Genomic DNA, 72089 nt, shown 5'->3' with positions numbered 1-72089 from the left:
GTTACATTATGTAAATTATAAATTGTCTCCTTTTTACCTTGTACTCAAGTTAAGGATTTGGTTAAGAAGTTCATGGGTCTCTAAACTATGGGTAAAACAAAGAAATAGACTATAAATACTACTCCGTCCGTCCCATTTTAAGTGCATCCATAAGTTTTCACGCCCAACTTTAATCGTTTATCTTATTTGAAAATTTTGTATAATTAGTATTTTTGTTGTTAGGATATGATATAAAAGTGAATAGTATTTTACTCGTGACTTATGTTTTTAATTTTTTTCAATTTTTTTCAAATAAGACGAAATAGTCAATGTTGGGCGCGGAAAACCATGGCTGCACTTAAAATAGGATGGAGGGATTAGTGTATTTAGAAATACAGTAATTACGATAATATAAAAAGGATAATTACCACAAGAATACAGTAAAAGCTGGAAATGGTCAGTATGCGCCGCAAAATCTTTTCCATTTCCATATTTTTTTATCATTATCATTTTTGTTTTCATCAGTAACCATTTCCACATTATTGGCTGGTAAAATTCGAAAACGAGCATTCGTCGATCATGAATTTCGATGACTACTTTCACCCCTACCCCTCCCCTCCCTCTGTTCTATACCATTTGACGTTCTGGGTTTATCTTTATAGAGAGAGCAATTTTACTGCCCTTAAGGAGGTACCATGATGTACTATTTTTTCTATTGTAAATTTGGTACCTAGGTACTATGAGGTACCAAATTTTAGACTAAAATTTTGGTACCTCATGATACCTCCTCAAAGACCGTAGAATTGCTCTTATAGAGAACCATAGCAATATGTAGAACATCAAATTAGTTTCATCACATTCACCATTATATAACTAAGGTTTCTACATGCATATACTTATCTTGTACGATGTTGTTTTCTCATATTTGCCTTTGAATAAATATTTGGGTGGGGACTATCTCACCCAGTCTCCCCCATGACCATTAAAGGAAAAAAATGGTCGAAACACACGAGCAAGCTCAGATTAGCCACTTTAGAGCAAGTATAATAGGACGCTAGCATCTGGCAATACGTATGCCATGTCGTTTTTTTGCAACGAACTGGAGGAGAGAGGTGGGATGAAGGAGAGCAAGCCAGCGACTAAATAGTCGCTGACTGTTCACAGGCTCCAAGAAAACTTGCTGCCATCCGCAGGCTTGCTGACGCCAAGTTGTCCTGTACGATCAGCGGTGCACGCATCCACCTGAAGACTAGCCCAACCATGGAGGGGAGAGAAGCGTGGGAGGTAGGGGTGGGCAGAAAAAGACCGAATCGAAATACCGAGACCGAAACCGAACTGACCGAGACCGAGAGATTCGGTCACAAATTTGGTCTGCACTTTCAACTAACTGATTTTAGTTCGGTTAATTCGGTCTTGGGTCTCGGGTAATCGAATTAACCGAAAAAACCGAAATATATAAATGGCCCAATAACACATGTGATATATCAGCCTACAAGGCCCAATACCTCCGCATCTAGAGTAAATCTAACTCCCCATCCGGCTAAAGTTTAGCTACCAAAACTAACTCCCGTGATCCCATCCCCACGACAAAGTTTAGCGACAAAAAAATCGCTCCTTCCGCCTCTCGTGGCGCAACCTTATCCTCTCCTGTCCCCATGCTAGCGACGACCTGCATGGCGCCGTGCTGCCCTTCCACCTTTTCGCGCCACCCTTCCGCCTTTCGCGGCAGAAGAGACTGTCTCTGGCGCCGCACCACCCTTCCGCCCTCTGGTGAGTAGCGACCCCTACCAGCTGCCGTAAGCTGGCACTCTCTGGCACCTGTCGGCCAGTCACACCCCGGTGGCAAAAGATGTTGTTTGCTGGGGATTTCGATGCTGGAGAAGGCCGACCGTGAGCCCATGGTGGGAGACAAGATGGATGGGATCTGGAGCTTCTGGTGGAGTGGTGGAGATCGACGGGGATCCAAGTTGTAGTAGGATGGATTTGCTCGATTTGCTTTTTTTTTCTTTCCTAAATCATGCTCTATTTACTAGTGGCATCATATTGTGTCTTTCATCTGAGTTGAGTTCCTTTGATTCGTCGATCTTGTACGGTTTTATTTTGTTGTTCAAAACTTCAAATTGCTGTTAATGTTAGTTTGGTCTATGACCAAAACCGAACCGAACTATCCGAAGACCGAAGCTCTCGGTCTTGAGTTTTCTTGAAGACCGATGATCGGTCTTTGTGATTTTGAAGACCGAATTTTCTAAAAGACCAAAGAACCGAACCAAATTTCTCGGTTAGACCGAATGCCCACCCCTACGTGGAGGTCCATGGCTGCCGTCCATGGCAATGGTGTCGGAGTAGGCGCTCTTCAGCATAGAAACAACCCGCTCGCTATCGAACTCGACTATGGCATGTCGGAGGAGGCTTTCGAGCTCGGCGGAGCGATGTGCTCAACCGCATCCTCTCCAGCTCAGTCGTACTGTGCTCAGTCCGCAAGCTCTGCTGAAATGTTTTAACTTGCTCCTCGAAGCTAAGCTCATGGTGAGAACACTAGTGAACAATTAATAAAGAGAAAGGTGAACAACTGGGAGAGAAGGGGAATAAAGTATGATGTTTATTGGAGGATGTGTTGTACAAAGCTGTTGATGAATTATTTGCATTAACGCCTATAGCTGAGGTTGAAATGCCACATAGACTACAAGAGTAAGCAACGGGCGGCACTTTTAACGTTGCTCTTAACGAGTCTAGCTTTTTTAGTAGAACATCGCATCCCAATGCTTTAAAGTTGTAGCCTTGAGGTGCTACTGGTCAAAACCCATCTAATCCTTATTCGTGCATTGCAATCGTGCTTCCTGGGTAAGACGCTATGATATTCTCAAACTTCTACTCTTCACTCATGACCGCGTATGGACTTTTGTTTGAGCATGCAAACCATCATGCTCCAATGGTCAATTTTGAATAGGCTAACAAAGGTATTTTCCCAGTGCCACTCGTTCCTACTGAGTCCTCCATTCACGCAATTTCACATCAAATTCACATTGAGGTCAGCGATGCCCATGGTTGATCAATCGATATATACCCCGTGGCAAGTTAAACCTGAGAAGAAGTGAATGAATCAAGTTTTCGTAAGCCGATACCTAAAGAGCATGAAATAGGTACACGAAGGAGCCAAGAGCTAAAACATGGCTTGTGGTTATATATATATATATATGCATATATGCATATATGGGTGAGTAAACGATACTCCCTCTGTTTCACAATGTAAGACTTTCTAGCATTATCCACATACATATAGATGTTAATGAATCTAAACACATACATATGTCTAGATTCATTAACATCTAAATGTATGTGGATAATGCTAGAAAGCCTTATATTGTAAAACGGAGGGAATACTAATTAAAGCCGAAGTAGTACATTACATTGACATACAACTCTTAGCGTTGCTCTGTCAATCAACCGCCTTTAGTTCAACTGCCACTTTAATGTTGTCGTGATCTGAACATCCATAGCATGAACTACAATATATACGTACCTGGTTTATAGACCAAGAACATCTCAATCTGACGATCTTCATGATCTTCATAATATATGGAAGGAACAATTTTTCTTTTCATGGAGAATGAACACTAGAATTCAGGACTCAGGAATAACAAACAACTGAAGAACGAATTTCATACATGTATCATGCTACGCTTTGGTCAATTGCAGCTTGATTCCCCCCATATGTGCCAAAACAGGTTTACAAATTACAATGAAATGTATTCGGCCCATAAAATTGATAGGCTATGCTAGGACTACTTTGTATCGAACCATAATTGGATGCGCATGACCATTTCAATTCCACCATGGATGACTGCATGTGAGACAGCCATGGTAGCATGCGAGAACCAATGTGACCCGGTGAAAGCGAAGAAATCCCCGTAGCTGTTCTCTAGCAGTGGCAGCAGCCGTGGTTACAAATTGTAATCCGCAATGAGTGAAGGAAACCGAGCAGAAGGCAGCAGGTGGCTGCATATGAATAAATAAAGAGGATCAAGGGCCCTAGTCGTGGCATCAGATGCGAAGGAAGGAAGGAAATTGAGGATGCACGCTGGAACCTCCCAGCAGCGTTTGTCGTGTGTTGGGTGAGTTTGGGACGATGGAGAGCGGGCTTGCACTGACTGCTTCGAGATGGTCTCTGACTTGCCATTTGCAAACCATTGGCACCAGACAACACCGCCTCATTTTTTCTTATGCTTAATTAGCAGCCAAAATTTAAATTTTCAACTTTAAATTTTAAACTGATTTTATGGTTTTCATCGAAATTTATTTTCAGCCTTTATATGCTTTTAGATCGCTAAGAACACTCTTATAAAAGTTTTATTCACAAATTACTTTTCGTTTATAAATATGCCATTTGGATTATTCCACGAATAAGCCAAAATGATGAGAACCTGTGTGTTGATGTGTTGCCACTCAGGCTTTTGCGCACAAGATTAACTATCGATGGGATCGGCATAAGTTGGAATGTAGAAGGTCTTCTCTCCTGACACTGCTCATGCCAGTCGAAAAATTGCCCAGAGTAAGCCTGGCACGGTCGCATCTGATGCATTCGTTCATGGTGGTATATCTCTTCCATTTGAAATTTTAAACAACTGAGCAACCATGGAAATAACAAATAGAGTATTAGGCAACTACCCAGAGCTGGCTAGCACATGCTTATACACATGGATGAACAAAATGAGGTAGTTAAAGCCACGAAGCAGGAGTACACAACAATGCACTGTGGCGACGGTAGTGTCCTTGTGGATCAGTGTTTGCACTTTGGGAAGGCACCAAGAATTTTTGTGGGCACCGAAATTTCGATTATTTATTTTTCTCTTTGCGCGAAAAGAGAGTGTATTATTGATAAAACTGACCAGGATTACAATCTCAGCTGAGCAGCTCATCAATCTCAGGAGGTGATTCCAGGTGCAAAATCACGGCCGCAAAAAAACTGACCAGGATTACAATCTCTTGACATTTTAACACATTTTTACTGAATTTGAATAAATTATGATCAAATTCACAAATATTTGAAAATTTCTGAAAATTTTGGACCAAATATTTACTTGCCGGGGGTTGGGGAAATTATGCAAATTTCAGAAATTTCGTTCTGAAATTTCAATCCTTGTACGAGCGCCATCTTCATATGGCTTGTAGTCTTCTACATACATGACAGCATTTTACTATGTCAATGTCCCCACGGGAGCAAACTAGCGAAGTGATGACCTCGCTCGGTGCTGTCGCGTGAGCAGAATTACAAGCTCAGTTTTAAGAGTGCTTGCTATGGGGCAACTAAAATCACTTCGATGATTCGATCATGTCGTGTTCATGTGCCGACGCTCAAATGTAAGCGTCGGAGAGCTCCACGATGAAGTCGTCCAGCTCGAGCTGTTTCCCTAACGCCACTCATTCCGATTGAAAATGCACAAATTCAGTGTATGGTTGTATCTCTCATACATCCATTGATTCTTCAGCGGTAAAACATCTAATTGATCTGGAAGGAAAGGAGCCTGCTAGCAGTACAGCAGCTGGCATGGCACGACATATGAAAGTGATTTTTTAGATGGAGTACTGTGCCTCACTCGTCATTCACAGAGTAAATTAAAGTTGGTAGTACAAGTTTTTACAGGTGGCAAGAAAAAAAAATAGCTATACTTTCTTTTTGAGAGGAAAAGAGAACTTCATTACTCGAACGAAACAGCTAAATCAATCTTCACCAGGTTACAAATAAATTCAGGAAATTCCCTTAAAAAAATGTTTTTTTTTTGGACGGGAGCTCCTTTAGATTGTAGGCGGGTCATAACTACTCCCACCAGAAAAAAAAGGTTTTATCGGAGGTCCGTTGAAGAGCCGCATGCGAAAATGCACTCATGCTATCTATTAAATGCCCGCATATAAGTCTAACCTCCCTCCTCTCTTCCCACTCAGCTTCTTCAAAAATTTCTAACTCCCCATCCCTATCTCCTTACCTTCCCCCTTACCTCTCATTTTTTACAACATCTCTCTCCCCACTCAATTTCTCCCCCCCCCCCCTCTCCCCAACCTCTCGAGCGACGGCAGGAGCAACGTCAGCAGCATCGGTGATGACGAGCGGAGGCGCCAACAAGGTCTTGGGCGAAGGCAGGCTCGGCCTCTGTAGCATACCCAAAATGTGATTTTTAAATTTGACTTCGATAAAACAATAAAAATGTGTTTCTAAATTTATGACTAATTTTTTCCGCTAAAAGACCTAGGTGAGCCTAATATGATTAGCTCTCATAAGTAAATTTGTGAATAATTTAAAACATTTTCCTTACCAACCTACATATAAAGCTAAAACTTGGTGAGTGCTTGCATTTGCATAATGTACTGATGTGACTTGAGTCTTTTGTGTGTTTTTGGATTTTGAATGCATTCCATAATAGGTCTCATGAATATAAAAGATAAGTAAAACATATTAACTCAATTATACCTCAAGCTTTACCAAGTAGGACACAAATCTACATGCATACAAACTTCCAAATACCTTTGGGAAGTATTTATGAAGACATAAGGATCAAGTCTAACAACACCACCTGTGACCAAATATTAAGTAAATATAAAGTTTACAAATCCTTTAATAGCATATTCATAATAATAGCTTCCACTCATCCAAAACTATGTGATGATCGCAAACAACACTGGACAATATAATGTTCGGGTGTCCTGACAGCATCCAACCATCGTCACCGCTTGAGCCCCATGCCACTTGTCACGCCCCGAACTAGCCCCAAACGGAACTAGCCCGTGACGCTCCAAATTAACCTGTTAATCGATACCAGTCCCAGGAAACAGTGCTGGTATCACAGGAAGACAGAATATCACAGCAACAGAGGTCTCTTTATTACAGAGAAGGAGTACAGTCATGTTGGGCTGTGAACAGATCCCGAGCTCACAACTGCATTACAAAAGGGAACGCGGAAGCCAAGACTTGGACCATTCATCACAGGCGCGACTTGGGAACTAGGCTGAAACCCTAAAACTCATCGTAGCCGACTTGCTCCTGGAAGAACTCCTCATCAGCAGGATCCACATCATCTTCTTCAGCAACTAGGGGGGATTATTTATATAGAGCAAGGGTGAGTACAGGAGTACTCAGCAAGCCATGGAAATTAAGTGTTTAATGCAGGCTTCAAAGGAAAGGCTGTTGTTTTTGCAATTGGTTTTATTTAAACTCCTTTTTGAAACAACTAAGTGAGTGCTTCTCAAACGACACGGATGAGACAGTACGTCTCGTCCGGTCGGAGTATGTGCAATGTAATAATCTTTGAATTGATTCAAGGTTGGCACCCGGCCAACGGCTTTCAAATGGCTACCTGGGCCTGGCTGATCCCATCAGTCGCAGATTTTCCAAACATCGAACCCATTCCACAACAGTAATTTCACAAGCAGTAGTCAAATAAAACTACGCTAGGAATCACCTCACATCCGCCCATGACCGTGGGCACGGCTGTTCGAACAGTTTAATAACCTCTGTAGAGGGGGTACACTTTACCCACACGACATTACTAACCCGGATCACCCAGCCCGTGCAGAACAGCCACGTCTGGAGACCTTGAGGCTTTCATGACAAGGCATTTCGAAAGCCGACACGGGTTCACCATATGCCAACGAGAGGGGTCCCAGACCGACATCAGGTTAGGTCCCAGACCATACTGTGCCAGGAAGCCCAGGGGTTCTCCCCGGCACCACCCCGTTGAATCCACATGTCTCTTGGCATCATGGTTCTCCCGATTAGCTAGTTACTCAACCAGAGGTGTCCCATTCCACCCATGTGGTCGCACTTGCCTTATGTTCGGATGAAATTCCAAGGAAATGGTCCTTAAGTGCAACAGCGGGAAACCATACTCCCGGTACGTCCCTCGGTCCGCGATTTTGGAAATTCATTTTAGTTCGCAAGCACCGACCCAGGTGTCGGGTTTTCCAAGTCTTTTGTAAAACCCCTAGTTTTACCCATCGTTGGATGTTTTAAATTTGAGGGGAGGTGTTCCGATGCGCGTGCCTGTAGGCCCGTGCATCGAAGCACAATAGTTGACGAAGGTGGTTTAAGTGTTCAATAATTCAAGGAGGGTAATTGCAGCAATTAGGATTGTGGGCCGGCAGGCTATCTCGCAAGCTGCAGCCGAAATACTTGTGTTAAACATATTCATGCAATATTTGCGGAAAAGAAATACTTAGATTTAAATTATAGGTGCAAGATGATCAAAGGTGACTTGCCTTGCTCGAGATCTTGAGCTTGATCCTCGAAATCCTCGCACTGCGGGTCTTCGGGCTCCAAAACTACACGCAAAATGGGACAACTCAACAAACAGCGAAAATAAAGCCCTATTATTGACCTCTAAACGTGCCATTAAATAGATCTCGATATTTGAGGAATTTTGGAAGTTGAACGGAGTCAAATGGACATACGGTTGAGAAGATATTGAATTTCTAAGATTATTGGATTTTTGGTCTTAAGGAAAAAGGATTTAATTAAACCCTTTTGAAAAAGAAAAGAAAGAGGGAGGGGAAACAGACTTCCCTCGGGCGGCTAGGGCGCGGCCCGAGAGAAAGAGGCGGCTCGGCCGAGCTTAATGGGCCGGCCGGCCCGAGAAGGCGGCCCAAGGCACGCGCGGGAGGGGAGGAGAGAGGGAGCCGGTGGGCGGGGTCCATCTCGCGTGGTCCCGAGTGGGACCCGCTTGTTGGCGGCTCGGCTCACCGTGAGCGAGGAGCACACGATGCGGCGCTAGGGTTTGGAGCGGGGCGCGGTGCACGCGGTGGGTGCGGATGAGGCGGGCCCACGCGCAACCTCACGGCTCGCGGTGGACCGCGTGCGCGAGCGGGGCAGAGGGGAGCGGTGGACCGGGGTCGGCTTGACCCGGTCTTGGCCGAGCTGGCGCTGACATGGCGCCTACGTGGCTGTCACGCAGGCCGGCGGGAGGTTGAAGAAGGCGCCGGCCGGAACGGACGGCGGACGGCGGCTGCGAACGGCGAGGCGAACCACGGCGATACAGGCGAAAGCAAGCACACTGTCACGCCCGGAATTTCTATCCAAAATTCCAAACGCTTACATGTGCGCGAACCCTCGTCCAGGAATCAGCCGAGGCACACAATAACAAATTGATAATAGAGTACAATTATTACTCTAATTAATAAGCGAATAAAATGTCATTACAGAGGTAGATAGTTCCTCTCAATCAATAAAGATCTAAGCAGCGGAAAATAAGATAAACGGCGCAGACGATTCCACTCCACAGGCAGCTTGACCAGGGCTACACCTAATCCTCCACACCATCAGCATCACTGTAGAACTCCTCCTCTGATGAATGATTGCAAGGTGAGTATATGACATACTCAGCAAGCCACGCAGCAAATATGCAAGTGCACAGGATAACAAAGGATGGCATAATAGGGTTTCATTTGCATAAACAGCATTTAATAAACATTTCAGAATTTAGTAAAACAGTTGAGTAATAATTAAACAATATTATTCCAACGCTATACAACATACCCTGTTGCATAGGCCCAACCATTCTGAACAACCAATCCCGGCTGCACAGTTCTATCTCCAAACCAGGAATATACCATTCCAAACCAGGAGCTAATCAAATTATTACCAGTCATAGTATCTTTTATTATGATGAGAGGTATGAGACTAATCACGAAAGACATTGTTAAACCCGCCCATAACCGCGGGCACGGCTATTCGAATAGTTTTACTCTGACCAGAGGTGTACCACTGTACCCACAAGACACAGCCCCACGACATGTCACCATGCGCCTTGATACCACCACGGTACCTCAGAAAGGAGCTGTGACAGTACCCCTCGCACAACACAATCCACCACAGCGCACCGTTCGTGGATCATAATCACCCCCTTATAAACAAGGCATGGACTCCCCAGCGACCCCCGTGGGCTTATCTCCGCCACTTCTCAGTCTGGTGCCCCGCAATGAACTATGCTATACAAAAGGTAAAGCCGTTGCCCACGCTGGCTTGTGGTTGGCAAGGTTAATGTTTCACAACCGAAACTCGTGAACCGGTCCTTAATTGTCATGAGCACGACCATCAAAACCATGTGCTCACAACCCACCATTAACAGGTTTTAGTAGGCAAATTAATTAATTAGCCAATCATGATTAACCATCATGAGTTATCATTCAGCCATCATTGAATAATAGGGAGTCATAAGTTATCCCAATAGTGTGCTAATGTTTCTAAGCATGGCTAAGCAATCACATCTAATATCTAGCTGAACCAATATAAAGCTCAACTAGTCAATTTATAAGAACCCAAGGTATCAAGGAATAAAGTAATCAAGAACAAAAGGGCTATAACAAACAATAGGTTAATTCCACCCAATGACATTCGAAAATAAATGCAATAGTTGAATAGAAACAATAGCTTTAAACGGGATCAACATGCTCAAAGGGGTTGTTTGGGATCTGTGTGACTTGCCTTGCTGGCCTTGGAACTCTTCAAATTCTTCTCCTGCGAAAACGGACTCTCCGGAAACGTCGGAATCTAAACAGAAAAGAGCAAAACACCAAAACAGCACATAAACAAGCATGAACAGTACATGTGGATATTTTTAACATGTAGATCTCAATTTTAGAAAAATTTAGAGACTTGAACCAACTAAATCCGAGCTAAGATGAATTAGTTATGAATTTTTAAAGATTAAATCGGATTAAAACACTTATATGGATTTTAATTGAATTATGACGCAATAATGAATTATTTTTGAAAAGGAAAAGAGGATTTATTGCGTCAGCGGCTAGGGTTAGCGGTGGACCGGGTGCACAGCGACGGTTCACGGGAACGGACGGCCGAGATCGATCCATCCAAAACGAACGGCCGAGATCGACCGGTCCACTGCCGGACCACGGCTGACGGCACCGATGACGTCGGCGATGACGTCATCTCCGGCGGCGACCGAACCGCGCGAGCTCGCCGGCGAACGACGGCGTGGCGGCGCGAACGGAGAGCACCTACGGGTAGCGGACGGCACGGCGAACTCACCGACGACCAAAGCGACGGCGGACGATGACCGGACGACGTCGGCGACGAGGAAGAAGCGGCGGAAACCTTCGGCTTGACGACGGCGACGGAGTTCCGGCGGTCGAGAGCGACGACGAAGGGGCGGACGAGGACGGCGACGCGACGGCGACCACGACGGCGGCCTTCCCGTGCGACGGCGACGACTGGAGCGACGGCGGCGCACGGCTGGAGCGGCGGCGACGACGGCGGCGCGAGGACTCACGGCGCTAGGGCTCTACGGACGACGAGAGGCGAAGGCGAGGGTGGCGACGGGTAGCGGAGACACCGGGGATCCTTTTAAATGGGCAAGGAGGCGGCGGCGAAGGCCCACGGCGACCGGCGACGCGAAGGAAAGTCTAGGGTTCGGAGGAGAGAGACCGATCCGATTCGAGATCGAATCCTCCGCTTTCCAAACGATTTTAGCCGAAGTTCCAAAAGGGAAAAGGTAGAGGAGATCGAGAAGATCATTTCCCCTCTATTGATTTCACCGGAAACGGAAAGGATCGGCCGGATTTGGAAAGAGACGGCGGCGGCGCGGCGCTAGGGTTTCGGGCGGCGGCGGCGCGAGGAAGACGACGACCCTGACAGGCGGGCCCCACCTGTCAGCGGGCGGACTGTCACGCCCGGAATTTCTATCCAAAATTCCAAACGCTTACATGTGCGCGAACCCTCGTCCAGGAATCAGCCGAGGCACACAATAACAAATTGATAATAGAGTACAATTATTACTCTAATTAATAAGCGAATAAAATGTCATTACAGAGGTAGATAGTTCCTCTCAATCAATAAAGATCTAAGCAGCGGAAAATAAGATAAACGGCGCAGACGATTCCACTCCACAGGCAGCTTGACCAGGGCTACACCTAATCCTCCACACCATCAGCATCACTGTAGAACTCCTCCTCTGATGAATGATTGCAAGGTGAGTATATGACATACTCAGCAAGCCACGCAGCAAATATGCAAGTGCACAGGATAACAAAGGATGGCATAATAGGGTTTCATTTGCATAAACAGCATTTAATAAACATTTCAGAATTTAGTAAAACAGTTGAGTAATAATTAAACAATATTATTCCAACGCTATACAACATACCCTGTTGCATAGGCCCAACCATTCTGAACAACCAATCCCGGCTGCACAGTTCTATCTCCAAACCAGGAATATACCATTCCAAACCAGGAGCTAATCAAATTATTACCAGTCATAGTATCTTTTATTATGATGAGAGGTATGAGACTAATCACGAAAGACATTGTTAAACCCGCCCATAACCGCGGGCACGGCTATTCGAATAGTTTTACTCTGACCAGAGGTGTACCACTGTACCCACAAGACACAGCCCCACGACATGTCACCATGCGCCTTGATACCACCACGGTACCTCAGAAAGGAGCTGTGACAGTACCCCTCGCACAACACAATCCACCACAGCGCACCGTTCGTGGATCATAATCACCCCCTTATAAACAAGGCATGGACTCCCCAGCGACCCCCGTGGGCTTATCTCCGCCACTTCTCAGTCTGGTGCCCCGCAATGAACTATGCTATACAAAAGGTAAAGCCGTTGCCCACGCTGGCTTGTGGTTGGCAAGGTTAATGTTTCACAACCGAAACTCGTGAACCGGTCCTTAATTGTCATGAGCACGACCATCAAAACCATGTGCTCACAACCCACCATTAACAGGTTTTAGTAGGCAAATTAATTAATTAGCCAATCATGATTAACCATCATGAGTTATCATTCAGCCATCATTGAATAATAGGGAGTCATAAGTTATCCCAATAGTGTGCTAATGTTTCTAAGCATGGCTAAGCAATCACATCTAATATCTAGCTGAACCAATATAAAGCTCAACTAGTCAATTTATAAGAACCCAAGGTATCAAGGAATAAAGTAATCAAGAACAAAAGGGCTATAACAAACAATAGGTTAATTCCACCCAATGACATTCGAAAATAAATGCAATAGTTGAATAGAAACAATAGCTTTAAACGGGATCAACATGCTCAAAGGGGTTGTTTGGGATCTGTGTGACTTGCCTTGCTGGCCTTGGAACTCTTCAAATTCTTCTCCTGCGAAAACGGACTCTCCGGAAACGTCGGAATCTAAACAGAAAAGAGCAAAACACCAAAACAGCACATAAACAAGCATGAACAGTACATGTGGATATTTTTAACATGTAGATCTCAATTTTAGAAAAATTTAGAGACTTGAACCAACTAAATCCGAGCTAAGATGAATTAGTTATGAATTTTTAAAGATTAAATCGGATTAAAACACTTATATGGATTTTAATTGAATTATGACGCAATAATGAATTATTTTTGAAAAGGAAAAGAGGATTTATTGCGTCAGCGGCTAGGGTTAGCGGTGGACCGGGTGCACAGCGACGGTTCACGGGAACGGACGGCTGAGATCGATCCATCCAAAACGAACGGCCGAGATCGACCGGTCCACGGCCGGACCACGGCTGACGGCACCGATGACGTCGGCGATGACGTCATCTCCGGCGGCGACCGAACCGCGCGAGCTCGCCGGCGAACGACGGCGTGGCGGCGCGAACGGAGAGCACCTACGGGTAGCGGACGGCACGGCGAACTCACCGACGACCAAAGCGACGGCGGACGATGACCGGACGACGTCGGCGACGAGGAAGAAGCGGCGGAAACCTTCGGCTTGACGACGGCGACGGAGTTCCGGTGGTCGACAGCGACGACGAAGGGGCGGACGAGGACGGCGACGCGACGGCGACCACGACGGCGGCCTTCCCGAGCGACGGCGACGACTGGAGCGACGGCGGCGCACGGCTGGAGCGGCGGCGACGACGGCGGCGCGAGGACTCACGGCGCTAGGGCTCTACGGACGACGAGAGGCGAAGGCGAGGGTGGCGACGGGTAGCGGAGACACCGGGGATCCTTTTAAAGGGGCAAGGAGGCGGCGGCGAAGGCCCACGGCGACCGGCGACGCGAAGGAAAGTCTAGGGTTCGGAGGAGAGAGACCGATCCGATTCGAGATCGAATCCTCCGCTTTCCAAACGATTTTAGCCGAAGTTCCAAAAGGGAAAAGGTAGAGGAGATCGAGAAGATCATTTCCCCTCTATTGATTTCACCGGAAACGGAAAGGATCGGCCGGATTTGGAAAGAGACGGCGGCGGCGCGGCGCTAGGGTTTCAGGCGGCGGCGGCGCGAGGAAGACGACGACCCTGACAGGCGGGCCCCACCTGTCAGCGGGCGGACGCGCGCGAACGGCGGCTGCGGACTGGGCCGACTTGGGCCGAGGAGGAGAGAGAGAAGGTTTTGGGCCGACTTTCGGCCCAAAGCCAAAAGAGACTTTTAAAAACCTTTTTCCATTTAAATTATTCATGAAATGCAATTCCATTTATTAAAAATACTTCCTTAGCTCAAATAAATCCCAGAAAAATCTAGAAATTATAGAATTAAGCAAAGTATTTAATAAAATTTTATCTAGCCCCATTTTATATTGGAATTTATTATTTAAAATTAGATCTTCTCTTCTAGGCTTTTAAAATCAATTCTAATAATTCCAATTAAACAACAATTTATATATTTGAAATTTTTAGGGTGTGACACGGACGCGCGCGAACGGCGGCTGCGGACTGGGCCGACTTGGGCCGAGGAGGAGAGAGAGAAGGTTTTGGGCCGACTTTCGGCCCAAAGCCAAAAGAGACTTTTAAAAACCTTTTTCCATTTAAATTATTCATGAAATGCAATTCCATTTATTAAAAATACTTCCTTAGCTCAAATAAATCCCAGAAAAATCTAGAAATTATAGAATTAAGCAAAGTATTTAATAAAATTTTATCTAGCCCCATTTTATATTGGAATTTATTATTTAAAATTAGATCTTCTCTTTTAGGCTTTTAAAATCAATTCTAATAATTCCAATTAAACAACAATTTATATATTTGAAATTTTTAGGGTGTGACAAACCTACCCCCCTTAAACAGAATCTCGTCCTCGAGATTCGGAAGAACTGGCGAACAGATGCGGATGAGCTGACTTCAATTCATCTTCTCGTTCCCAAGTTGATTCTTCTTCTGAGTGATTACTCCATTGAACTTTACAAAAATGGATCACTCGATTCCTGGTTCTTCTCTCATCTGTTTCCAAGATACGGATCGGTTTCTCAATATAGGTCAGATCCTCTTGGACTTCTATCTGTTCAAGATTAGCTTCTTCGGTTGGTACCCTTAAACACTTTTTCAATTGCGACACATGGAACACATTATGGACTCCTGTTAGAGATTGAGGTAACTCCAACTGATAAGCGACCTCTCCTCTTCTACTGACAATCTTGTAAGGTCCCACGAAACGCGGTGCCAATTTTCCTTTAGTGTGGAAGCGATGAACTCCTCGAAGAGGCGTGACACGAAGGTACACATAATCTCCTTCATCAAAACTTAGATCTCTACGACGACTGTCGGCATAACTCTTATGACGGGACTGGGCCACACGCAATCTTTCTTGAATGATTTTTACCTTTTCTTCTGCTTCCCTTAGAATATCAGTCCCAAAAACCTGACGTTCTCCCGTTTGATCCCACAAAAGCGGAGTGCGGCACTTCCGACCATACAGCGCTTCGTAAGGAGCCATCTGAAGACTAGCTTGATAACTGTTGTTGTACGAGAATTCTGCATAAGGTAAATTCTTATCCCAACTTCCACCGAAGTCTAAAGCACAAGCTCTCAACATGTCCTCCAAAATCTGATTTACCCTTTCGGTTTGTCCGTCTGTCTGCGGATGATAAGCAGTGCTAAAGTTCAGCTTAGAACCCATCTCTTCTTGAAGCTTCTTCCAAAACTGTGAAGTAAACTGACTACCTCGATCAGACACTATTTTCTTAGGGACACCATGCAAGCACACAATCCTTGCCATATACAGTTCCGCCAACCGACTTCCGGAATATGTTGTCTTTACTGGAATGAAATGAGCCACTTTGGTAAGTCTGTCTACTATCACCCAAATAGAGTCGTGGCCTGATGATGTTCTGGGTAGACCAGTGATGAAATCCATACCGATTTCCTCCCACTTCCATTCAGGAATCTTCAAAGGCTGCAGCAAACCTGCGGGCTTCTGATGTTCTGCCTTGACTCGCTGACAAACATCACATACTGCTACGTATTCTGCGATTTCACGCTTCATACTTGCCCACCAAAATCTTTCCTTGAGATCCTGGTACATCTTGGTACTACCAGGGTGAATGGAGTACAAAGTATCATGAGCTTCCTTCAGGATTGCATCTTTTAAACCTTTGTTGTCTGGGACGCAGATTCTCTCGCCCAACCATACAGTTCCTTGCTCATCTTCCAAGAAACCTATAGCTTTTCCTCTTCTCATATTCTTCTTAATTTCTTGAATATCGGGGTCATTAATTTGAGCTTCTCTAACTTGATCAATTAGAGTAGGCTTTGCTTCTGAGGCTGCAACAAAACCTCTACTAACAATTCCCAAATTTAATCTTTCAAATTCCTTGCATAACTCCAATGGCAACTGTCGTCCTTCCGTAGCATTGTAATAACCTTTCCTGCTAAGAGCATCTGCTACAACATTAGCCTTTCCCGGGTGATAATGAATTCCCATGTCATAATCCTTAATTAATTCCAACCACCTCCGTTGTCTCATGTTCAGATCTGGCTGAGTGAAGATATACTTTAAACTCTTGTGATCGGTGTACACCTCTGTACGAGTACCGAAAAGATAATGACGCCAAATTTTCAACGCATGAACCACTGCAGCCAACTCAAGATCATGAGTAGGGTAGTTCTTCTCATGCGGGCGTAACTGACGAGATGCATAGGCAACCACCTTCCCATCTTGCATCAGAACACAACCTAAGCCAAGCTTAGATGCATCGCAATACACTTGGAAACCCTTCTTTGGATCAGGTAAAATTAAAATAGGAGCTGATGTTAAGCGATTCTTCAGCTCTTGAAAACTCTGCTCACATTCTTCTGACCACTTGTACTTTACATCCTTCTGAAGCAGTCGTGTCATGGGCTTAGCAATCTTGGAGAAATTCTCTATGAACCTCCGGTAATAACCTGCAAGACCCAGGAAACTGCGAATCTCTGAAACTGTCTTCGGTTGTTTCCAGTTGGTTACGGATTCCACATTACTAGGATCAACGGCAACTCCTCCGGCTGATATGACGTGACCAAGGAACTTTACTTCAGACAACCAAAATTCACATTTGCTAAACTTGGCATACAACTGATGTTCTCGCAGCTTCTCTAGTGCAAGACGAAGATGTTCTTCATGCTCTTCTTTTGTTTGGGAGTAGATAAGAATGTCATCAATAAAGACCACCATGAACTTGTCTAGGTATTCCATAAACACCTTATTCATTAAGTTCATGAAGAAAGCGGGGGCATTGGTAAGTCCAAAAGACATAACAGTACATTCGAACAATCCATACCTAGTGGTAAAAGCCGTCTTAGGTATATCCTCTTCTTTAATCCTCAACTGGTGATACCCTGATCGAAGATCTATCTTGGAGAAAACGGTGGCACCTTTAAGCTGATCGAACAAGTCATCAATTCTGGGCAGCGGGTACTTATTCTTGATAGTCACATCATTTAATGCACGATAGTCCACACACATCCTCTGGGTATGATCTTTCTTTTCCACAAAAATAACTGGAGCTCCCCATGGAGATGAACTTGGTCTGATGTATCCCTTTTGAAGCAAATCGTCGACTTGCCTTTTGACTTCTGCCAACTCATTGGCTGCCATTCTGTAAGGTCTCTTATGGATCGGAGTTGTTCCGGGTATCAGATCTATTCTGAATTCAATATCTCTCTTAGGCGGCATACCAGGTAAATCGTCCGGGAACACGTCCGGGTATTCCTGTACTACGGGAATCTCTTCCAAAGCTATTTGGTTCAGACTTGACCTTAAAGACTCAGAGGACAGTGCATGAACTGTTACAACTCGACCATCGTTGCTGGTGAGAGTTACTTTTCTGTTGGCACAGTCTATCACACCTTTATACCTGACTAACCAGTCCATCCCTAGGATGACATCAAGATCTTTGGATTCTAACAAGATAAGGTTGGCCAGGAATGGCACTTCTTGAATTTCTATTCTGACAGAGGGGCTACGTTGCAAAGAGAGTACTTGATTACTCGGGGTACTAACCATCAAAGGACGTCTAAGGTCTTCTACTTCCATCCCATGATTTCCCGCAAAACTCATAGATAAAAATGAATGTGTAGCACCAGAATCAAAAAGCACTATTGCAGGGACTGAGTTAACAAGGAACGTACCCAAAATTACATCTGGAGCACCTTGAGCTTCTGCAGCAGCAACATGATTGACACGAGCCTTTGGCGTAGGTGCGGTAAAGTTACTCTGGGTAGGGACAACCTTCACGCGTCGGGGCTTCGGACACTTGTCAGAGTAATGTCCTGGTTCACCACAGTTGAAGCATACTCCGGGCTTGCTGCCTTGCTCCTTCTTGGCAGGCTGTTGTTGGGTTGGAGCTGCCACAGGACGTGGAGCTTGATTTCGGATGTTGTTGCCAGCATTGTTGCTGAAGAACTGACGCTGCGGACGAACAACAGACGAAGAACCTCCTTGTGGCATGGACTGGGGTCCTAAAGTAAGACGCGGCCTCTGACTATTCCCTTGTTGTGCCTTGAAGTGAGCAATCCGACGTTTCTTCTGCTCCATGCGGTTGTACTTGTCCTCCTGACGAATAGCCTTATCCACTAACTTCTGGAAATCATGGTAATCCCCAGTCATGAGTGGGTAAGAAAGCTCATCATTAAGTCCTTCCAAGAACCTCTCCTGGCGCTCTTCATCAGTGCGCACATCTTCTGGAGCATAACGAGCCAGACGATTGAACTCGTGCAGATACTCAGTGACCGTGCGAGACCCTTGGGTGAGCGACCTAAATTCTTTCGTCTTGAGAGACACCACTCCCGATGGTATATGCGTCTTCCGAAAAGCAGCGGTGAATTCAAGCCAAGTGATAGGTTCAGCAGTAGTCCTGTTAAGGCGGAAGTGATCCCACCACTCAGAGGCAGGGCCATGCAGTTGGTGTGATGCAAATGAGACCTTCTCCTGATCGGTGCACTGAAGCAAATCCAACTTCTTTTCTATGGCGTGGAGCCAATCACCAGCTTCCACAGGATTAGTGGTGCTAGAGAAAGTGGGCGGCCTCACACGAAGAAATTCTGCTAACTTGTTCTGGGGAGGTGCGTGGTTATTTCCCTGATTCTGCTGGTTCTGGAGTTGCTGCATCATCATGTTCATAAGCTGTGCCTGTTGAGCCAGGACTTGAGCAAGTGTGGGGTTCTCTCCATTGTTGTTGTTGTTGTTGTTGTTGTTGTTGGGGCCATTCCCGTTGCTGCGAGTGAGCACCATCTGGCACAGGCAAGAGCACAGGAAGAGAAACCGGGGAAAAAAACTACTTAGGACAGAGAATTAATTTTTCCACTAACTTAACTTTTATTGATCTTAACTGAGTTTAATTATTACAAAACTGAAGACTCTCTCACACCACTAAACTCACCAACTACCTAACACTCGAAAGCAAACAAACGCATGCACTTACATCCCACCACTGATGTAAACCACATGCAGGACCCACACACACAACCAAACTTAAAACAAGCAAACTAACACAACGATCTAGGACAACGGCTTGACAAGGAACTCTAGGTCTTCCGGGCATCGGAGTTGATTGAAGGCTCGTTCGGCTCGTCTTCATCATCTTGAGTGGCTCCCCACTCAACCTTTGAATGGGTGCGCTTCGATTCTTCTCCTTCATCATCACTTATATTGACGACCGGAGGATCTGCTAGGGCTGGGGTAACTTCTTTCTCCACCACACGGACCTTTGGCGCCAATTGGTAGCGAGGGACGAATAGAGCTCTCTTCCTTGCGGTAAGACGAACCCTGGCCTTCTGCGGCGGTGCTTCCCCCTTCAATGCGGCTAGTTCTTTCTCCAAACGATCCACCTTGTCTTCTAGCTTGCAAATCTTTCCACGATTCCGGTCTTCACGATCTTGAGCTGCTAGCACAACCTCCGCGCGGGTCTCATCCATAGCCCACAGCATTTCAACCAAATGCCTTGTGGTAGCATCATTCTCAATCCCCTCAGTCTCAAGGTAGCTGCCACGGTCACTTCCCTGGGGTTGGCGAGGATGGTAGCGATACTCAGTGTCGGCCAACTGATCACTGCAGCGATCACGGAGCTCTCCTATGGCGATCCTTGCCACCTCCTGACATGCATGAATATAATTTCCCCCTCCAGCTTCGAACATCACTGATGGGATATCTTCACTATTACTGTTTAAGGTGGCTTTGACTCGACACTTCTCTTCATCCCGATCATGTGGAATCTGGGCATACATAGGGGCAATCCCAAATCCTATGGCAAAGGACATCATACGCAACTCCTGGACAAATCCTTCAACACCAAACAAGTACTCAGGCTTGTAGTGCGGCATCTAAAGACAAGTGAAAGGAGGGAGTTAAGACATTTGTCCAATTAATAGCACAAGTTTTTGGATTAATTTGAATAAATTTAGAAAATCCAGGTAAAAAGATAAGTAAATAAAGTAAACCCAGCTTGCAAGGTAAGTTGAAACAGGTGGAAACAAGATCACAAATTTTGCACTTTTGAACAACAGGTTTCAAAAGAAATAAAATAAAAGAAAAGTTGTAAAATCAACATGCTAAATTTATTTCATTGCAGCAAGATTAAATAGAACAACGTTGTAAAACTTTTGCTGGCAAATGAGTCATTAGTACAGTAATAGATGTACGGTACTAATAACACAGGAATAATAATAAATAATTTTTTTTTAAATGAAAACAATTAAAGGAATTATAAACTGCATGTGCCATTTGTTTGGTTTAATTAAAAGAGAAAGAGAGGAGAATAGTTCTATTTTTTCCAATATTTTTAGAGGGCTTCTATGGGTAACCATTTGGCATAACCTAGGGTCAAGGAGGCTCTGATACCAACTTGTCACGCCCGGAATTTCTATCCAAAATTCCAAACGCTTACATGTGCGCGAACCCTCGTCCAGGAATCAGCCGAGGCACACAATAACAAATTGATAATAGAGTACAATTATTACTCTAATTAATAAGCGAATAAAATGTCATTACAGAGGTAGATAGTTCCTCTCAATCAATAAAGATCTAAGCAGCGGAAAATAAGATAAACGGCGCAGACGATTCCACTCCACAGGCAGCTTGACCAGGGCTACACCTAATCCTCCACACCATCAGCATCACTGTAGAACTCCTCCTCTGATGAATGATTGCAAGGTGAGTATATGACATACTCAGCAAGCCACGCAGCAAATATGCAAGTGCACAGGATAACAAAGGATGGCATAATAGGGTTTCATTTGCATAAACAGCATTTAATAAACATTTCAGAATTTAGTAAAACAGTTGAGTAATAATTAAACAATATTATTCCAACGCTATACAACATACCCTGTTGCATAGGCCCAACCATTCTGAACAACCAATCCCGGCTGCACAGTTCTATCTCCAAACCAGGAATATACCATTCCAAACCAGGAGCTAATCAAATTATTACCAGTCATAGTATCTTTTATTATGACGAGAGGTATGAGACTAATCACGAAAGACATTGTTAAACCCGCCCATAACCGCGGGCACGGCTATTCGAATAGTTTTACTCTGACCAGAGGTGTACCACTGTACCCACAAGACACAGCCCCACGACATGTCACCATGCGCCTTGATACCACCACGGTACCTTAGAAAGGAGCTGTGACAGTACCCCTCGCACAACACAATCCACCACAGCGCACCGTTCCTGGATCATAATCACCCCCTTATAAACAAGGCATGGACTCCCCAGCGACCCCCGTGGGCTTATCTCCGCCACTTCTCAGTCTGGTGCCCCGCAATGAACTATGCTATACAAAAGGTAAAGCCGTTGCCCACGCTGGCTTGTGGTTGGCAAGGTTAATGTTTCACAACCGAAACTCGTGAACCGGTCCTTAATTGTCATGAGCACGACCATCAAAACCATGTGCTCACAACCCACCATTAACAGGTTTTAGTAGGCAAATTAATTAATTAACCAATCATGATTAACCATCATGAGTTATCATTCAGCCATCATTGAATAATAGGGAGTCATAAGTTATCCCAATAGTGTGCTAATGTTTCTAAGCATGGCTAAGCAATCACATCTAATATCTAGCTGAACCAATATAAAGCTCAACTAGTCAATTTATAAGAACCCAAGGTATCAAGGAATAAAGTAATCAAGAACAAAAGGGCTATAACAAACAATAGGTTAATTCCACCCAATGACATTCGAAAATAAATGCAATAGTTGAATAGAAACAATAGCTTTAAACGGGATCAACATGCTCAAAGGGGTTGTTTGGGATCTGTGTGACTTGCCTTGCTGGCCTTGGAACTCTTCAAATTCTTCTCCTGCGAAAACGGACTCTCCGGAAACGTCGGAATCTAAACAGAAAAGAGCAAAACACCAAAACAGCACATAAACAAGCATGAACAGTACATGTGGATATTTTTAACATGTAGATCTCAATTTTAGAAAAATTTAGAGACTTGAACCAACTAAATCCGAGCTAAGATGAATTAGTTATGAATTTTTAAAGATTAAATCGGATTAAAACACTTATATGGATTTTAATTGAATTATGACGCAATAATGAATTATTTTTGAAAAGGAAAAGAGGATTTATTGCGTCAGCGGCTAGGGTTAGCGGTGGACCGGGTGCACAGCGACGGTTCACGGGAACGGACGGCCGAGATCGATCCATCCAAAACGAACGGCCGAGATCGACCGGTCCACGGCCGGACCACGGCTGACGGCACCGATGACGTCGGCGATGACGTCATCTCCGGCGGCGACCGAACCGCGCGAGCTCGCCGGCGAACGACGGCGTGGCGGCGCGAACGGAGAGCACCTACGGGTAGCGGACGGCACGGCGAACTCACCGACGACCAAAGCGACGGCGGACGATGACCGGACGACGTCGGCGACGAGGAAGAAGCGGCGGAAACCTTCGGCTTGACGACGGCGACGGAGTTCCGGCGGTCGAGAGCGACGACGAAGGGGCGGACGAGGACGGCGACGCGACGGCGACCACGACGGCGGCCTTCCCGTGCGACGGCGACGACTGGAGCGACGGCGGCGCACGGCTGGAGCGGCGGCGACGACGGCGGCGCGAGGACTCACGGCGCTAGGGCTCTACGGACGACGAGACGCGAAGGCGAGGGTGGCGACGGGTAGCGGAGACACCGGGGATCCTTTTAAATGGGCAAGGAGGCGGCGGCGAAGGCCCACGGCGACCGGCGACGCGAAGGAAAGTCTAGGGTTCGGAGGAGAGAGACCGATCCGATTCGAGATCGAATCCTCCGCTTTCCAAACGATTTTAGCCGAAGTTCCAAAAGGGAAAAGGTAGAGGAGATCGAGAAGATCATTTCCCCTCTATTGATTTCACCGGAAACGGAAAGGATCGGCCGGATTTGGAAAGAGACGGCGGCGGCGCGGCGCTAGGGTTTCGGGCGGCGGCGGCGCGAGGAAGACGACGACCCTGACAGGCGGGCCCCACCTGTCAGCGGGCGGACTGTCACGCCCGGAATTTCTATCCAAAATTCCAAACGCTTACATGTGCGCGAACCCTCGTCCAGGAATCAGCCGAGGCACACAATAACAAATTGATAATAGAGTACAATTATTACTCTAATTAATAAGCGAATAAAATGTCATTACAGAGGTAGATAGTTCCTCTCAATCAATAAAGATCTAAGCAGCGGAAAATAAGATAAACGGCGCAGACGATTCCACTCCACAGGCAGCTTGACCAGGGCTACACCTAATCCTCCACACCATCAGCATCACTGTAGAACTCCTCCTCTGATGAATGATTGCAAGGTGAGTATATGACATACTCAGCAAGCCACGCAGCAAATATGCAAGTGCACAGGATAACAAAGGATGGCATAATAGGGTTTCATTTGCATAAACAGCATTTAATAAACATTTCAGAATTTAGTAAAACAGTTGAGTAATAATTAAACAATATTATTCCAACGCTATACAACATACCCTGTTGCATAGGCCCAACCATTCTGAACAACCAATCCCGGCTGCACAGTTCTATCTCCAAACCAGGAATATACCATTCCAAACCAGGAGCTAATCAAATTATTACCAGTCATAGTATCTTTTATTATGATGAGAGGTATGAGACTAATCACGAAAGACATTGTTAAACCCGCCCATAACCGCGGGCACGGCTATTCGAATAGTTTTACTCTGACCAGAGGTGTACCACTGTACCCACAAGACACAGCCCCACGACATGTCACCATGCGCCTTGATACCACCACGGTACCTCAGAAAGGAGCTGTGACAGTACCCCTCGCACAACACAATCCACCACAGCGCACCGTTCGTGGATCATAATCACCCCCTTATAAACAAGGCATGGACTCCCCAGCGACCCCCGTGGGCTTATCTCCGCCACTTCTCAGTCTGGTGCCCCGCAATGAACTATGCTATACAAAAGGTAAAGCCGTTGCCCACGCTGGCTTGTGGTTGGCAAGGTTAATGTTTCACAACCGAAACTCGTGAACCGGTCCTTAATTGTCATGAGCACGACCATCAAAACCATGTGCTCACAACCCACCATTAACAGGTTTTAGTAGGCAAATTAATTAATTAGCCAATCATGATTAACCATCATGAGTTATCATTCAGCCATCATTGAATAATAGGGAGTCATAAGTTATCCCAATAGTGTGCTAATGTTTCTAAGCATGGCTAAGCAATCACATCTAATATCTAGCTGAACCAATATAAAGCTCAACTAGTCAATTTATAAGAACCCAAGGTATCAAGGAATAAAGTAATCAAGAACAAAAGGGCTATAACAAACAATAGGTTAATTCCACCCAATGACATTCGAAAATAAATGCAATAGTTGAATAGAAACAATAGCTTTAAACGGGATCAACATGCTCAAAGGGGTTGTTTGGGATCTGTGTGACTTGCCTTGCTGGCCTTGGAACTCTTCAAATTCTTCTCCTGCGAAAACGGACTCTCCGGAAACGTCGGAATCTAAACAGAAAAGAGCAAAACACCAAAACAGCACATAAACAAGCATGAACAGTACATGTGGATATTTTTAACATGTAGATCTCAATTTTAGAAAAATTTAGAGACTTGAACCAACTAAATCCGAGCTAAGATGAATTAGTTATGAATTTTTAAAGATTAAATCGGATTAAAACACTTATATGGATTTTAATTGAATTATGACGCAATAATGAATTATTTTTGAAAAGGAAAAGAGGATTTATTGCGTCAGCGGCTAGGGTTAGCGGTGGACCGGGTGCACAGCGACGGTTCACGGGAACGGACGGCTGAGATCGATCCATCCAAAACGAACGGCCGAGATCGACCGGTCCACGGCCGGACCACGGCTGACGGCACCGATGACGTCGGCGATGACGTCATCTCCGGCGGCGACCGAACCGCGCGAGCTCGCCGGCGAACGACGGCGTGGCGGCGCGAACGGAGAGCACCTACGGGTAGCGGACGGCACGGCGAACTCACCGACGACCAAAGCGACGGCGGACGATGACCGGACGACGTCGGCGACGAGGAAGAAGCGGCGGAAACCTTCGGCTTGACGACGGCGACGGAGTTCCGGTGGTCGACAGCGACGACGAAGGGGCGGACGAGGACGGCGACGCGACGGCGACCACGACGGCGGCCTTCCCGAGCGACGGCGACGACTGGAGCGACGGCGGCGCACGGCTGGAGCGGCGGCGACGACGGCGGCGCGAGGACTCACGGCGCTAGGGCTCTACGGACGACGAGAGGCGAAGGCGAGGGTGGCGACGGGTAGCGGAGACACCGGGGATCCTTTTAAAGGGGCAAGGAGGCGGCGGCGAAGGCCCACGGCGACCGGCGACGCGAAGGAAAGTCTAGGGTTCGGAGGAGAGAGACCGATCCGATTCGAGATCGAATCCTCCGCTTTCCAAACGATTTTAGCCGAAGTTCCAAAAGGGAAAAGGTAGAGGAGATCGAGAAGATCATTTCCCCTCTATTGATTTCACCGGAAACGGAAAGGATCGGCCGGATTTGGAAAGAGACGGCGGCGGCGCGGCGCTAGGGTTTCAGGCGGCGGCGGCGCGAGGAAGACGACGACCCTGACAGGCGGGCCCCACCTGTCAGCGGGCGGACGCGCGCGAACGGCGGCTGCGGACTGGGCCGACTTGGGCCGAGGAGGAGAGAGAGAAGGTTTTGGGCCGACTTTCGGCCCAAAGCCAAAAGAGACTTTTAAAAACCTTTTTCCATTTAAATTATTCATGAAATGCAATTCCATTTATTAAAAATACTTCCTTAGCTCAAATAAATCCCAGAAAAATCTAGAAATTATAGAATTAAGCAAAGTATTTAATAAAATTTTATCTAGCCCCATTTTATATTGGAATTTATTATTTAAAATTAGATCTTCTCTTCTAGGCTTTTAAAATCAATTCTAATAATTCCAATTAAACAACAATTTATATATTTGAAATTTTTAGGGTGTGACACGGACGCGCGCGAACGGCGGCTGCGGACTGGGCCGACTTGGGCCGAGGAGGAGAGAGAGAAGGTTTTGGGCCGACTTTCGGCCCAAAGCCAAAAGAGACTTTTAAAAACCTTTTTCCATTTAAATTATTCATGAAATGCAATTCCATTTATTAAAAATACTTCCTTAGCTCAAATAAATCCCAGAAAAATCTAGAAATTATAGAATTAAGCAAAGTATTTAATAAAATTTTATCTAGCCCCATTTTATATTGGAATTTATTATTTAAAATTAGATCTTCTCTTTTAGGCTTTTAAAATCAATTCTAATAATTCCAATTAAACAACAATTTATATATTTGAAATTTTTAGGGTGTGACAAACCTACCCCCCTTAAACAGAATCTCGTCCTCGAGATTCGGAAGAACTGGCGAACAGATGCGGATGAGCTGACTTCAATTCATCTTCTCGTTCCCAAGTTGATTCTTCTTCTGAGTGATTACTCCATTGAACTTTACAAAAATGGATCACTCGATTCCTGGTTCTTCTCTCATCTGTTTCCAAGATACGGATCGGTTTCTCAATATAGGTCAGATCCTCTTGGACTTCTATCTGTTCAAGATTAGCTTCTTCGGTTGGTACCCTTAAACACTTTTTCAATTGCGACACATGGAACACATTATGGACTCCTGTTAGAGATTGAGGTAACTCCAACTGATAAGCGACCTCTCCTCTTCTACTGACAATCTTGTAAGGTCCCACGAAACGCGGTGCCAATTTTCCTTTAGTGTGGAAGCGATGAACTCCTCGAAGAGGCGTGACACGAAGGTACACATAATCTCCTTCATCAAAACTTAGATCTCTACGACGACTGTCGGCATAACTCTTATGACGGGACTGGGCCACACGCAATCTTTCTTGAATGATTTTTACCTTTTCTTCTGCTTCCCTTAGAATATCAGTCCCAAAAACCTGACGTTCTCCCGTTTGATCCCACAAAAGCGGAGTGCGGCACTTCCGACCATACAGCGCTTCGTAAGGAGCCATCTGAAGACTAGCTTGATAACTGTTGTTGTACGAGAATTCTGCATAAGGTAAATTCTTATCCCAACTTCCACCGAAGTCTAAAGCACAAGCTCTCAACATGTCCTCCAAAATCTGATTTACCCTTTCGGTTTGTCCGTCTGTCTGCGGATGATAAGCAGTGCTAAAGTTCAGCTTAGAACCCATCTCTTCTTGAAGCTTCTTCCAAAACTGTGAAGTAAACTGACTACCTCGATCAGACACTATTTTCTTAGGGACACCATGCAAGCACACAATCCTTGCCATATACAGTTCCGCCAACCGACTTCCGGAATATGTTGTCTTTACTGGAATGAAATGAGCCACTTTGGTAAGTCTGTCTACTATCACCCAAATAGAGTCGTGGCCTGATGATGTTCTGGGTAGACCAGTGATGAAATCCATACCGATTTCCTCCCACTTCCATTCAGGAATCTTCAAAGGCTGCAGCAAACCTGCGGGCTTCTGATGTTCTGCCTTGACTCGCTGACAAACATCACATACTGCTACGTATTCTGCGATTTCACGCTTCATACTTGCCCACCAAAATCTTTCCTTGAGATCCTGGTACATCTTGGTACTACCAGGGTGAATGGAGTACAAAGTATCATGAGCTTCCTTCAGGATTGCATCTTTTAAACCTTTGTTGTCTGGGACGCAGATTCTCTCGCCCAACCATACAGTTCCTTGCTCATCTTCCAAGAAACCTATAGCTTTTCCTCTTCTCATATTCTTCTTAATTTCTTGAATATCGGGGTCATTAATTTGAGCTTCTCTAACTTGATCAATTAGAGTAGGCTTTGCTTCTGAGGCTGCAACAAAACCTCTACTAACAATTCCCAAATTTAATCTTTCAAATTCCTTGCATAACTCCAATGGCAACTGTCGTCCTTCCGTAGCATTGTAATAACCTTTCCTGCTAAGAGCATCTGCTACAACATTAGCCTTTCCCGGGTGATAATGAATTCCCATGTCATAATCCTTAATTAATTCCAACCACCTCCGTTGTCTCATGTTCAGATCTGGCTGAGTGAAGATATACTTTAAACTCTTGTGATCGGTGTACACCTCTGTACGAGTACCGAAAAGATAATGACGCCAAATTTTCAACGCATGAACCACTGCAGCCAACTCAAGATCATGAGTAGGGTAGTTCTTCTCATGCGGGCGTAACTGACGAGATGCATAGGCAACCACCTTCCCATCTTGCATCAGAACACAACCTAAGCCAAGCTTAGATGCATCGCAATACACTTGGAAACCCTTCTTTGGATCAGGTAAAATTAAAATAGGAGCTGATGTTAAGCGATTCTTCAGCTCTTGAAAACTCTGCTCACATTCTTCTGACCACTTGTACTTTACATCCTTCTGAAGCAGTCGTGTCATGGGCTTAGCAATCTTGGAGAAATTCTCTATGAACCTCCGGTAATAACCTGCAAGACCCAGGAAACTGCGAATCTCTGAAACTGTCTTCGGTTGTTTCCAGTTGGTTACGGATTCCACATTACTAGGATCAACGGCAACTCCTCCGGCTGATATGACGTGACCAAGGAACTTTACTTCAGACAACCAAAATTCACATTTGCTAAACTTGGCATACAACTGATGTTCTCGCAGCTTCTCTAGTGCAAGACGAAGATGTTCTTCATGCTCTTCTTTTGTTTGGGAGTAGATAAGAATGTCATCAATAAAGACCACCATGAACTTGTCTAGGTATTCCATAAACACCTTATTCATTAAGTTCATGAAGAAAGCGGGGGCATTGGTAAGTCCAAAAGACATAACAGTACATTCGAACAATCCATACCTAGTGGTAAAAGCCGTCTTAGGTATATCCTCTTCTTTAATCCTCAACTGGTGATACCCTGATCGAAGATCTATCTTGGAGAAAACGGTGGCACCTTTAAGCTGATCGAACAAGTCATCAATTCTGGGCAGCGGGTACTTATTCTTGATAGTCACATCATTTAATGCACGATAGTCCACACACATCCTCTGGGTATGATCTTTCTTTTCCACAAAAATAACTGGAGCTCCCCATGGAGATGAACTTGGTCTGATGTATCCCTTTTGAAGCAAATCGTCGACTTGCCTTTTGACTTCTGCCAACTCATTGGCTGCCATTCTGTAAGGTCTCTTATGGATCGGAGTTGTTCCGGGTATCAGATCTATTCTGAATTCAATATCTCTCTTAGGCGGCATACCAGGTAAATCGTCCGGGAACACGTCCGGGTATTCCTGTACTACGGGAATCTCTTCCAAAGCTATTTGGTTCAGACTTGACCTTAAAGACTCAGAGGACAGTGCATGAACTGTTACAACTCGACCATCGTTGCTGGTGAGAGTTACTTTTCTGTTGGCACAGTCTATCACACCTTTATACCTGACTAACCAGTCCATCCCTAGGATGACATCAAGATCTTTGGATTCTAACAAGATAAGGTTGGCCAGGAATGGCACTTCTTGAATTTCTATTCTGACAGAGGGGCTACGTTGCAAAGAGAGTACTTGATTACTCGGGGTACTAACCATCAAAGGACGTCTAAGGTCTTCTACTTCCATCCCATGATTTCCCGCAAAACTCATAGATAAAAATGAATGTGTAGCACCAGAATCAAAAAGCACTATTGCAGGGACTGAGTTAACAAGGAACGTACCCAAAATTACATCTGGAGCACCTTGAGCTTCTGCAGCAGCAACATGATTGACACGAGCCTTTGGCGTAGGTGCGGTAAAGTTACTCTGGGTAGGGACAACCTTCACGCGTCGGGGCTTCGGACACTTGTCAGAGTAATGTCCTGGTTCACCACAGTTGAAGCATACTCCGGGCTTGCTGCCTTGCTCCTTCTTGGCAGGCTGTTGTTGGGTTGGAGCTGCCACAGGACGTGGAGCTTGATTTCGGATGTTGTTGCCAGCATTGTTGCTGAAGAACTGACGCTGCGGACGAACAACAGACGAAGAACCTCCTTGTGGCATGGACTGGGGTCCTAAAGTAAGACGCGGCCTCTGACTATTCTCTTGTTGTGCCTTGAAGTGAGCAATCCGACGTTTCTTCTGCTCCATGCGGTTGTACTTGTCCTCCTGACGAATAGCCTTATCCACTAACTTCTGGAAATCATGGTAATCCCCAGTCATGAGTGGGTAAGAAAGCTCATCATTAAGTCCTTCCAAGAACCTCTCCTGGCGCTCTTCATCAGTGCGCACATCTTCTGGAGCATAACGAGCCAGACGATTGAACTCGTGCAGATACTCAGTGACCGTGCGAGACCCTTGGGTGAGCGACCTAAATTCTTTCGTCTTGAGAGACACCACTCCCGATGGTATATGCGTCTTCCGAAAAGCAGCGGTGAATTCAAGCCAAGTGATAGGTTCAGCAGTAGTCCTGTTAAGGCGGAAGTGATCCCACCACTCAGAGGCAGGGCCATGCAGTTGGTGTGATGCAAATGAGACCTTCTCCTGATCGGTGCACTGAAGCAAATCCAACTTCTTTTCTATGGCGTGGAGCCAATCACCAGCTTCCACAGGATTAGTGGTGCTAGAGAAAGTGGGCGGCCTCACACGAAGAAATTCTGCTAACTTGTTCTGGGGAGGTGCGTGGTTATTTCCCTGATTCTGCTGGTTCTGGAGTTGCTGCATCATCATGTTCATAAGCTGTGCCTGTTGAGCCAGGACTTGAGCAAGTGTGGGGTTCTCTCCATTGTTGTTGTTGTTGTTGTTGTTGTTGTTGGGGCCATTCCCGTTGCTGCGAGTGAGCACCATCTGGCACAGGCAAGAGCACAGGAAGAGAAACCGGGGAAAAAAACTACTTAGGACAGAGAATTAATTTTTCCACTAACTTAACTTTTATTGATCTTAACTGAGTTTAATTATTACAAAACTGAAGACTCTCTCACACCACTAAACTCACCAACTACCTAACACTCGAAAGCAAACAAACGCATGCACTTACATCCCACCACTGATGTAAACCACATGCAGGACCCACACACACAACCAAACTTAAAACAAGCAAACTAACACAACGATCTAGGACAACGGCTTGACAAGGAACTCTAGGTCTTCCGGGCATCGGAGTTGATTGAAGGCTCGTTCGGCTCGTCTTCATCATCTTGAGTGGCTCCCCACTCAACCTTTGAATGGGTGCGCTTCGATTCTTCTCCTTCATCATCACTTATATTGACGACCGGAGGATCTGCTAGGGCTGGGGTAACTTCTTTCTCCACCACACGGACCTTTGGCGCCAATTGGTAGCGAGGGACGAATAGAGCTCTCTTCCTTGCGGTAAGACGAACCCTGGCCTTCTGCGGCGGTGCTTCCCCCTTCAATGCGGCTAGTTCTTTCTCCAAACGATCCACCTTGTCTTCTAGCTTGCAAATCTTTCCACGATTCCGGTCTTCACGATCTTGAGCTGCTAGCACAACCTCCGCGCGGGTCTCATCCATAGCCCACAGCATTTCAACCAAATGCCTTGTGGTAGCATCATTCTCAATCCCCTCAGTCTCAAGGTAGCTGCCACGGTCACTTCCCTGGGGTTGGCGAGGATGGTAGCGATACTCAGTGTCGGCCAACTGATCACTGCAGCGATCACGGAGCTCTCCTATGGCGATCCTTGCCACCTCCTGACATGCATGAATATAATTTCCCCCTCCAGCTTCGAACATCACTGATGGGATATCTTCACTATTACTGTTTAAGGTGGCTTTGACTCGACACTTCTCTTCATCCCGATCATGTGGAATCTGGGCATACATAGGGGCAGTCCCAAATCCTATGGCAAAGGACATCATACGCAACTCCTGGACAAATCCTTCAACACCAAACAAGTACTCAGGCTTGTAGTGCGGCATCTAAAGACAAGTGAAAGGAGGGAGTTAAGACATTTGTCCAATTAATAGCACAAGTTTTTGGATTAATTTGAATAAATTTAGAAAATCCAGGTAAAAAGATAAGTAAATAAAGTAAACCCAGCTTGCAAGGTAAGTTGAAACAGGTGGAAACAAGATCACAAATTTTGCACTTTTGAACAACAGGTTTCAAAAGAAATAAAATAAAAGAAAAGTTGTAAAATCAACATGCTAAATTTATTTCATTGCAGCAAGATTAAATAGAACAACGTTGTAAAACTTTTGCTGGCAAATGAGTCATTAGTACAGTAATAGATGTACGGTACTAATAACACAGGAATAATAATAAATAATTTTTTTTTAAATGAAAACAATTAAAGGAATTATAAACTGCATGTGCCATTTGTTTGGTTTAATTAAAAGAGAAAGAGAGGAGAATAGTTCTATTTTTTCCAATATTTTTAGAGGGCTTCTATGGGTAACCATTTGGCATAACCTAGGGTCAAGGAGGCTCTGATACCAACTTGTCACGCCCGGAATTTCTATCCAAAATTCCAAACGCTTACATGTGCGCGAACCCTCGTCCAGGAATCAGCCGAGGCACACAATAACAAATTGATAATAGAGTACAATTATTACTCTAATTAATAAGCGAATAAAATGTCATTACAGAGGTAGATAGTTCCTCTCAATCAATAAAGATCTAAGCAGCGGAAAATAAGATAAACGGCGCAGACGATTCCACTCCACAGGCAGCTTGACCAGGGCTACACCTAATCCTCCACACCATCAGCATCACTGTAGAACTCCTCCTCTGATGAATGATTGCAAGGTGAGTATATGACATACTCAGCAAGCCACGCAGCAAATATGCAAGTGCACAGGATAACAAAGGATGGCATAATAGGGTTTCATTTGCATAAACAGCATTTAATAAACATTTCAGAATTTAGTAAAACAGTTGAGTAATAATTAAACAATATTATTCCAACGCTATACAACATACCCTGTTGCATAGGCCCAACCATTCTGAACAACCAATCCCGGCTGCACAGTTCTATCTCCAAACCAGGAATATACCATTCCAAACCAGGAGCTAATCAAATTATTACCAGTCATAGTATCTTTTATTATGATGAGAGGTATGAGACTAATCACGAAAGACATTGTTAAACCCGCCCATAACCGCGGGCACGGCTATTCGAATAGTTTTACTCTGACCAGAGGTGTACCACTGTACCCACAAGACACAGCCCCACGACATGTCACCATGCGCCTTGATACCACCACGGTACCTCAGAAAGGAGCTGTGACAGTACCCCTCGCACAACACAATCCACCACAGCGCACCGTTCCTGGATCATAATCACCCCCTTATAAACAAGGCATGGACTCCCCAGCGACCCCCATGGGCTTATCTCCGCCACTTCTCAGTCTGGTGCCCCGCAATGAACTATGCTATACAAAAGGTAAAGCCGTTGCTCACGCTGGCTTGTGGTTGGCACGGTTAATGTTTCACAACCGAAACTCGTGAACCGGTCCTTAATTGTCATGAGCACGACCATCAAAACCATGTGCTCACAACCCACCATTAACAGGTTTTAGTAGGCAAATTAATTAATTAACCAATCATGATTAACCATCATGAGTTATCATTCAGCCATCATTGAATAATAGGGAGTCATAAGTTATCCCAATAGTGTGCTAATGTTTCTAAGCATGGCTAAGCAATCACATCTAATATCTAGCTGAACCAATATAAAGCTCAACTAGTCAATTTATAAGAACCCAAGGTATCAAGGAATAAAGTAATCAAGAACAAAAGGGCTATAACAAACAATAGGTTAATTCCACCCAATGACATTCGAAAATAAATGCAATAGTTGAATAGAAACAATAGCTTTAAACGGGATCAACATGCTCAAAGGGGTTGTTTGGGATCTGTGTGACTTGCCTTGCTGGCCTTGGAACTCTTCAAATTCTTCTCCTGCGAAAACGGACTCTCCGGAAACGTCGGAATCTAAACAGAAAAGAGCAAAACACCAAAACAGCACATAAACAAGCATGAACAGTACATGTGGATATTTTTAACATGTAGATCTCAATTTTAGAAAAATTTAGAGACTTGAACCAACTAAATCCGAGCTAAGATGAATTAGTTATGAATTTTTAAAGATTAAATCGGATTAAAACACTTATATGGATTTTAATTGAATTATGACGCAATAATGAATTATTTTTGAAAAGGAAAAGAGGATTTATTGTGTCAGCGGCTAGGGTTAGCGGTGGACCGGGTGCACAGCGACGGTTCACGGGAACGGACGGCCGAGATCGATCCATCCAAAACGAACGGCCGAGATCGACCGGTCCACGGCCGGACCACGGCTGACGGCACCGATGACGTCGGCGATGACGTCATCTCCGGCGGCGACCGAACCGCGCGAGCTCGCCGGCGACCGACGGCGTGGCGGCGCGAACGGAGAGCACCTACGGGTAGCGGACGGCACGGCGAACTCACCGACGACCAAAGCGACGGCGGACGATGACCGGACGACGTCGGCGACGAGGAAGAAGCGGCGGAAACCTTCGGCTTGACGACGGCGACGGAGTTCCGGCGGTCGACAGCGACGACGAAGGGGCAGACGAGGACGGCGACGTGACGGCGACCACGACGGCGGCCTTCCCGAGCGACGGCGACGACTGGAGCGACGGCGGCGCACGGCTGGAGCGGCGGCGACGACGGCGGCGCGAGGACTCACGGCGCTAGGGCTTTACGGACGACGAGAGGCGAAGGCGAGGGTGGCGACGGGTAGCGGAGACACCGGGGATCCTTTTAAAGGGGCAAGGAGGCGGCGGCGAAGGCCCACGGCGACCGGCGACGCGAAGGAAAGTCTAGGGTTCGGAGGAGAGAGACCGATCCGATTCGAGATCGAATCCTCCGCTTTCCAAACGATTTTAGCCGAAGTTCCAAAAGGGAAAAGGTAGAGGAGATCGAGAAGATCATTTCCCCTCTATTGATTTCACCGGAAACGGAAAGGATCGGCCGGATTTGGAAAGAGACGGCGGCGGCGCGGCGCTAGGGTTTCGGGCGGCAGCGGCGCGAGGAAGACGACGACCCTGACAGGCGGGCCCCACCTGTCAGCGGGCGGACGCGCGCGAACGGCGGCTGCGGACTGGGCCGACTTGGGCCGAGGAGGAGAGAGAGAAGGTTTTGGGCCGACTTTCGGCCCAAAGCCAAAAGAGACTTTTAAAAACCTTTTTCCATTTAAATTATTCATGAAATGCAATTCCATTTATTAAAAATACTTCCTTAGCTCAAATAAATCCCAGAAAAATCTAGAAATTATAGAATTAAGCAAAGTATTTAATAAAATTTTATCTAGCCCCATTTTATATTGGAATTCATTATTTAAAATTAGATCTTCTCTTCTAGGCTTTTAAAATCAATTCTAATAATTCCAATTAAACAACAATTTATATATTTGAAATTTTTAGGGTGTGACACACACCGGGTGGTTGCACGAGACGAGGGGAGACGAGCCAACGGCTCGGATTCGCCGGAGGGAGTTCGACGGCGGCGGATTGCGGCGGCGGCAACCGGCGGCAAGAAAAGAGGGAAACGGCAACGACGCGACTAGGGTTCGATTCCTCCGGACTAGAGCATCTACGCGGCCACCGGAGTCCGTTCTAGCGTCGGATTAGACGGAGACACTACGAGAGAGGCCGGCGACGTGCGGGCGCTACAGAGCACGGGCGGCGACGGCGGCGAGCACACAGCGAGCGGCGGCAGCGGTCGGGGCGGCGCCAGCTAACTACTGGGAGGCTATACAAGCTTCTACCGAAAGCTAAGGGGAAGAGGAGGAACGAGGAGGGTGAACGGGGAGAAGGCACTACTATGCCGGGTGAAGGGGCGCAGTGACGATGGCCGACGGCACGGGGCGTGATCGCTCCTGCCTCGGGCCGGGGAAGAGGAAGGAGAGGGTGCGCCCGGAGTCTACGTCACGCGTCCTCGCTCGTGCCGGCTCCTCCGACACGCGCGACGACGAACGGCGACGGCGAACAGGGCAGGGCGCGGCAATGGCGAGGGCGAAAACGGGGAAGATTGGTTTGGGGAGGGGCTCGGGTTTATAGGGCGGCAATGTCGGTTCGGAAACCGACCTTGGGCGGCACTAGGGGGCGAGGGAGCTTCGAGGGGAAGGGATAGGCTTCACGGGCACGGTCAAACGGCGCGGAGGACGGGCTGGCGCGGCGCGCTGCTCCTCTGCCCTGGCGCTAGCTCCGAGCGGAGGGAGAGTAGAGGCCGGGCCGAGAGAGGAAAGCGGGAAACAGAGGGGGAGTAAGAAGGCTCGCGCTATGCCGGTTTGGGGAGGAAGAGGGATGGGAGCGGGAGGCGCTGCCTCCGGTTTTTGGACGGATGCGGGCGGCGCGGCTCAGGCACGCGTGCTAGCTCGCGGGACAGGACGCGGCGCATGCAGCGCAGCGCGGCAGGGCACGGGGCCGGACGGCGCAGGCACGGGCAGCAGGCGGCTGACGAAGGCGGCGACCGCGCGGGCGCGCGCGCGAGGTAACGGCACGCGGGGGAGCTTGCCGGGGATGGAGCGGGGAGAGAGAGCGGGAGAACGAGAGAGAGCGGGAGAGCTCGGCTCGGTGTCGACTCACGCGCATGCACACGCGCACGCGGCGCACGGGCAGAGCGAGGGGAGAGCTGAGGGAGAGAGAGAGAGATATGGGCCGAGAGGAAATCGGCCCACCGAACCTGAGGGAGGCAAAATAGACTTTTGCGGAGGAATTTGATTTGGGAAGGATTTGGATTCGGGATTTGAATTTGACGATAGATCGGGGATTCGAGATCAGGTATTGGCACGGAGACTGACAACAAGCAAAGAAACAGATTTCGCAATTAGGGTTTTTAGAATTTAAATTTTCCCGCTAGGCGCCACGACGGAACGGGCGCTACAGACCAACCCCCTTAACCAGAATCTCGACCCCGAGATTCAGCACCTAAGGGAGCAGCTCCGGGAACTCGGCGCGGAGATGATCTTCTCGTTCCCAGGTTGCCTCATCTTCAGAATGGTTGCTCCATTGGACCTTGTAGAACTTGATGGTCTTTCTTCGCGTCTGACGCCCTGCCTCTTCAAGAACCTTGATCGGTCTTTCCTTGTAGGTCAGGTTGTTTTCTAGCTCGATGTTGTCCAGGGGAACTTGTTCTTCTATAACTCGAAGACATTTCTTCAACTGGGATACATGGAACACGTTGTGCACATCTGCGAGATCTTCAGGTAGCTCAAGCTGATAAGCCACTTCGCCACGTCTGGCTGTTATGATGTAGGGGCCGATGTAGCGTGGTGCTAGCTTGCCGGACATCCCAAACCTCCTCATACCATGGAGGGGTGATACCCGCAGGTACACATGATCTCCTTTTTCAAACTCGAGATCACGTCTCCGATTGTCAGCGTAACTTTTCTGACGGTTCTGAGCTGTCTTCAAACGTTCTCGGATGAGCTTAACTTGCTCTTCTGCTGTCTTGAGTATGTCGGGACCAAACACTAGTACTTCGCCGACCTCATTCCAGCACAAGGGGGTGCGGCACTTTCTTCCGAACATTGCCTCATTCGGCGACATCTGAATGCTGGCCTGATAACTTTTATTGTAGGAGAACTCAGCATACGGCAAACAACGATCCCAAGTGCCTTCGAAATCCAGGGCACACGCACGAAGCATGTCTTCTAGGATCTGATTTACTCTTTCTGTCTGACCATCGGTCTGCGGATGGTAAGCTGTACTGAAATTTAGATTAGTTCCGAGAGCTTCATGCAACTGCTTCCAGAACCTTGAGGTGAACTGAGTGCCTCGATCCGACACAATCTTCTTGGGACAACCAAATCTACATACGACATGGGTCATGTAGAGTTATGCCAGTTTCTTTCCATCAAAGATAGTTTTCACTGGCACGAAATGAGGCGATTTCGTGAGTCGATCTACGATTACCCAGATGGAGTCGTACCTGCTAGGGGTTCTTGGCAATCCGGTGATGAAATCCATCCCGATCTCTTCCCATTTCCACTCGGGAATCGGTAGGGGTTGCAGTAGACCAGCTGGCCTCTGATGCTCTGCTTTGACTCTCTGGCAAATGTCACAAAGGGCCACGTACTCTGCGACATCTCGCTTCATTCCAGCCCACCAGAAGTATGCCTTGATATCCTGGTACATCTTCGTACTTCCCGGATGGATGGAGTAGGCGGACTCATGAGCTTCCTTTAAAATGAGGTCCCTTAACTCCTTGGCTGGTATACAGATGCGTGGACCACACCAAACTGTGCCTTGATCATCTATGGAGAAATCGGTGTCCTTCTTCTCCTGTATTCTTTTTATTAATTCTTTTATTCCTTCATCATCTTTTTGAGCTTCCCGGATTTGCGATTCTAGGGTAGGCTGCACTGTCAAGCTGGCAGGGACTCCTGACTGCACCACGGTCAGCCTTAACTTCTCCAATTCTCTACACAGGCGATCTTGGTCTGGCCATATTTGAGCTGCATTGCAATAGGTCTTGCGACTTAGCGCATCAGCGACCACATTAGCTTTACTGGGATGGTAATGAATTCCAAGATCGTAATCCTTGATTAGTTCCAACCATCTTCTCTGCCTCATATTTAACTCGGTCTGAGTGAAGATGTACTTAAGACTTTTATGATCGGTGTATACTTCACATCTGTTCCCGATTAAATAGTGCCGCCAGAGCTTAAGAGCATGAACCACGGCTGCTAACTCAAGATTATGGGTAGGATAGTTGACTTCATGAGGCCTAAGTTGCCTAGATGCATAGGCCACAACCTTTTGCTCTTGCATTAGGACACATCCCAAGCCTTGTCTTGATGCATCACAGAAGATTTCAAAATCCTTTCATATATCTAGCAAGGTGAGAACTGGGGTAGTGGTCAACCTTTTCTTCATTTCTTGAAAGCTGTCTTCAGAGGCTGTTGACCATTCAAACTTCTTTTCCTTCTTTAACAACTCGGTCATAGGTCTAGCTAGCTTAGAGAACCCTTCGATGAATCTTCGATAATATCCAGCTAGGCCAAGGAAACTGCGGATCTCTGACACATTCTTGGGCGGATTCCAAGCAAGTACAGCTTCAACCTTACTGGGGTCTACTTCGACACCGTTAGAGGAGATCACGTGTCCAAGGAATGCTACTCGGTCCAACCAGAATTCGCATTTCGAGAACTTAGCGAATAGTTGATGATCCCTGAGCTTTTCCATTATCAGCCTCAGGTGTTCAGCATGTTCTTCCTCATTCTTGGAGTATATCAGGATGTCATCGATGAATACCACAACAAACTGGTCCAGGTATTCCATGAAGATTTTGTTCATCAGGTTCATGAAGAATGCTGGAGCATTGGTGAGTCTGAAAGACATCACTGTGAACTCATACAGACCATAGCGCGTTGAGAAAGCGGTCTTCAGGATATCATCAGATCTGATTTTCAACTGGTGGTAACCTGATCTTAGGTCAATTTTAGAGAAAACTTTTGCTCCTTCAAGTTGATCGAACAGATCGTCAATCCGTGGCAACGGGTACTTCTTCTTTATAGTTACTTCATTCAGGGCCCTATAGTCAATTACCATTCTCTCAGAGCCATCCTTTTTCTTAACCAGGAGCACTGGGGCTCCCCAAGGGGATGAGCTAGGTCGCACATAACCTTTACTCTCCAGTTCTTCGATCTGCCTTTTGACTTCTGCTAACTCCTTAGCTGCCATTCGGTAGGGTCTTTTCGCAATCGGTGCGATACCTGGTGCCAATTCTATGGAGAGCCTTTAGATTGTAGGCGGGTCATAACTACTCCCACCAGAAAAAAAAGGTTTTCTCGGAGGTCCGTTGAAGAGCCGCATGCGAAAATGCACTCATGCTCTCTATTAAATGCCCGCATATAAGTCTAACCTCCCTCCTCTCTTCCCACTCAGCTTCTTCAAAAATTTCTAACTCCCCATCCCTATCTCCTTACCTTCCCCCTTACCTCTCATTTTTTACAACATCTCTCTCCCCACTCAATTTCTCCCCCCCCCCCTCTCCCTAACCTCTGGAGCGACGGTAGGAGCAACGTCAGCAGCATCGGTGATGACGAGCGGAGGCGCCAACAAGGTCTTGGGCGAAGGCAGGCTCGGCCTCTGTAGCATACCCAAAATGTGATTTTTAAATTTGACTTCGATAAAACAATAAAAATGTGTTTCTAAATTTATGACTAATTTTTTCCGCTAAAAGACCTAGGTGAGCCTAATATGATTAGCTCTCATAAGTAAATTTGTGAATAATTTAAAACATTTTCCTTACCAACCTACATATAAAGCTAAAACTTGGTGAGTGCTTGCATTTGCATAATGTACTGATGTGACTTGAGTCTTTTGTGTGTTTTTGGATTTTGAATGCATTCCATAATAGGTCTCATGAATATAAAAGATAAGTAAAACATATTAACTCAATTATACCTCAAGCTTTACCAAATAGGACACAAATCTACATGCATACAAACTTCCAAATACCTTTGGGAAGTATTTATGAAGACATAAGGATCAAGTCTAACAACACCACCTGTGACCAAATATTAAGTAAATATAAAGTTTACAAATCCTTTAATAGCATATTCATAATAATAGCTTCCACTCATCCAAAACTATGTGATGATCGCAAACAACACTGGACAATATAATTTTCGGGTGTCCTGACAGCATCCAACCATCGTCACCGCTTGAGCCACATGCCACTACTGGCCAGTGAGGAGGAGAGGAGGACAGAAGGAGAGAGAGGAGAGGTGTCTGAGGAGGAGAGGTGAGAGAGAAAAGAGATGAGGTGAGAGAGATAAGAGGATCGTGATGATACTTGAAAATTTTCGAAGTGTTTAGAGGGAAAAACAAGAGGAGGTAAGTTAGACTTCTAGGCGAATCTTTAAGAGGCCTGCTCGTGAATATATATTAAGAGGTCCGTCTGCAAAAATCGATTTTTGCATACGAGCCCTCTTAAGGAGCCGTATGCAGAAATGCCGATCGATTTCTACAACTTAAAAAGGGTCTCGTGCAGAAAAATTGTTTACGTAGTAGTGAAACGTTCTTTTCATTATGATTGTGAAGGGTTTGGAACAAAAGAAACTGTGTGATCTTCCGATACCTCCATCAATGCATTGAAGATGCAAAACACTGGGCAAATTGTATTTAATTCGACAAATCCTTATGTAATATATAACTTCATCAAAAGAGATGCACTCAAGTCTCAACCCTTCTACGAGCATGTCCTGATCATGTACAATGTATTTTTCCAATGTTGTCGTTTGAATAAATATTCGGCTGGTGATTCTCTCTCCCATTGACCTTTAATGAGAAAAAATGGTCCAAAGACACCAGAATGCGGAGATTAGGGTTCTTCTCGTACTTCAACATCGCATCCTAATGGTGCAAGTTGTTAGCTCGAACACAAGATCTCACACACACGAGATGGAGAATTCTAACTAGCTGGATGGCACACACAGCGGCACTGCACACCAGCAGCAAATGCACACGCAAGCACACTGCTGCACTTCTATTCACCACACCGATTAACAGGTTATTACATGGCTTAAATAGCCCCACACGCACGCGCACACACACGCTTAGCCACGTTTAGCCGCACAACCCGGTCAATCTGTCACACAACTAACTCCACGAGTACAGCAGGATCACCTCCATTATTTCTGCATGCACGGACTAATTTCTCCACTCACCAACTAATGATGTGCGTATATAGTTCAGACTCCACTCATCGTTCCTACATACACGTACTGACCAAATGAACACGCAGCTGCATCCATTGACTCCAATTAGCACACTAATGACGCACTGATTTACCAAACTCCATGCACACACGTTGTGCTTTCACTAACGGTTGATCAGCTCACCACGATAAATTTGGACACAGACCACTAGGTACAGTAGACTGAATATGATGAAACATAAACAACAAGATTAACTCTAACACAAGTTGCAGCGTTTAATACGTCTAATCCTTATAGTGCCAAGAAAAGGTTCACACTCTACACCCGTGCTTCCTGTACTGACAGCACGACGGTCTCAAACCTGTACTGTTTGCTGGGTGTCCCAGTGTGTGTTTTGTTTGAGCTTGCGAATCATGATATCCTAACGATCGATTGGAAAAGGTAGATGAAGGTGTTTACCCAACGCCACTCATTCCTTACTACGCGAGTCCACCATTCGCACGAATGCACATCACATTAGACGTCGAGGTCATCCGTGTCCATGGCTGATCAGTCTATGTATGTGGCAAATTCAACAAAAAAAAGAGTCAATCAATCATTTTTTCACAAGGGGATACCTAAATAAAAAGAGGAATTCCAGATACACGGAGGTGGTGAGCATAAATTAAAAGGTGTCTTGTGGTTATATATATGAGCAATTTTACAGTGCTTGAGTAGGTATCATGGGGTACCATTTTTTCTATCGTAAATTTGGTACCTTTTGATACCGAGGTACTATGAGATATTAAATTTTACACTAATTTTTTGATACCTTATGATACCTCCTCAAAAACCATAAAATTACTCTGTATATATATATGCATTTATGGGTGAGTAAATGATATTAAAGCCATGATTCAGAAGTACATTATGGTTGTGTTCAGAGGAGGGATTGGGGCACGCAAAACGAAGTACGTATCATGTATGATTAATTAAATATTAACTATTTTTTTTAAAAAATGGATTAATATGTTTTTTTAAAACAACTTTCGTATAGAATTTTTTTGCAAAAAGCACACTGTTTAACAGTTTGAAAAGTGTGCGCGCAGAAAACGAGAGATGTGAGTTGTGAAAATTGGGGGAAGAACACAGCCTATATCGACATAGAACTTATTCTGTAGATCTATCAATCAATTGCCTTTTGTTCAACCGCCACTTTGTTGTTGTCACCGAACTGAACATTCATGGCATGAACTGATGTACGTACTGGGTTTCTAGGCCAAGAACATCTCAATCTGACGATCTTCATAATATGGGTTAAGTCCGATTTATACCCTCAGCTATTGTAACTAATAATATGTCTGTGCTAACGCAACGGCGACTGCATTTGATAATACAAATCAAACAATTCAAGATACATCGTGCATGTTTATTTAGCTCCATGTAAGGTTGTAAACGGATACCAAGTATAAAGAATGGCATAAAATAAATATCATTTCTTGTTTTCCTTCACAATACTGAAGATTTAATCCTAAAAGTTGTAATAGATAAATTTGAGCAGTCAACACTAAACTCATGTAGTATGAGCTCCTCTCATCCTAGGTGACTTGGTGCTATCTCATAAAAGACATGCCTAGCTCCAAAATAGATTAGCTCCACCTCCTATACTTCCTTGATTCAGGACTTATATGTTTACCCCACATCCAATGTCTTCTATAACAAATAGTAGTCAACATAGCACCTGATGGTGTATGATGAATCTTCATAGCCAAAAAAGATATTCCAGTGCAATTGGACTTTCCTCTCTTTACAACCAGCAAATTGCAAACAATCACAGGTTGATGATTAGCCATGGCATGAGAAAGTTCATAACTAAACAATCACAGGTTGATGATTAGCCACGGCATGAGAAAGTTCGTAACCGGTATTGACCGGTGGTTACAGGAGCTCTAGATCGGCGTCGCTGGTGAAGGTGGGAAATGAAGAGATATAGCTCTTCACCGTGCTGTAGATGACTTAGATGGGATCGTTGCAGTGATACAGAGCCACCGCGACGGGGGATCAGCAACTATGAAAAGATGTAGCTTTTCATCGTGCTCTAGATGGGATCGTTGCAGTGATCTAGAGCCACCGCAATGGGGGATTAGCAACTATGATCATGCAGGAAACACGATTAGCAACTATGATCGTGCAAGAAACACCATATCTAATCTAAAAAGAAAGAGCCATGCTCAGCGCCACCAGCTGATTACTACATGCTTGTTTACTGATCACAATGGAAAGTCTCTTAAAAATAGCAGCACTGAACTCACCAAAACTGAAAGGAAAACTACATCGTAGTAAGCAACGTCGGACATAGCATGAACACTGCACAATTCGGGCTAAGTGACAACAGAGCAAAGTTTAGCTATTCCGCTCCATAATCCATGAAGATTTCAAAATAAATCTATCAATAAAAAAATAGTACCTATAGGCTATGTCAATTCTCCTGAACTACCATGGTATAATTCCACGTCTCCGCTCACCAAACTGCTCGATTAAAATAGGTACATAAACTACTTTACCGCTCTGCACCTAACATCTGGACTTCAAAGTATAGCTACAAGGGTTAAAATTTCTCGGGTTGGTGATTGCAAATCACCTGCATATACCCACATACTACGATCAAATTAAAAAAAGCCTCAGTATGGTTGACTTTCCTGCAGAGGAAAATACAGTTAATGAATAGTTAATTGATCACATAAATTTGAATTGTGCTGATACTAAAAGAGAAGAGATGAAACAAGACATCTCATTCCGTACACCCCAAAAATCACAGTAGCTAGCCTTGAATCAGACTGAAATAGACAATCACAAAATGAGCATGTTTGTCCAGATTATGGACCGAAGCATCCATTGCTTAAAAAAAAATCCTATCCTTCATTATCCACTTTTTCTCTCTTTTTGCATGTGGTTAAAGTTAAAGTCAATAAATAGGGTGCATTTCTAAAGAGATTTAATAATCCTATAATAACTCATTTCATTTAGCTAACCTCATCAAATTAACAAGTGAAAACAAACTTAAAGAAAATGAGATCCTATAAATCTGTAGTACCATTCTAAAAAGCTAATTATATGGAAGTGTTCATATCAACTCAGAAATATGATCCATGAAATGGAATTAATTAAGTCAGTTAGAAAAGGAAGATTTTATATAAAACCAAATAATCACTTCCGACCAAAAAACAAGAGTGTGATTGCTTAGCACTTCACACACACACACCATGCATACACTACTACACAAAGCGTTTTTTCGTGCGGTCGATCGGATTTTTGCGTGCGGAGCCTCGGCCCGTCTGGAACAAATCGCCTGGGAAAATCGCGATTTTCTCTTGCCGGTGGCGCCCCCGCACGCGAATTTTCGCCTGCGGTTGCTTATGCTGTCCGCACGGAAAAACAAAAAACCGAAAAAAAAAATTAAGATTTCAAAAAAAAAAAAGAAAACCCTAGATTGGGTCGTCGCCGCCGCTCCAGCCTCGTCGGCGGCGGCGGTGGCATCGCCGCTCCCGCCTCGTCATCGTTGTCGTCGGCGGCGGCGCCGCCTCCCACCGGCCTCCCGCGCCGGATCCGTGGCTGGGGCAGGGCGGCCGGTCACCGGATCTAGGCGGAGACGGCCGCGTGCCATCGTCACCCACCCGCCCGCCGGATCCGCAGCCTGCGCGCTCCCGTCGCCGCCGGGGAAGGGAGGGGAGGAGCCGTGGCCGCCCACCCGTCCGCCGGATTTGCCGCCCGTGTGCTCCCTTCGCCGCAGGGAAGGGGAGGAGCTGCGAGCCGCCCGTCCCGCCTGTGCCGCCGCCGCCTCCCCACGTCCGCCTGCTGCCGCCGAGCTCACCACCGTCCTGCCTGTGGAGAAGGAGGCAGAAGAAGATGGTGAGAGAGAGAGGAATATGAGAGGAGGAGAATGAAGGTGAGAAGGTAAGGGAGAGAGAGAGAGGAGAGAGGGGGCCCGGGGGGAGAGAGAAGGAAGTTAAATTATTTTGAATAGGATGGGAGGGAAGCCTATTTTCCTGCGCCGGTGGATTAGGAGGCCCGCACGCGAAAATAACATATTTTTACATGTGGGCCTGATAAGTGACTCGCACACGAAAATTGATTTTCGTGTGTGGGCGATGACCCAGCTTCGCTCTCCCCTATTTCTCCGTGCGGTCTAACTTACAGACCGCATGGAAACAAAATTGGGTGACGTTCAGGAAAATCAATCCTACAGTAGTGATATATTATTTTGAGAAAATTGTATGTTGAAGTCTAGCAGATTTGAAGGGAAACAACATATGGATATGTATTACCTGCAGATTATGTTTTACTAGTTTAGCTCTCTTAGTAAAATGCCCATCTTTGGTGAACTAACGAAAGAAGCATCACTTGCAATGTTTACATAAGTAGAACTGTGTCAGTAGAGTGCACATGCAGAATTAATTCCTCCTCGATTTCCATCGGGATACGCTAAACTGCACCCAAGGTACGCCACAACTAAAATGCTCCCCTCACAGATACACCAATACCACCTGCGCCCCCCCCTCCCCCTTCCCTCACAGATGCAGAATTAAAAATGAACTCTTGAAATTTGTCCACAACACCCAGTGTAAGTATTTTACTCTAAGATTGACCCATGAATAAAATTTTTACTTGGTGATGTAGACAAATATGAGATGTCCATTTTTAAATCCAACCAATAGTTTTCAGGTTTTTTTCCTACATATTTTCTTATATATATATATATATATATATATATATATATATATATATATATTCTACACCCTGTCACACCCACCTCCCTCTCCTTACCAAGGCCCAAAACCCACCTCCCATCTCGGTCAAAGGCCCCTCCCACCGGTCAAACCCGTCTACAAACTCCTCCCACCACCCATCTCTTCTCAGCTCTCGTCCCAGGACGGTGCAGTAACACGACGACCACTGTGCAGTAACACTGTGTCTTACGTGCAGTAACAATGTTAAAATATAGTTGAAATATAGTCATGACGGATCTCCTTTTGATAAGCTGTTTTTTTTCTAGCATCATGGTGCAAACGGTTTCAAAAAACCTTACATCACTTGGGAGATATTGTTCTTCAAAGCTTGAAATTTTTGCAATTTGTCTCTCCACAAGTAGTAATACTATACTATTACATAGTTACTACTTGTCTGTTATACGTTACTACAATCGCATCATGATGTTACTACACGGCGTTTTACTGTATTTTTTGGATAGTGTTACTGCATAAACACGTGGTAACGTGCATCTTCCGTGCAGTAACACTTTTACTTTTATGCAGTAACAAGTATATGGGTAACATCTGAGACTTTTAACCTATATATTTTTGTTTCAATTCCTGATTTACTGTAATTCACCACAATATTACTGTCAAAAGTGCAGTAACGTCATATACATGCTGTAACACTATATTGGAGGGAGGAGACCGATTTTCTTGAGAAGAGGGAGGAAGACCGGTTTCTTAAAGAGGGGAGTACGTAGATGCATTTTGAACTTTAACCCTCCACATGCAGTAACACTATAGTATCATGGTGGGAACGATTTTAAAAAATAATACATATCTTGTGAGATATTGCTTTTCAAAGATTGGTATTTTGAACTTTAACCCTCCACATGTAGTAACAGAATGTGTAACTTGCAGTAACAAAGGTATATACATGCAGTAACATGGTTTTACCAAATGTATAAAATCGTTCAAAACACTCCTACATCAATCAGATCTCGCTCAAAGCCACCTATAGACTTTACCTATAGTCCACCTACTCGATCTTCATCTCGTAAAAATGACATAGTAAAACTATAATTATCGTGCAGTAATATAGCTACCTGAAAGTGGTAATATGCGCCTATTATGTAGTAACACTTCTACTTTTGTGCAGTAACAAGTATATGGTTAGCATGTGAGGCTTTAACCCATATATTTTTGTGTTGATTCCTGGTCTACTATAATTTTACTATGACGTTACTACCAGAAGTGCAGTAACGTCCTATGTGTTATAAAGTAACGTCACATGTTACTGTACTTTTACAACAATGTTACTACTAGAGCATAGTAACATGTTATGAGTTTCGATAGTGAAAGATATTAGAAGTGATAATCATATTACTTTCTCATAAAATTCTTAAAACAAATAGCATCATTAAATGAATTGGTTAGAAGAATATGCTTTGAACTATGAGGTCATGGGTTCAAGTTTTGAATTTGACAATTTATTTTTTATTTTTTCAAAAAAGAGAAAAAAATGTTTCAGGGAGAAAAAAAAAGAAAAAAATAAAATAAAAAAAGAGAGAGACCGGGAGCGAGAGAGAGAACGGAGGGGGAGCGAGAGAAACAGAAAAAAATCGGATTGGTGACGGTGAAGCCAAAGCAGATATGTGATCCAACATAGAAATCAAAGCAGACATGTGATCCACATAGAAACGTACGTTGACAAGTTTGGAGCGACGAAAATGCGGAACAAAAAAGCGTAAAAAGCCGCGTCGCCCGCAACCCGCGCCCCCTCCTCCGCGCTCCTCCATCGCCGTCCCGCACCCTCGCCTCGCCTCTCCTCCGCGCCGCGACGCCCCGCAACCCGCGCCCCCTCCTCCGCGCGCCTCCATCGCCGCCCCGCACCCTCCCTCGCCTCTCCTCTGCGCCGCCCCTCCACCAGCAGCCGGCGCGGTCCGGCGCCCCTCTCCTCTCCACCCGCGTCGCCACCGTCCCCACTGCGCGCCGCCGCCCATCGCCGCCCCACCGCGCCTCCACCCCTAGCCGGAGAGGCGCCGGCCGCGCCGCCCCTCCACCTCCACCCGGCGCCCCTCTCCTCTCCACCCGCGTCGCCGCCGTCCCCACTGCGCGCCGCCGCCCATCGCCTCCCCACCGCGCCTCCACCCCTAGCCGGAGAGGCGCCGGCCGCGCCGCCCCTCCACCTCCACCAGAAGCCGTCCCCACACTGCACCGCCGCCCCTCGCCTCCCCACCGCCCTCAACCTGCATCGCCTCCTCGCCCTTCGACGCCCTCGACCGCTCAAGGTGGTCACAGACGCCGTCATCTGAAGGTATGTATCCCCTCCTATCCCCTCCTGCCCCACCATGACGCCCGACGATATGGCCGCCGCATGTTTGATGAAATGTCCAGTAAGAAGCTCCATCCGTGGACTCAATCTGCTATGGGGAAATGAGCACCAAATGAACATGCACTTGAATATTGTACAGATCGATTGCTACATGTATGATTTCTTTTATAATTCTTCATGTACATAGGTTGAATATGAAATAATACCTCGGTTACCATGTGCCTGCCTCACTTCCAAACCTTTCAATCAGCTGACACATGAGCTATAGAACAAACAACGATTCATGCTTTTTACGCGGGTTGTTCTATATAATATTACTACCCCTCAATGCTTGTAATGTTATTTTTATCATGATGACTCTCAGTTCAGCTTAATTATATTGAAAAACTATGGTGTCAAGAGTAGCATGCTTGAGTGCTTAGGGATACAACAATATTTTTAGATGAAAGATGAGGGTTGAAAAATCATTAGTTTACAAATGCAGAACTACCTTTTTTTCTCCAACCCACCTCACTATTTTGCTAATGACATGATGATTGGAGGAGGGCAGCGTTGCAATCATTCTTCTGTATATATATTATTGGTATATACTTTTGACGGATGATTTCGGTAGGCGTATTTTATATATATATGCGATCCTTCATTACCATATCAGTTCGAACAGTTGCTTCCCACCCACATAACCTCCTTCCCTGCATTGAAGGTATATCCAATTAATTCGCTTAATTTCCTTTACTGTGTGTTGCCAATTTTCAACGTTTTTATAATACTACCATCAGCACCACTGGGATTCTGCCTGATGGTTTGTACTGGATTGAACTCTAATAAATTTTGACTTATGCGTTTCAGGGTTCCAATGGATAGCAACTTTGGGGCCTCTCGACCGACATCGTTGACAGGATCAGGTGAGTTTTTCAAAAAATATAATAATAGGTCAATAGCTCAACCTTTGCCCTTTGTTCTTATCTGTTCCATTCATATATTTTTTCCATTCTTGGTTCAGCCGGTGATCCTCCCCTTGGAGTTCTTTCAGACATTACTAATCTCAGTGCTGCTGAATTAAGAAGGAAACGTGCTAGAGAGAGGTATGCTTTGTTGAGTGTGGACGAGAAGGAGGCGAGGAATAAAAAGGCCCGTGAGAAGAGGCGCCAAAAGAAGGAGGAATGCCAAGGAGGGAATTAATCTGGTGCTGCTGTGAAAGGTAACCACAAGCCAACTCAACTCATCTTGGGCCATCTATTCTATCAACTCATCTTAACCCACATAGCGAGTGACCAAAGATATCCACAAAAAAGCCATCTATTCTATTGATTTGCATCTCTTCACCGAATATGAATGAAGAACCCAACAGCTATTGCATCTTATTTTTGAAGGGGTGCATGCTTATTTCCTTTATCTTTCACACACTTCCAATGCCAGACAATGCAATGCATAACCATAAATTTAATCAAGCAACCATTTAAGGCAGAGAAAATACTTACTGCAAGTGTGTGGGATAAGTGTGTTAAATGCCTCATATATTTCTCTATTCTTTGCTGTAATATGTATCGGTACTAATGAAAATATATTCTGCCAATTATGCCAAACAATCTTCTAATTTCGCGGCGTCGGAACAGCCCCACTTGGCGATATTACAAATATAAGAGCTGCTGATATAATGACGTGCCAAATGGAAGTGAATGATTCTCCCGCACTGCATCAAGGTAAGAATAACATATTATTACAGTCCGCATGCTATTATTGTTGTGTACAGTCTGATAACGTGATGATTCTATCTTTTAATAGAAAGTGAAGCTTCCCATCTCAACATCACACCTAGACGTCTCCCATTTACAATCATCAACAATGTAGCTCACTATGGTCCCAACGAAGTACCTTTGAGCTGTGTAATTCAAACAACTCAAAACATGAATTCTTCTGGCTTTATAGTTGATAATTCAAGTAAGCGGTTTCTTTTCATTAATGGGATTACAGTGTTACGATTTGTAGTTTTTATAAATCACAATATATATATATTACTTACTGTATGTTACAACAGGAAGTGAAACTCATTATGATCCAATCCTAACAAGTGGAAACCAAAATACACATAGCCCAATGCATGAATGTGGTATATTTGAAGGCAATGATCAGAATGACGACATCTCTCTAGGTAATACTAATATTTCTTCATAATATGTTTGTTACTACCAAATTGTCAACAAAAAACCTCTTTGCGAACAGATTAGATGAGTATTAAGATTGTTATTGATTATGACGAGCAAACAATTACATAGATCTTCTTATTATGTTGGCACATCAATAGATAATGAAGTGGTGTGTGCGCCATCCAGTATTACAAAAGACCATCTACAGTCAAAGCTACCTCAATGTAGTGACAAGCCTGTGACTCTTACAACGGAGCAGAAGCAAGCTAAGGTGGACCGACAGAGATCACGACGTCAATCACTAACAAAAGAACAAAGATTAGATATGAACGCCCGACGTAGGGTAGCAAGGCAAAATATGCCAGATGTGGAAATACATGATATGAATGTCTGCCTTAGGTCAATACGACAAAGTGTTACTTCAGGGGAAAGGTCTGCTCTTTTGGCACGACGTAATGCACTCTATGCAGCTAGGCGTGACAAACCATGCGCTGAATCAATTGCATTGGAGTGCCCTGAGGGTAGCAGCCCGTCGTTGCTAGATCCAACGCCTTGCTTGGAAACAACCGGTGATGTGCCAGCTACATCGAACCTGCAAGCTGAGCATGCTGCAGATCATCTTGCACGATCGAGCACCTTCGAGGATGGTATCATATATATATATATGTTATCATTCATACTTGCAATTTGTAACCTTCCGCATACTAACTTTTCATTCCACTATAGATGATATGGATTCCTTCATGGATGATGACACCGACGATGAATACTACATGTTTGCTAGGCTAGGTACCGTCGTCGTCGTCATACCTGAAACTCTCTCTTTCACTTCAGTAGATATTAGAAACTAAACTACTTCCCTCTAAACAATCCCAGGCGATGATGAGGATGACGAGATGGTACAATCCGATGACGACGACACGCAAGCACCGACCTCTTCGATTCCTGATCCATTCGATTGTGTGTATAGCAACATCCCACAAAGCACAAATGTTCTGAAGCCTGAGCCTGACTGTAAACATTGTGGCGCCAAGAGGTTCTAGTACGAACCGTCGGGCTTCTGTTGTCGGGATGGCAAGATCAAGCTTGTAGAAAACGAGACACCCCCTGAACTGATGAGGCTCTGGACAAGCTCGGATCCAGATGCCAAGCATTTTCGGGAAAACATTAGATATTTCAACGGCCACTTCTTGTTCACTACCCTTGGTGTAAGCCTTGACAAGGCCTTTGCAAACATGAGCTCGGGTGTGTACACATTTCGGGCCCATGGTCAGATCAATCATAACATACATTCTTTCGGTCCTAGAGAGTCTGGTCCAGAGCATCTCGAGTTGTATTTCTACGATGACGATCCAACCTTGAGTCACAGATTCCCGTTCTCCGAGCCTTGACCAGGATGTGATCAGGACTGTTTCAGACGTCCTTTGGAACAACCCGTACTCGGAGACATTTAGAAGTCTGGGCCAGGCTGATGACCTCGCGAACTACCGCGTGACACTAAATCTAGATCATAGGTTGGACCAAAGGTGTTACAATGTGCCGATGACAACTGAGGTCGCTACTGTCTGGGTTGAGGGAAACGAGAGAAGGAAGTTTGAGCCTAGCGTGACAATATACGGTAACGACCGTACCCGTAAATGCATCCAGCCTTTCTACGGATGTTACGATCCACTCTCGTATCCTTTGTTCTTCCCTAGAGGAGAGAGTCGTTGGCATCAAGGTCTTCCAAAGGACAAAATAACCATGGAGGCTGCAAACACGCGTCATGGCGATGATCCTGGTAAGTTTATCTTCGTACTGTGTTGACTAAAACAATTGATAATTGTCCGTTACATGACTGCACTAACCCAGATGTTTCTCATGTGCAGATTGTACCAGCAAGATACGAGTCTTTGTAAGGGACTACTACTGCTACAAATTCCAGATGCGTCGTGGGATTTTCAATCCTATACTTCACGGCGGACGCCTGTTCCGGCAGTTCGCTGTTGACATGTACATCAAGGTTGAGAGCTCCCGTCTGGACTATGTGAGGAACAACCAGAAGGAGATAAGGGCTGACCTGTATCAAGGGTTAATGGACAGCATCCAGGCTGGGGAGAGTCGAGCAAGCGCGGTCGGCAAACGGACTGTGTTGCTAGCGTCGTTCGTAGGTGGTGGCCGAAATATGAAGCGCCGCTACATGGATGCCATGGCCTTAGTACAGAAGTACGGGAAGCCAGATATATTCCTTACAATGACAAGCAACCCAAAGTGGGATGAAATTACTTGTGAGCTTGAGCCTGGCCAGACACCACAAGATCGTCCTGATCTTGTGGTCCGTGTCTTTCGAGCCAAGTTAGAGGACCTAAAGAAGCAGTTGTTCAAGAAACACATTCTTGGCAAGGTCATTGCACATGTTTATGTTGTTGAGTTCCAGAAGAGGGGTCTGCCGCATGCACACCTCTTATTGATCATGAGTAGTCGATACAAGCTAACATCTGCGGACCAATATGACCACATCGTCTCGGCTGAGCTTCCCGATAAGAAAAAGTATAGAGAGTTGTATGATATGGTTGTTAAGCATATGATGCATGGCCCTGGTGGTCCACTCAACGGTAAATGCCAATGCATGCGAGATAGAAAGTGCAGGAACAACTACCCACGAGAGTTCAACCCTACAACCTTGCAAGGCAAGGATTCATACCCGTTGTATAGGAGACATAATGACGGTAAGAGTCGGATGGTTAGAGGCCACCCTCTCGATAATAGGTGGGTTGTCCCGTACAATCCATATCTTCTATGGATGTACAACTGTCACATGAATGTCGAGGTTTGTTCAAGTATCAAGGCAGTAAAGTACCTCTTTAAATACCTATACAAGGGACACGACAGGGCCTCGATATCCATAAACGAGGCAGATAACAACGGCGAAATCGATGAGATTCAGCGCTACAGGGATGCGAGGTGGGTGACCCCTCCAGAAGCCTTGTGGCCTATATATGGGTTTGACATATGCCACATCTCGCCGTCTGTTAGGCGGTTGCAACTTCATCTGCCAAACATGCACATGTTGGCTTTCGATGCAGACAAGGATCTCCGTGACGTTCTTGATAAGGAAGACGCAGGCAGGTCGATGCTTACAGCGTATTTCGAGGCAAACAGGCAGCATGTCTGGGCTCGAGATATCCTTTATAGGGATTTCCCAATGTGGTTTACTTGGCAGACGCCAAGTAAATACTGGAAAAAAAGAGAGAAAGGAGGCCAGGTCGGGAGAATTGTGTGTGCCCACCCGGCAGAGGGGGAGCGTTACTATCTTTGGGTGTTGCTAAACCACGTGGCAGGCTCCACCTCATTCGAAGACCTACGTACCGTTGATGGCGTGGTCATGCCTTCATTCCGTGCTGCAGCTGAAAGAAGGGGTCTTATAGAGGCAGACAACACCCTCCACGAGTGCCTTACGGAGGCCAGTGTCTTCCAGATGCCAGTGTCGCTACGCAGGTTATTCGCTACCATATTGGTGTATTGCGAACCTAGCGATGTCCGTGGTCTTTGGGACAAACATCTAGATGCCATGTCTGATGACTACAGGCGTAACAACACATGCCCTCATGTTGTCCAACAGATTGTGCTGATAGATATCCTAGGCATGCTGCAATCAATGGGAAAGGAAATCACATCGTTTCCGCTCCCTGAAATTGACGAATGACATGATAGTACCAGAGGAGATCCTAGAGAGATTATTGAGGAGTCATCCATTGGTGTGGAGACGGACGATATGAACCTCTCAGACCAGCTGAATGATGAGCAAAGGTCTGCATTCAACAAAATCATGAATGCAGTTGGCAGTGCTCAGGGGGGTGTTTTCTTCGTAGATGGCCCAAGAGGCACGGGGAAGACTTTCCTGTATAGGGCGCTGCTAGCTACGGTTCGCGGCAAAGGAGATATAGCGGTGGCAACCGCGACGTCGGGTGTTGCAGCTTCTATAATGCCTGGAGGCCGGACCGCACATTCGCGGTTCAAGATCCCCCTCAACATTGAGGAAGGGTCTTATTGCAGCTTCACCAAACAAAGTGGGACGGCGAAGCTTCTCCAGATGGCGTCGCTTATAATATGGGATGAGTCCTCCATGACAAAGAGGCAAGCGGTTGAGGCCCTCGATATGAGCATGAGAGATATAATGGGTTGTCCGCGTTCTCCGTTTGGATGGAAGACGATTGTGTTTGGAGGGGATTTCAGGCAGGTGCTCCCGGTCATCAGGAAGGGCACTAGGTCTCAGATAACAGATGCCACTCTACGCAGGTCCTATCTTTGGGATTGTATGGTTCAATTGAAGCTTGTTCGCAATATGAGGGCGTAGAGCGACACGTGGTTTGCGGACTACCTCCTTCGAGTTGGGAATGGAACCGAGGAGGTGAACAAGGAAGGACTCATAGGCCTTCCTTCGGATATTTGCGTGTCGTGCAAAGGGAATGAAACGGACCTCGAAAGGCTCATCGATACCGTGTTCCCCAACCTAAACGATAACCTGACGGACCCAAACTACATCACATGTAGGGCCATATTGTCCACTCGGAATGAGTTCGTCGATCGAATAAACGTGAAGATGATTGAGCAGTTTAGATGGGATGTGATGACATATCATAGTTTTGACCGAGCAAAGGATGACCCTCATAACTATTACCCGCCGGAATTCTTGAACTCTCTAACTCCAAATGGGCTACCTCCGCATGTGCTTAAGCTGAAGATAAACTGCCCCATCATGCTTTTGAGGAACATTGACCCATCCAACGGGCTTTGCAATGGGACAAGGCTGGTGGTTCGTCAATTCGGAAAAAATGCTATTGACACAGAGATTGTTGTAGGGAAGCAAGCTGGAAAAAGAGTTTTCCTTCCTCGGATACCTCTATGTCCTTCTGATGATGAGATGTTCTCGTTTCGCTTCAAGAGGAAGCAATTTCCGGTTAGATTGAGCTTTGCATTCACCATCAATAAGGCGCAGGGTTAAACCATTCCAAATGCAGGCGTCTACTTACCAGAGCCTGTCTTCTCTCATGGTCAACTATACGTCGCGCTGTCTAGAGCAACCTCTAGAACAAACATAAAAATACTATCGATGCCGGTAGAAGACAAGAAACAAAATAAAAAGTCTAAGCGTACTGGCGTGAAGGGCAATGAGAAGAAAGGAAAGGAATTGTCTAAACAGGCTGCAACATACACAAAAAATATTGTGTTTAGAGAGGTCCTCACAGATTAGAAAAGGTATATTATGTGACTAATTAACCGTCCACAATATGCTTGCTTAAATTCCATTCTTACTGCTGAGTGCTTCTTCACAGTTTAGTTCACGTATGGCTTTGTATGTATTAGGTGTTTTCTGAAGACGGTGAAATAAATCACCTATAAGATCTGATCTTTGGAGGATAATATCTTATGTTGAATATTATTATACTGAAATTCTGCGATTGCTTTGCACCTTTGTTCCCTAAAATATGTGATTCACTTGAATGCCATTAATTCCTAGCAGTACTTGTGCAACTGGCTGCATCAAAAATTATATTTTGTAAGATGTTTACATCTGAACCCCCTGTACATAAAACTTGCTATTGGAATCACTGTTGCAAATATATTGTGTCACTAGCCCGATTAGGATAGGAGAATTGCACAAATGTTTTAGTTTTCCAAGTTATAACTGAAGTATATTAGGTTAATTTGAAACAACAGTGACTAAATGAGGTCCACATTTAATAATAGTGGATCATGCAATTTACCTGAAATTTATCTGAAGCATTCCATGGCTTTAGATAATACAAATACAAATTTATCTGAAGCATTCCATCTTCCATTTAATAATTGATTTTACTTTCTTAGATAGCTGGGGAGATGTCGGATTGCATCTTTGGCAATGGGGTGCTGTGCCTGGATTAGGAGCAAATTAAAACATTATTATGCTCTTGATCTATTATTGTCAGGATGACAAAGCAAGATGGACTATAGGGACCACTATTATTTTAACATTTAGGATTTGTGGATTTCTTTCATTTTTTGTTTTTTCTCTGACCATTTCTGCACTTTTGTCTATTCATATGCAAGCTGGATAGACCCAGTGGAAGCATTGTAGGCGTGTGCAAGAAATGGTGAAGGGATGCATCTAGCACAAATTTCCTTCCTGATGAACATTCATTGTTAACAGTAGGTAATTGTATAAAATTAACTTACAATTCCATTTCAATCGCCATATAGGACTTTTTTGGAGAGGAGGAAGTTTACCAGATTTGAACTAATTTTTGTGAAGTCTTATGTTCCAAAGAAGCCCTGAAGCTAAAAGATGGCAAGTATGTGATGTGAACTTTGTGCGGTGAAATAAACCTGGAGCCTTTGATCTGCATATGTAGCTGTTGATTTTATAGATCGAACCCATTTATGCCTTTTGAATGCATGATCAAATTTTTGGTCAAATAAGGGCATCTATATAGTTAATGTGGACTGATGGCATATTTAATATATTAATAATATTTATTTGGTCAGTGTTTGACTTGACATACACTCTGAAACTGCATGTATAATAGAACTTGTATTTGTTTACAGATCTCTGTTTACTGATTTTAGACATTCAGTGGCATTTTAGTTCATTTTTCTTATCTTTCGCTGATCATTTGACCATATGTGGTTTTGTACTCTTTATCTGTGCACATACCTATGTTGCTGCTACTCATGATCAGATGGTAGTTGCATGATGATATATCATCAGTTGGAATTAGATTGTGAGAGAACTTGATGATTTAATTTCTGTACATTTTACTTATTTGTTTCAGGAATTCAGTGGGTTACAACTATGGTTCTCTGATCTGCTGACCTACTATCTTTCTTTTTTCTTGGTACATAATGCCTAGATGTTTGGGCTAAGAAACTAAATTGTGTCAAGCAGGGACTCCCGCTGACGCCGTCGCCGCCTCGCCCCTAACGACAACCGCTGAAGCCGAAGACCACCGATCCACGTCGAGGACCACCGAAGCCAGCAACACCCGCCTTGCCGATCTCCTCTGTAGCTGCTGCCGACCGTCGCCGCTGCCCACATCGCCGATCTACTCCGCGGACGCCGTTTCATCTATACGAAATTTGACTTATGAAGCATAGCATATTGTGGTATTGCCTATGATTTTACTTGCAAGGAATAAAATATGCTCCGACAATAGTGTATTTAGGCGCCATTGTTTTGCAGTTGCTGCTGCTTTTTAGCAGAACTAGCCTGATGCTTATAAGCATCAGCTATTCCATTGTTTTGCTTATGGCTGATTACTGGATCTTCTATGAACTGATGCATTGCCTATGCTTGCCTGCCTCTGTGTGTGTTGTGTGCTTGTCAGCACTGATTCCAGATGCGTGCAGTCAGCTCTATTGTGTAGATACTAGATACTGGTGTTGGATTGAGAGGGTTGCATTTTGAAGTTACTTTGGTTGGCATGAAGCTATTGTGCAGATACTGTATACTGTTTTTTTTTTAAAAAAAGTTGGATACTGGAGTTCCTGTGACTAATTGAAAATCATAGGTCTCTTGGATTGAGCCTTCCAAGCTTTGACAAGTTAGATTTGAGCGTGTTTGCATATTTCGTACGAGTACAGGAAAATATGCATTACATTTCCATGATACTAGAATATGGAGTAATCTGGAATTAGATGGTTTACGAAGAATGTGGTGATATTTTAGTGCTAAATAATTTTATCTTTTCTCTCTTTTTCTTTATATTGATCTTTAATCTATCTCATGGATTAGCAACTGAAAAAAAAACTTATGCCAGAATATAAAAATGGCCGTGTTTTATATATTATCTTGACGGTTGATCTTTTGTAGATTCTTATACAGTATGCCATGCTCGAAGTTTTATCGTGCTCGTAGTGGACCAAGAAAGTCAAATGCTCTATGTATTAGACCCAAATCCACTTATGCCAGAATATAAAAATAACCCAAATATGAGATACACCAGAAAACTGATAACTATTTGTGATCACTTCAATAAAGGTATGAGGAAGGCATGCCCTAGCTCTAGGTGGAATGAAGACATCAACTTGTGGAGGCAAGTATTTGTCAATAATCCGGTTTACAACAGGTAAGTTATCTTCTTACAAACTCGTTCAAACCAACAAATTTAACTGTGTAGAGAAAGGGAAGCTAACTCTTCAATTTCCTTAGGAGTTTATCGGGTTTTCTTGTTCATCTCTTCATGTGTACATGGAATAATAAAGAACCACATTTGCCGGCAATTAATGTAAGTCGTGACAGGCATTGATTATTCATATATTACATTATTACACATTTACCAATATTTAACTTATTAAATACATGTGCAGGACGGTGACGAGCTAAGGAAACTTTTTTTTGATAAATCTACTGATGTACCAACAAAATGAGTGTGAAAGCAACATCCCTAACGGCGCACAAGATTTTCTAAAGTGTATAAAAAATGCGCAACATTAGGGTAGTTATTTAACTATATGAAACAACATTAGGGTACTTATTTAACTATAATATGGAGTGATTTAATTTGAGGTGGTCATCCATTAAAAATACCGTATCTACAAATGCTGGATGTTCGCTTTATTTGTATGACATCATCAAATTTTCATAGTCTTCTATCTATGTTGCTTTTTATAATTTAATAAACGCCATGAGATTGTTTTAAGCGCAAAAAAGGTTTCACTACGCTTCTGTAATGATAACATATATCTTGCTTTCAATTTAATCTCATAATAATTATGACATGTAGTTTCATTACGATGCCATATTTGTCTTTTTGATACCAGATTTTATCCCCCGTGATCAACAAAATTTCCCGTAGCAACGCACGGGCACCCAACTAGTAAAATAAAAAGAGAGAGAGATCGGGAGCGAGAGAGAGAAGGGAGATCGGGAGCGAGAGGGGGGGATCGGGAGCGAGAGAGAAGGGAGGGAGAGAGAGAAGGGAGATTGGGAGCGAGAGAGGGGGGATCGGTAGCGAGAGATCGGGAGGGGGAGGGAGGGAGGGGGAGGGGGGTGGATCAGAGGAGAAGGGGAGGGGGTATAGAATAACTATTCTATACCCATACCCCAGGTGTAAAATAGTCTTACCCTACGTATATATATATATATATATATATACACGTATATACGTATAGACTAGAACCTGATGCATTGAGTGCATATAGGTGTTGATTCTTAGCCTCTGTTTCTACACTGAGTCTGTAAACCTATAAGTATCCCTTCAATATCACTTTCTTATCCACCTGGCAATTCTATTTTCTAATTAAAGAAGGATACACCTGTTCTTTCTCTCACTACAAAATTCATTTTCGAGCAACGGTTATAAATAGCGTATCTTTTTTTTTTATACAAACGGATTATATAATTGTTAAACTATGTCGCTTCACTGATATGACAATGAAATGCCTAAATTTTCTCAATCTTGGGATACTAGTCAACAAATGATGCAGATGCAAAAGCACAAAGCGACCTTTCCTAGCCTGGCGACAATCTTTTCACAGACGTGGGTTTTTGTTCCAGGCTGGTAGGTCCCTTGGAGCCAAACAGCCGCCTACAAAAATGGCAACGGGAGGTAAGACTGTTGTCTGCCTGTGAAAATCAATTTTTCCAGACGGATCTCTTAGAGATCCGCCTGTGAAATACTTAAGAGGTCTACCTGAAAAAACAGGACCACTAACTAAAAAATTTTATATGTTACTTTCCCCACAACCACCCACTACACTTATCCTTATCCTCTGCCCCCCTCTCATTCTTCCTCTCCCTCTCCTCGAACCACGTACACGGAAGGAGGAGCCGACGGTTGTCAGCGGCTCGGCGCATGCAAGGAGGCGGTGGAGGCGGTGGCGACAGAGGGGGAGGAGCCGACGACCGTCGCCACGCACAACGAGGAGGCGGAAGCCGTCGGGGGAGTCAGCGCGTGACTTGGCAAGGCGAGGCCAAGAGGTGTAGTGGTGGCTTGGCGAGAAGGGAAGAGGAGCCGATGGCGATGGTGCACCCCTCCCTCCCTCTGTTCCTTGTCCCTTCCTCCCAGATACGTCGCCGACAGTGGAGGCGGCGGCGGCCACCGAAGACGGCGCATGCCCCTCCCCTTCCTCTCAGATCTAGACAGAAGAGGAGCCGACAGCGGCGGCGCTCCAATCCTCTCCCTCCCTTCCTGCTAGATCTGTCCACCGGCGGCGGCGGCGGAGGAGAAGGCGACAGCAACGGCGGCGTAGACAGAGCCAGCCCCTCCCCTCCCAGATCTGAATGGAAGAGGGGAGCTGGCCGGCGGCGGCGGTGGAGGCGTCGCTCCCCTCGGGCAGTGGCGCCGGACAGAGGAGGAGGGGCCGGATGGGGAGGCCAGCAGCGGCGCCAGCGAGTAGGGGTGGTGACAGTGGATTTTTTTGTACGCTGAGAATATTTTCACATGCAGTTGGATATGTAACACCTGTGAAGATAGAGATGCCGCCAGCGAGGGCCACCTAGCCTTTGCTTATAGGCGGTCCTTCCCCCATCTAGTAGTGTCCATGCCAAAAGATTGGGCGCTATTTATCCCAGTTGGCCAGATTTGCTTAGACACTGGATTAGTGCATGCACTGTCTTGTCTCCCATGCATGCACTGCCTTCTCTCCTTCACCACTCTCTTTTCTCCCCATATATTAACCATCTCATTTAAAAGACTCAAATAACTTTTTCTTCTAAATTACTTATCCAAGGTGCAATCCGATTACATCTTTACAACAAGATTTCTCATGATTATATTCTGATGAAAAATTATAAATGTTCCAATCGTTAAAACTTGTTTCATGCATGAGAAGCGAATATTTCAACCAGGATTTAACTATGCGTACCGGCTGGAATGCATGCTAGCTCTCGCCTCTCGGAGCTAATTGAACTATACATGTTTTTTATATAACGAGGAAGGTAGCTCGTGCATTCGCGCGGGCATGTATTATAGTTTGTGTTTCAAACGCTATAACGACAGGATATGAACCGGAGAACATTTGTGGAATATAAATCGGAAAGGAAATTCACACATATGCACAGGCAACTTATTTGTTATTAAAAAAATAATGCTAAAAGGAATCATATATATAGAGAGACACACACTGTAAGAGAATTTAGATTACCCTACAATAAGAAAAAAAAAGAAATATATTTACCATAAAATAGACGGTAGATTTTAATATACTTCTAACGTGATAAGAATATCTCTTAGATTTAAATAAAAATACCTTTGTCCTGGTCAAAACTTGTCGTTTGTCATCACTACTTACTATCATTGTTTTAAGAGTTAGGTCAACTTTTAATAAATGAAACTGTATTAGTACCACTAAAACAAATAATAGATTATTAATACACTAAAAAATTCATCTACCTGCATAACCCGGTGTTTATCACTTATTTTCGTATCTATATATAAATAGTCTAAATATATCATATCTACCGAATAATACGATAACACTGTTTAAAATAAATATGAATGCCTCTCTAATGGATGAAGTCGACTGTATCTGTGAACGAAGGCTTTTGTATGTAATGCCTTGAAACATATAGGTTCCGCATCGATATAGCCATACCCCTAAAAACCATCCTAGAGTACAATTTTAACACTTAGTTTACTATCAGTACACTCACAAATAATTATATGGTAAGTATGTCACTTTAGTTACACTGCCTATGGTGGCCTTCCATGTACATACCCATGCAATATTTACGATGGCATAGCAAGTACTGCACCCTGCATTCAAGGACAGAGGGACAGAAAGGAGGAGGTGATGAAAATGCATTTTTTTCATATGAAGTTAGTAATAAGTACTTCTCAAATTTTAATGGAATACATACAATATTATGTATTTCAAATGGGTTAATCATTTGACACTACTTAATAAAAACTATAGCTAAAGAGACATACCACCATGAGAATATGCAAAACACCATATCATTATTTATATTTTGATAAAGATTTATACTTTAGCGCTAAATTTGTTTCCACCATATGTTGTAAGCAACCATACGAGACTCATTTACTAATACTAAGAATACGAGACTCATTTACTAATACTAAGAATGTACTTATTTTCACAAACTTATTTACATTAAATAATTCGCTAGAGTGCACTTACAGTTGGGTTACGTGGTGTATAACATTTGTCCATCAATTATACCCGGAATATTAGAATCTCTATCAACTATAAAAAATATAACATAAGTAGTTTTATGCGTATTTTATTGGATTATTCATGTTTTTCTAATACTACTTGGCAAAGAAAATACATAATTCTTGTGATGAATTAAGGGTTGTATTGTAGCAAATTAACTATCTATCATGTATGCTTCTCACTCCTCAAAGAGCAATAAAAAAGTTTTGAAAAATTTCAGATACTTTTAGAATCTCAATCTCACCCAAAATAAACTTAAAAAGATCCACTTAAAAATCACATCTAAATTATGTTGTTTTATTATCACTTGCTAAAATTTAATTTAATGTTTCTCATCAATCTATTAATTATGCTTCTCACAGCTCAAATAAGAAAAGTTTTGAAAAAATTCCAAATACTTTGAGAATCTCAATCTCTCCAAAATTAAATAAACCTAAATAGATGTACTTAAAAAAATGCTAGGTTTTGTTATTTTAATTATTACATATGTAGATTCAAGTTAACGCTTTATATTTGTGATATTTGACACCATAAAATATGATATGAAATTATTTGAAACATTATTATCGCATTTGCTATTACATGCTGGTGTCATTTGTCATGATATATTTATCACTACAATAAGTTTATGATTAAATTTAACTGTGTAGTATTATTTTAATAAAATCGTAGATTAAAGGCTGTTGACAACAAATCAGTGCCGGCACTGATGATTTTTCCTTATTAGTATTTCTTTCTGATTCTAGTGCATGTTTTCTTTTTCATTTTTTTTGGCTTTAACTGTTTTTTCGATCGTATATAATGCAGGTATTTAAGTTTTGTTTTTTTGGGAGGGAGACGACCGTACGACAGAAGCACTTTATGTTTTTTTTTCCGGGATAGAGATTAGCGGCATGGGAATTTTAAGAGCTCTAATCTAATGTTTAAAATAACGGGTCTACTAATTTAAGTGAAAAATATAAGGTTGGATGCTTTTCTTTTTTTACTCTAAATATTTTGGATTTCTCTAATTTTATTAGAGCGCCACGTGACAATGTAGGAGCGTTTGCAGGTATATAATAGACTTTTAGTATATAAAAGATTTCAATGATTTCTCTAATTTATTTGAGAGCCACATAGCGATGTAAAAGCGTTTGTACAAAGTTTAATGTACTTTTAGTATATAATAGATTGATTTAGAAGATGGTTTAAAGGAACATTGATTAAATATTTATTATAGATCTTAGTTTAACTAAACATATTGATATTTGTGAAGTAATATATTTTATCTTTATATTGTAGAAAATCATATTTTAAAAAGACCGTTGATTTTTATGAATGCATATATAAATTCTCTGTCTTTTTTATGTATACATGTGTATTTGTTTTCTTCCAGGGAAGATTAGGAAATTTTATCGTTTGTTTTCACAATCATGTACGTTTGAATACATACGGGAAGAACAGCAGTAGTATTTGTATCGTACAAAATCATACATACAGACAGCGCTTGTATGTTATAAACAATGCAATAGTAATTATTTTTTAATAATAGATCTGATCTAATGGCCTACAATAACAGGTCCACCAATTTAAGTGAAAATCGACGGTGAGATTAGATTGTGCCATGTGGCGACTTAGGAGCGTTTGTAGGAGTGCCACGTGGCGGCTTAAGAGCGTTTGTAGGAAATTTAATGGACTTTTAGTATATAATAGATAATAGATAACATCAAGCTAGCTAGTAGCTAGACATGCTTGAAGTACTGAAATACTGTTAAGAAGGAGCCGGCAGTAATTGTTCATAATTATAGACATGATCAGTGCAAGTGAACGTGCAAACGGTGTGTGCTTTACTCTGTGTATGACACACAAGAGTTTCACTTACTGAATGGCACCAAAATTTTCATTTAAATTGTCAAACTAATTAACTACGAAAATGAAGCATCACGCTTGAAAACACTGCCTTTACATATATCGAATTTTCACTGCACAGTATATTATCATCTATTTAGAAGAACGGACAGATCTGATGAGAACTGGATGCATCAAACAATGTTCAAATTTCAAATCCCCGGCCATTTTTGACAGGATGGTCTGGATACCCAGCCCACATGAACAGTTTGTTGCACAACAGTGGGTGGATTCTCTCAAGAGGGCCAGGTGGTATTACAACTTACTCTGTAGTTTGAATGAGCGACTACGACGGGCTATACTACGCTCAAGAACAGTAACCACATTTGGGACTTGGGAGTGGTTGAAAGCAAACATCTTGACCAACATGTTTTCCTAATACCGCCCATTCCAACTTTCCAAGGCCACGTCTGGTTATGGGTTTGATCATATCTTCGTGTCCCTCGTGGCTATCTGAGCCCATTCCTATATTGGCATCAGTACAGGGTGCATGTATATGTACATGGGCAACTAAAACGGACAATGTTATTATGAATGGTGGATGGCAATAGCTTTAGGCTTACTTGGCAAGACCAAAACAAATTCTAAATTTTAAAATACTGGAAATTTAAATACTGGAATAAAGATAGCATCATATTGCGTCTGATTAGCCGAAAGAAGACTTGAGCTTGGATAGAACACTCATTTTGGCTCTGTTTCTATTTATTTATGGTAATTTAGAACCATGCCATTATAATTTTGTAAAGTTTGAGATATGCCATCGATATCTCAATGACATGTAGGAACCACATGAGTCAATGACATGTGGGTCAGGATAGCATATCTTAAATTTTGTAAAATTATAATGGCATGGTTCTAATTTTCCCATTTATTTACCATGGAAAGAACATCTGTGAAGTATTTATACCTTAGGGAAGAAAAATAAATTCATTTGAATAGAAATTCCGTCCACACTAATTTTGTCACATTTCACTTCATAATAATTCCAAACGAGGGCTTGCATGTGACCAGGATGAGACAGAACATGTTTGTATGAAGAAAAAGATGTATTTCGTTAGTCAATTTTGCTCGCGAGGTTAAGTTACATACTTTAGCAGATCAACTTCAACCTGATCCAGCGTATCTAGCTATATGAGCCTTGCACGTGTGACTTGGTTAGCTCCATGGACCAAGAACAAAATATATGCTGAAATTACCATTCAGCTTGACTGTTTTTGGCCCATCCGCAGCTGGAGTTCCTTCATGCGCAGCCGTATCATACGCCACACTGTTGCATTGGCATGCGCTCTCTCTCTGATGGGCATCCCAACACCACTTGAATTTGGCATGTCGGAAGAGCAGAATCAATAAGAAAAACTAGTCTTGCAAGGATAAATACTCGGTGGCAGCAAACCTGAATGGCAACTATGGCAAACCAAAAAAACGCTTTCCTTCCCATTTTTGGGAATGTGTAGTGCATAGTCCTGTTGTACATTGGCATGGCACGAACATCGTATCACTAGAGAGTTGAATGGGAGGTGGGAGCGATCCTATCACTCAGGATATATTGTGTAACTGTGAAACAAATAGTCAGATATAAACTGTGCACATTAGGTTATGTGTGGTGAATAGTTCTGCCTGCTAGACATCTAATGTCTTTCTACCGACTACTTGTGTTTTTGAATATATTATAAAAAACAAATATATTATAAAAAACATATTCAATTTTGAATTTACTAAAAGTAATTTGGTGTTGTATTTATTGATATATTTTTCCATAAAAGAGGAAGTAATTAATTTCCCTTAATAGGCATATATGGGCTATTTACTTATACTTGATCTTAGATGTGCTTTTGTGAATAAATTATCTGATAGGAGATAAATAGATGTTCCTAAGATGATCATAACATATAAATTACACATATGATATATGGTGTTACTAATAATAGATTAGAGAAAAAGCTTTTGATTATATATTTTTTAAGTCGTAAGTGTACCCCGTGTAGGGTCTATTTGTCATATAACCAGCATGATGTGTTGAACATCATATAAGATCGTAGCAAGCACCTGGTTTGTGCCAAGAAATTATAGCAGTGAAACAACCATATATATCAAATAAATTCTATATGGAAATTAAAGACCATGTATATTTATATATTTATTTATTTGGTAAATCTGTAAACACTCTAGTTTAGTGGTAGTTTAGTTAAAAAAAATTATGACTGTTATTTTAATATTTTATTCTTAATTGGAGAGAGAAATTTAGAAAGGATGCCATTACCCCATGCCAAGTTGTACGAGATCAAAATATTTAAGAGATCAAAATATTTAAGGGATGCTTCACGGAATGAAAATCTAGAAAAAAAAATAAAATAACATGAAATAAAATTGAAAACTTAACATTTATTTTTTTTCTAAATATAACATTTTTTTGGAGTTTGAAACTCATTCTAAATAGCAAAGTCACATATGTCATTTATGAATATTTTTTTAAGTATATTAACATATATAGTATAAAAGAAAAATGTTATTCAGAGTTTAGTACACGCAAAAATAAAATATACTAAATATTTAAAAAGAAATGCATTGTGTACAAATGATATTATAGTTTCATATGTAACAACTCCACTGTGACACAATAGTTTCTTATAAATTTAAAACTACAACGGTTTTAAGTAATTTTAGTTTAGAATTCATACACCACAGTGGTAAGTAGAAAAAAAAATACTAGCACTCAAAGAAACCCCAAGCAAATTATTTAAAAAACATGTTTATAATAGAGTAATCGTAAAAATTCGTAATAAAATTTCAAACACATTAAATAAGATGCCCGTGTATGTGCGCGGGCTACCTTCCTAGTTGTTCATAATTATAGACATGATCAATGCAAGTGAACGTGCAAAAGGTGTGTGCTTTACTCTGTGTATAACACACAAGAGTTTCATACACTTACTGAATGGCACCAAAATTTTCACTTAAATTGTCAAACTAATTAACTACGAAAGTGAAGCATCACGCTTGACAACACTGCATGTACATATATCGAGTTTTCATTGCACAGTATATTATCATCTATTTAGAAGAACGGACAGATCTGATGAGAACTGGATGCATCAAACAATGTTCAAAATTTCTAATACCCGGACAGGATAGTCTATCCAGTACCCAGCCCACACACTACACCATGACCTAGTATTCATGGCACTTAACTGCCGGCAATAAAATGAAGTTAGTGGCGAACTATTTGCCGGGAATATATCAAGTGCCGGAAATAATCTTGGACATCATCTCATTTGCCGGGAATTAAAAAAATAGAGCAGCAAATTAAGTACCGGCAATGAACTAATATAACATGTCAATTGATCTGCCATAGATAATTTAAGACAACACATAATCTGCCGGGAATTTTGTTACCGGGAAAACAAATTTCTAGTTAACTTTTTGAGGAAATTTTGGCGGGCTAAAAATATTATTGGGCCGAGCAAGGCGCCAAGGTAGGAAAACTTTCGTGGGCCACACTTGATTCCACTCCCATCTACGTACCCTATTCCACATCTGTGCCATAGTCCTACTCCACACCCGATTCCTCATCTGCGCCGCTGACACTAGATTATCAACAAACATCTGTCGGTAAAGATTAACAATTATTGATAGACTATTTGTTGGTAAAGGCTTTTGGCAAATTATGTGTTGGCAATGCTATGTAATAAGACATGTTATATGTCGGCAAATCTAAATATTTTTGATCAAAATATCTTTCAGCAATATTATGAGCAGAAACCAATTATATGTCATGAAAATCTAGGAGTGTTTGAGAGGAGAGGAAAAGAGATGATTGAGAAGATACGCAAAATGAGGTGAGCCATTAGCGCATGATTAATTAAGTATTAACTATTTTAAATTTCAAAAATGGATTAATATGATTTTTTAAAACAATTTTACTATAGAAAATTTTTACAAAAAATGCACCGTTTAATAGTTTGAAAAGCGTGCGCGCGGAAAATGAGTCTCAATCTCCCCTATCTCCACTGAACTCCGTCAGATCATGATCCCATGGTTAAGATAGAGTGAGGTGTATACTCGGGCAGCAAATTAATTTAGGTGCGCAGGAAAATAATAAAAAAAAGAATCGCCCAAATTTTTTCCACGCCAAAAAAAAAAAATCCACGCCAAAAAGAAAATCGACGCAAAAAAAACCCTAGGCGCCGCCACCTCGTGCCCCCTTCCACCGCGCGCGCCTTTGTCGCCATCCACCGCACGCGCCGCCGCCTCCTCCGCCAAATCCACCGCACGTGCCCCCGCCACCGCGCACCACCTCCTCCGCCAAATCCAGCGCCCCTCGCCTGCTCGCTCCTCTCCCACCACGCGCCGTCTCCACCATGCAGCCCCCTCCGCCTCACCCACACCACGGCACGCCGCCGTCAACTCCACCGGCCGGCCGCCGCTACTCCCTAACTCTGACTCCACTCAAACCCTCCCCTCCTCCCCACCTCCGACTCGACCTGCATGCCGGCTTCCGCTATCGGCTCCTCCGCCCAACGCCTTCCCATCGCCGCAGTTGACTCCACCCTCTTCCCCACCTCCTCCGCCGCCTCCCCATCGCCTCCATCTCCGGTGCCTGCCTCCACCTCCTCTTCTGACATCAAGGAAGTCGCCTTGTTCAGGTAAAAATCAAATCTCTTGGTTATATGTGTTTTTCTTTTTACAACCTTGCCTATAAGCTGTATGTTTGCCCTGTGATTTACTTAATTTGTCTGCATATTGGTGCTTGCATGATGGATTTGGAGGGGAACTTGCAGCCATTAGTTGCTTAGAATTCGAGGGTAACTGATTGACCAGCTTGCTTGTTCTGTACTTTAACGAATTTTGCACCGATTGCAATCAGAATTTGTTTCGGGTGTTAGAATTGAGAGAATGACAAGGGAGATAGCCATGAATCTTAGATCAACGAGGTAACCATGGTGTTGTTTGAGCTTATGAACAGTAATCCCTTAGCACTGCATGTTTTTTACCTGACATATTTCATACTTGTTGACTGATAGGCCTGGTTAGCCTATGATTTACCTGAATTAGTCTGCATGTAAGTACATTGCACCAGCCAGATTGGGCTACCAGCTCACTAACTTTAGCACATGCCTTGATACGAAACAGTGAACCATGGAATGCTCTTTGGCAGCTTGTAACTCTATATATGTAGCTACATACATGAACATAATTCAGAGATACAGTAGTAAAAAGATTTCACCTGAATTTTTTCAAGGCCATCTATGTTCTTGTAGTTTTCACCTGAATTCTGATACCTTTAGAATTTGGAGATTTCATCTTCACTCTCTGAATATGTGCATCATGGCAGCAATGACTCCTGAAGCGTTAGGGTTAAATACTTGTGTTAGCCAATGTTACACACATGAGGAACCCTCTGTCTTGTATGTCTACATATAAGTATAAAGCACCTTATATGCAAGCTACAAATTTGTTTGTTATATCTCTGCCCTGCATATAACATGTTGGTAATTTGGTTGTCTTCATCGATCAATTTCGTTTGTTTATAAGCTATGCTCATGGATGTATATAGTTTTTTGAGTAAAGTTCATCACCGGTCCCTAAACTTGTACCGTTGTGTCATTCCGATCCCTAAACTCGCAAATCGACCGTTCAGGTCCTCAAACTTGTTCGACTGTGTCATCTTGGTCCCTAAACTTGCAGATCACTCGTCTAGGTCCTCTAACTTGTTTAGTTGTGTCACCCCGGTCCCTAAACAGGACGGTTTAAAAACTTTATATCAAAAATAATTCATAACTTTTACATGTGAACTCTCATGAAGACAAACTTTATATCAAAATTGTAGTCCTCGACGCGACCTACAACTTTGTAGTTGAAAAGTTTTTGAATTAAAACTGTTTAGGGTCCCAAAATATTGTTTCATGTTTATAGATTTTGAAATTTTAATTTTAAAATTACATTTTGGGACAAAAAATGACTTAAAATTAAAAAAATTCAACTACAAAGTTCTAGATCGCGTCGAGGGCTACAAGTTTGATATAAAGTTTGTCTTCATTAGAGTTCACATGAAAAAGTTATGAATTATTTATAAATATAAAGTCTTTAGACCGTCCTATTTGATCCAGATGATATTCAAATCCAAGCTTAGGGACCGGGGTGACCCAATTGAACAAGTTGGAGGACCTAAACGAGTGATCTGCAAGTTTAGGGACCGGGATGACACAGTCGAACAAGTTTGAGGACCTGAACGGTTGATTTGCGAGTTTAGGGACCGGGATGACACAACAGTACAAGTTTAGGGACCGGTGATGGACTTTACTCTAGTTTTTTTATAGGAAGTTGATTTGTTTCAATAAAGTCAGTCATGTAATGAGCATAGCTTATAGGAAGGTAACCTGTTGTACTCCTACATAACGATTTTGTTAAATGTTATATTGATCTGGAAATGGGCAACCACTTAAATGTTCTAGCACTCTGTACCATGATTGATATCTTGGGAGTTCCTTGAAATTATTAACGCAAGCATTTAATTTTAAGTCAGTGTTATAATCTGTTTCTAAATGTGAATTATTTGGATTTATGGTGCAGTTTAGTTTGCCACTATCGATTTTGCT

At 43.8% G+C, this 72089-nt stretch overlaps 4 protein-coding genes and 1 pseudogene across 4 annotated transcripts; 3 read left to right on the top strand and 2 right to left on the bottom strand.

Moving 5' to 3' along the window:
- Positions 1–27051: 27051 nt before the first annotated feature.
- LOC127780150 (uncharacterized) lies at positions 27052–40277 on the bottom strand (the record flags this gene model as incomplete). The annotated part of the gene is made up of 6 exons (XM_052307108.1): positions 39939–40277; positions 39460–39815; positions 38671–39015; positions 37608–38403; positions 30841–31353; positions 27052–30384 (listed from the first exon to the last, which is right to left on the bottom strand). Coding segments are annotated over exons 1-6 (5682 nt in total), but the record flags the coding sequence as incomplete, so codon positions are not given.
- A 4642-nt stretch (positions 40278–44919) lies between these two features.
- On the bottom strand, positions 44920–49542 carry LOC127780149 (uncharacterized; annotated as a pseudogene).
- On the top strand, positions 48698–52847 carry LOC127779175 (uncharacterized). The gene is made up of 8 exons (XM_052305893.1): positions 48698–50229; positions 50328–50525; positions 50941–51027; positions 51110–51265; positions 51363–51476; positions 51630–52118; positions 52198–52260; positions 52348–52847. Exons 3-8 carry the CDS (start codon positions 50982–50984, stop codon positions 52512–52514), a joined length of 1035 nt encoding a protein of 344 aa, XP_052161853.1. The 5' UTR covers positions 48698–50229; positions 50328–50525; positions 50941–50981; the 3' UTR covers positions 52515–52847.
- Positions 52587–59973, top strand: LOC127780148 (uncharacterized). The gene is made up of 7 exons (XM_052307107.1): positions 52587–52716; positions 52841–53251; positions 53340–56709; positions 57691–57782; positions 58376–59555; positions 59639–59714; positions 59797–59973. Exons 1-3 carry the CDS (start codon positions 52587–52589, stop codon positions 55154–55156), a joined length of 2358 nt encoding a protein of 785 aa, XP_052163067.1. The 3' UTR covers positions 55157–56709; positions 57691–57782; positions 58376–59555; positions 59639–59714; positions 59797–59973.
- On the top strand, positions 55226–56455 carry LOC127780147 (uncharacterized). The gene is made up of 2 exons (XM_052307106.1): positions 55226–55690; positions 55808–56455. The coding sequence occupies exons 1-2, from the start codon at positions 55226–55228 to the stop codon at positions 56453–56455; spliced, it is 1113 nt and encodes a 370-aa protein (XP_052163066.1).
- Positions 59974–72089: the final 12116 nt, after the last annotated feature.

The sequence above is a fragment of the Oryza glaberrima genome, chromosome 7, assembly GCF_000147395.1.
Source record: "Oryza glaberrima chromosome 7, OglaRS2, whole genome shotgun sequence".
Taxonomy (NCBI): Eukaryota; Viridiplantae; Streptophyta; class Magnoliopsida; order Poales; family Poaceae; genus Oryza; species Oryza glaberrima.
Note: the sequence above shows the minus strand (reverse complement) of the source record. Positions and strands in the feature narration are given on the sequence as shown.

Bases quoted from the DNA above. Each gene is read 5' to 3' on its own strand.
- LOC127779175 (XM_052305893.1), top strand. From the start codon at position 50,982: ATGACGTGCCAAATGGAAGTGAATGATTCTCCCGCACTGCATCAAG. The intron at 51,266-51,362 runs GTAAGCGGTTTC...ATGTTACAACAG, and splicing joins CTTTATAGTTGATAATTCAA to GAAGTGAAACTCATTATGAT. The intron at 52,261-52,347 runs GTACCGTCGTCG...AAACAATCCCAG, and splicing joins CTACATGTTTGCTAGGCTAG to GCGATGATGAGGATGACGAG.
- LOC127780148 (XM_052307107.1), top strand. From the start codon at position 52,587: ATGAGGCTCTGGACAAGCTCGGATCCAGATGCCAAGCATTTTCGGGAA. The intron at 52,717-52,840 runs GTGTGTACACAT...CTTGAGTCACAG, and splicing joins CTTTGCAAACATGAGCTCGG to ATTCCCGTTCTCCGAGCCTT. The intron at 53,252-53,339 runs GTAAGTTTATCT...TCTCATGTGCAG, and splicing joins GCGTCATGGCGATGATCCTG to ATTGTACCAGCAAGATACGA.
- LOC127780147 (XM_052307106.1), top strand. From the start codon at position 55,226: ATGAACCTCTCAGACCAGCTGAATGATGAGCAAAGGTCTGCATTCAAC. The intron at 55,691-55,807 runs GTGCTCCCGGTC...ATGAGGGCGTAG, and splicing joins TTGGAGGGGATTTCAGGCAG to AGCGACACGTGGTTTGCGGA.